The following is a 72089-nucleotide window of genomic DNA, read 5'->3' on the forward strand; positions in this document are numbered from 1 at the left end:
TCTGTCTGTCTGTGGGATTAGCAGGTCATTTGTAGATTACAGTAGAAGACAATAGGTCACCCTGATAGTTTATGAAGTGAGACATGGCTTCATTATGAGACATTACCACTGTGTCAGTGTGTTTGTGTGTCTAACCTCATCCTGTGGCGAGAAAGTGATCTGGGTCGAGCCACCTCCCAGGTCCAGCATCCCCACTGTGGGAACTTCAGACCCATGAAGACCACCTGATACAGAGAGAGAGAGAGAGAGAGAGAGAGCGCAATAGCAGGTCAAAACACAACAGACAAAACATAAAGAAAAAAGAAAAAAAAGAGAAAACGAGAGAACAAAAAGTAACATAGGAAACAAACAAAAAAGACAACACACGGAAGACAACACAAGAAGAGGCCAGAAAAATCAGAGAAAATAAAGAAACACAACCAGGGGAGAAAATAAATAAATAAATCATCAGAGCAGATGGACAGAAAAAAAATCCCCCCCAAAAAAACTATTGTAAACATGTAAATGTAAAAGGACTCGTATGATGGATGAAAGACATTAAAATCAGTCTCTTACCTAATAAAAAGTTAATGGTGATCCAAGCAGAGACTCCTGTATGGAGAAAACCACATCAATATGCCTGTATCATTGTACTGAATTATAGAGTCTCACTGAATACTTTCATATAAACTATTACACCAGAGCAAGACTGAATGCTCCAAGCTGATTGGTCGGAAAGTGAACCCTGCTTCTGATGCCTTGCTGTTGCTATGGTAACAGCCTGAAACACAGGGACTAGTACAGCAAACATCGTCTCCACATTATCTAAGACTTATGAACTAATAAAATAATTTGTTGTTTAACAAATCAAAAATAGATAATTAATGATTTAGTGAAGTCTGACGTTATATTTATTTAATATTTTCACTTATTTATGTTTACTGAGCGTCATTGCTATAAGGCTAGAAAAAAGAACTAAAGTACAAAACATGAAATCTTTAGAATAAAGCATAAAGCATTAAAATATAAAACGTGATGTTTGATGTTCGTTAATAATAGAAAGTTTATAATCACTGCAGTCGTTTTGCTTTGTTTAAATGCTGATGGAATAAAAAACATTTTGCATGAGATTAAACGTTTAATTTAAAATGTTTTTTTTCAGGGTTCCACATGATCAATAGACAAGGTCTGGTTATTGTTTAGCACAAGTCCCTGTGATACCCATGATTTCTAACACACAGACACAGAGACACACACACAGACACACACACAGACACAGAGACACACACACAGAGACACAGAGACACACACACAGAGACACAGAGACACACAGACACACACACACACAGACACACAGAGACACAGAGAGACACACAGAGACACAGAGACCCACACACACAGACAGACACAGAGACACACACAGACAGACACACAAAGACACACACAGACAGAAAGACAGACACACACACACACACACAGACACACACAGACACACAAAGACACACACCGACAGAAATACAGACACACAGACACACACACAGAGACACACACAGACAGACAGACAGACAGACACACACAGACAGAAATACAGACACACAGACACACACACAGAGACACACACAGAAATACAGACACACACACAGACACACACAGACAGACAGACAGACAGACACACACAGACAGAAATACAGACACACAGACACACACACAGAGACACACACAGACAGACAGACAGACAGACAGACACACACACACACACACAGAGACACACACAGACAGACACAGAGACACACACAGACAGACACACAAAGACACACACAGACAGAAAGACAGACACACAGACACACACAGAGACACACACAGACAGACAGACAGACAGACACACAGACAGACAGAGACACACACACAGACAGAGACACACACACAGACAGAGACACACACAGAGACACACACAGAGACACAGACAGAGACACAGACAGAGACACAGACAGAGACACACACACACACACACACAGACACACACAGGGAGAAGACACAGGGATGCCAGTGTTAAAAAAGAAAAAAAAAAGAAAGAAAGAAAATGACATTTGATGCTGAGTGAATTAATGGAAGATAATCCGTTTGTGCAGATTAAGTGGGGACATTATCCTCTGCACTGCACTCGTTACTGCTCAGAGGAACTACTTTAGAGGATTGGATTAAAGCCTCGTATATGCATTAGATGCCGTTGGATACGTTACACAACAAAACTTCAATCTGTAACTTGGTTTTTGTTGTTGGGCTGCGAAATGCGAGATGGTATGATGATGGTGGATACAAAACGGAACAGAAAACCAAACGAATTGCTATTTCTTCCTTAATTCCTGAACGACGTTCTTAAGCAATGTCTTAACATCGTCCCCCTCAGGTCGTAGCCCACTCTTCTAAATTATACAAAATATTCGGCAGTGTCTCAATAGATATGATCAGCAGTGTGTAGTCTCGTGGTGTGTTGCGAAGTACGATCTTGATACGTTTTCAAAAGCCCCATCATAAAGAAGAAACTCACTTATACACAGTCACCCTTCACGCACTCTTTTATTGTGGCTGGAGGAAAAAATGTGGCACATATACACACCTTCATCTGTACCATCCATGATGGACACGCTGTCGGGCCGATAAAGAAATGAAGATGCAGCAAACACCTCCTTCACCTAGAATAGAGAGAGCGAGAGAGAGAGAGACAGAACGAGAAAGAAAGAGAGACAGAGAGAGAGAGAGAGCAATATAGCAGTTATAAGAGGAAAAAAGATTATGTCAAAGCTCAACAGATAAATTGAGGAAGAATGTGACAAAAGTAATGAAAATAAAAGAACGGGGGAGAAGAAAATATAAGGCAGGGGAAAAAACATGACAAAGATGGAAAAAAAAGGACAACACACAAAAGATAAAGGAAGAAAACAAAAAAAAAAAGCAGAAGACAGAAAAAAATTAAAAACACAATTAGGGGAGAAAAGGAATAAATAAATCAAAATAAACAACTACTCAACGTAACAACTACATTTACAGCATTTGGCAGACGCCCTTACCCAGAGCGACGTACATAAGTGCTTAAATCTCTAGCATTGAATACATTAATGCTGGCTCACTAGGTTACATACTTAAGATACCATGAGTTTAAAACATTTGTTCAAAGTTACAATGAAAAAGTGTCAAAGTTTTTTGTTTAGTTTTGTTCTTTTAAATGCAAAAGATAGGGAAAGAAGTGCTAGTTGAAGTGTTTCCGAGTAAGTAGGAGTTCAACCACTGCTTGAAAATAGCCAGAGTGAACGTTTGCGCGTTCCATCGAAGCTCACAGGTGACGTGGGGAACATCTCGCTAGCTCTGCCAGAGACCAAGGTTCCCATACCGGGAATCCTGACGGCTAGACCGCTAGACCATATGGAACTATTACAACTACTATTCGAACTGATCAATTAGACAAAAGTGTCAGGTCTCAGTTTGTTTTGTTGTGTTTTTCTTCTAAACACCTACCAGTAAAGACAGATGTAATGTGTTTCTATAATAGCTGTGCTCATGTTCCACACACAGAGAGAGAACAGGGCTTTCTGTGTACATGTTTCAGTCCAAATCTGCAGAAAAGCTGCTGCCATTTTTAAACATGATGAACTATTATTATAAAAAATATAGTGTGATTGTGTGATTTTCCATTAGTCACGGTCTGTCAGGGCAAATTACTCCCAAATTATTCCCAAATGACTGTACTGCCGAGCAACAGAACCTACAGCTCGAGAGGGAAAACGTTTTTTTTTTTTTTTAGACATCTTTCTAAACCAGAGGTATAGGGAAAGGAACTAACTACAAGCTAAGAAAAACATTCCTTGGTTACTTACTTCAGTTTTTCTCAGCTAAGCATAGTTTTGTTTTTCATTTAGCTTTCTCATTATTTCAGTTGTACAACATTTACACAGTTCTCCGTTACACCGTATAGCCAAAACGTTACACGCTGACAAAACTGCTGTGTTTGTAAAGTTCATTCATTCATTCATTCACTTTCTACCGCTTATCCAAACTTCTCGGGTCACAGGGAGCCTGTGCCTATCTCAGGCGTCATCGGGCATCGAGGTAGGATACACCCTGGACGGAGTGCCAACCCATCACAGGACACACACACACTCTCTCATTCACTCACACACTCACACACTACAGACAATTTTTCTTTGGACCGGGGGAGGAAACCGGAGTACCTGGAGGAAACCCCTGAGGCACAGGGAGAGCATGCAAACTCCACACACACAAGGACAGGCGGGAATCGAACCCCCGACCCTGGAGGTGTGAGGCAAACGTGCTAACCACTAAGCCACCGTGCGCCACGTTTGTTAAGTTTACACAATAAATAAAAATAACTTTTCACAACTGGGAGGTGGGGGGTTGAGTGTATTAACCGTTAACCTAACCCTTAAGTAACTTTCCCTGCAATCCTCCACACCCTTTCTGTTTCTGCCTTAATGCTACCTGTAAAAAAATGTGAAAACAGAGCTCTAGTCTAAGCCCTAGATTATTATGGGATGGTAAACCAAACAGTAGGTCTTTAATCTGCTTCGCTGCATGATTATTGTACAAACACTGCAGCCCGCACCTTAACCCTATAAAGTTGCTTCATCCGCCTCCTTCTTGTAGCGGTTTCATCGGTGTGTTTAATTTGTCTGGAAAATGAATGTCCAATTATATACAAAGGATTATGTTCTCTTTCAGTTATTAACTGAGTACACAGACAGATCCTGCTTCCCTCCGTGTAACCGGCCAAGAAGAGCTTCAGTTGTTATTAAAGACAAGGAAGTGGACTTAAGCAGGATCTTCGCTGCTACTTCACTTCAAACTCGATCTCGTTAAAGACGCACAGAAAATAAATCGGTAGAAAATGTGTCGTTTGATGAGAATCTGACGCTACATTCAGTACATGTTTACAGGTGAGTTAAAGACGACTTTGTAGCTCACCGTCTATATTAAGGTTGTGTTCTGAGGTGTTCTGTTTAGCTCGGTTAGAAAAAGTGATTATTTTAGCAAGCGGTAGTGTTTGAATTGTAAAAACCTCTAACGACACCTTCAAACCTACCGAATAGTCTGCTTTGCACGCCAGTATGAACATGCGTCAATTAAAAAGCAAACTTCCTGTTAGACTGGTAAGACCGTGCCAGGAAAGGTTTAAGTTTTTAGTCACATGCATTAAGCGTACGTGTTAGACATAATAAAATGTTCAAACAGTCCTTCGTTACAGATCTGGAATTAAAATAAAATACATTGATCAAGGCTGGAAGGAAATTCATAATTGTCACACTTGCAAATGTTTTAATTAATGACAATTATTTAAATTGAAATGCACTTGAGTTGCCTTTTTGTTTGTTTTGTGATTGTGTGATTTAATTTGTTCTGCTATTTTGGCCAGGTCTCTCTTGAAAAAGAGATTCTATATCTCAATGAGATAAATCTGGTTAAATAAAGGTTAATAATAATGCTCATATGGGGTGATTTGGCAAAAAAAAAAGTTGTGTTGGTTGTGTGTGTGTGTGTGTGTGTGTGTGTGTGTGTGTGTGTGTGTGTGTGTGTGTGTGTGTGTGTGTGTGGGCAAATTCCAAAAAACTTTCTAAAATATTCAGTATGAAGTTCTGTATCTACATGGTTTTAAGCACTGCTCTGCTTAAATAGTATAATATATATTTAATAATAATAATAATAATATTTTAATAGTATTATATATATATATATGAAAGTGACTATCCAACCTTGTCGAGGAGGTGTGTTGCTTTCTCGCCCGGCAGCAGCCTGAGTCCTGCAGTGGCTCGAAGGGCCAGAGGGGTGTTGGACCACTGAGCAGGAGGCACGGTCTTCTTGGCCGCCTCCAGCAGCTCCAACAGTCCTGCTTTACACTGCACCACAACAGCGGTGTGCTGTTACTTCGTTCGTTCGTTCGTTTATTCATTTATTAGTTAGTTCGTTATTCAATTTCCATAACAACCCCTCCGATGCGGAAGTAGTTCCAGCCTGTGCATGAATCATATGTGATTGTCGCTATAGTAACCACTTGTTTGCAGGGATTTCTATGGTGGTTGATTATGGTGTCATAAGCAGATTAAGTTAAGGTGTAGGAATGTACAGTATGAAATCCTAATTCAGAACTAGTTGTTAATTAACTAATTATGTGTTAATTATCGTTAAGTCCACGATTGCCAGAGTGTTTATCAGCTTGTGAACCTACCTTTTCTGGTTCATCTGAATACGCAGACAATCCTGGTTTTATTGCTTTAAATGTCTCTGGGCCCAATTTAGGAGCAGCTGCAACGATACAAAAATTCCACGTCAGGATTTCTAACGAAACGCCTGCAGCTGTGACTCAACATGAAAGAAATTCTTGATGTGTGGTTAAAAGGTGTAACTCAAATTAAATCTATTCAGTAAATGTAATTGTTCACGTTCAAACTGAGAACACAAAACACTGTTTAGAATTTGTCTGGGAAATGAACACAGCCAGAGAGAGACAGAGAGAGACAGAGATGGGAGACAGATACAGATAGACAGACAGACACAGACATAGAGGCAGACACATAGATAGACAGAGAGATCCAGGTACAGTAAATAAAAGAAATAGACAGATAGAGATATAGATAGTTAATGACAAACACAAGCAGAGACAGACACAGAGACAAAGTTTGACAAATCCTCTCCAGGAGAAAAAAAAGACACAGATGCCTTCTCCTGTCCCCCTTTCCTCATTTTCTTACTTGTTTTATTACCGTTGGGTTCCTGTTGAAACTGGAAGATGTGTATTCTTGTCCCGGTGCTTCCAGCATCAAACATGATACCATAGCGAAATTGTTCACTGACCGACTCCGCCGACGTCGGTCTCTTGCGGGGGTCTGTTCTATGAAGCTGTTCCAGTATTGGCTTGGGCAACTTTCTGTTCTCAAGGCAATGTTTCACGTATGTGAGGTAGACCACAAGGCAGACGACCAGGAGGAAGATGACAGCCAGCTTTGGGACCTTCATTGTAACTGAGGTATACTGTGAGGGTGTTGGCAGTGTGTTTGGGGAACTCTCTCGTTTTCAAGGCTGTCCACTACCTACAGAAACACATAAATAGATGTATTTTGATCTTAAGTCCATTCATTTGCGCATTCACATACCTCCAGGTCTACAAATATTTACGTCCTCTAAAGTGAATTTTGTCTTATTTTAGAAATTTAGACGGATCATCAAGGACTCTTCACAAACTGTTTAACCTTCTTCCATCAAGAAGGAGATACAGGAACATATGCACCAGAACCAGCAGGTTCAGGGACAGCTTTTTATCACACTACTGAACTCTACACTACACCGTTAGAACACTGTAAAAATACTGTATACAACTTCTGTACAATTCATATCACACAATGAACATATTACATATTGTATTTTTTATACTCCTCATTCTCTACACATATTGTGCTGTACATACATCTGTACTATTTTATTTATGTGTATCAGAGCCTTTATATTTATTCACTGTATACATGTTTACATATACACTTTATATATATAAAAGAAAGAACCTATATATATATATATATATATATATATATATATATATATATATATATATATTACATGCTGTACACATGTTTACATATATACCTATATATATATATATATATATTACATGCTGTACACATGTTTACATATATACCTATATATATATATATATATATATTACATGCTGTACACATGTTTACATATATACCTATATATTACATGCTGTACACATGTTTACATATATACCTATATATTACATGCTGTACACATGTTTACACATATACCTATATATATATATATATTACATGCTGTACACATGTTTACATATATACCTATATATTACATGTTGTACATATACTACATAATGTATTTATCTGCACTTGTGTATTTGCACAAGTGCTACTATTTGCACTTCTGGTAGATGCCAAACTGCATTTTCTTGTTTACCTGTGATGTGCAATGACAGTAAAGTTCTATTTATCTATCTATCTATCTATCTATCTATCTATCTATCTATCTATCTATCTACTCTAACTCTATATATCCTGTCTATCTATCTATCTATCTATCTATCTATCTACTCTAACTCTATATATCCTGTCTATCTATCTATCTATCTATCTATCTATCTATCGATCGATCTATCTATCCACTCGAACACTATCTATCTATCTATCTATCTATCTACTCTAACTCTATATATCCTGTCTGTCTATCTATCTATCTATCTATTTATCTATCTATCTATCTATCCACTTGAACATTATATATCCTGTCTATCTATCTATCTATCTATCTATCTATCTACTCTAACTCTATATATCATGTCTATCTATCTATCTATCTATCGATCTATCTATCCACTTGAACATTATATATCCTGTCTATCTATCTATCTATCTACTCTAACTCTATATATCATGTCTATCTATCTATCTATCTATCTATCTATCTATCTATCTATCTATCTATATTTAAACACAAAATCGAGGAAAGAAAATGGTGTTTTTAATACTACTATTTGTATCATCTGTTAAAAGTAAATAAAAAATGTAAGTGTACCATGTAAGTAGCTCAATAAAGCGACATAATTATTTATAAACATAAACCGGTATAAAGAGAAAACACAGTAAATATAGCAGTAACAGTAGGAATAATAGCAGGCTGTGTTCCAAACAGCTCACGGTTTGACTTGTATAGTGCACTGGGTAGGCAGTATAAGCCTTCTATTACACACCCTAGCAGGGCGCCTACGGGGGGATTTGGGACACAACCGCAGCTAACATGCTAACTAACAGCGTTCGGTATTAATGACAAAAAAAACATTATTAAATTCTACAAATTACCTGGTTTTCACTCGGTAATTAGCGTGTCCTTTTCCTACTGAACTCGTATTTCGATTGTTCCCCATCTCAATTCGCCGACAGACATCAACAGGCGAAGGAGAGCTTATAGGTCTAGCTAATAAAGTGACAGCCTGTCCGTGTCGCGTGTTGATTGCGTCAGGGTTGGGCGGGATTATGACGTATAGGTGTAAACACGGATAGTGACACACCTCACTCCTTTGACACTCCTTTGATAATTGCATGCAAAAACGTTGTTAATCATGTCAGACAGGTTATTCCTTAAGTTCTTATAACTATTCATATTATAGGTTAAGTCAATCATAATTTATTCTAGTCTTAAAATTATAGTTAAATGTTTTATTGTTAGATGTTAAAAGAATTAATTGCTCTTTTAAAATGCTTTCATTCATTCATTCATTCATTCATTCATTCATTCATTCATTTTCTACCGCTTATCTGAACTTCTCGGGTCACAGGGAGCCTATGCCTATCTCAGGTGTCATCGGGCATCAAGGCAGGATACACCCTGGACAGAGTGCCAACCAATCGCAATGCAATATGCTTTCAGATATCTGGAATATAGCTTGAAGAACAGTTTATATCACAGCGGGGTTCTTATTACTTTTCACCCTTTTGTGGTCTGGAGTCACAGATCTTATTTTACTACCGCTCGTACCTCTCCTTCAGATAAATTACATATTAAACGAAGATTATTCATTCATTCATCTTGAGTAAGCACTTTATCCTTTTTAGGGTCAGACACTAACAGACACTATCCCAGGAACAGGACATGGGGCATACTGTAGGATACCAGTCCACAACAAGGCAGCGTGGTGGGTCTGTGGTAGCCTAGTGGTTAAGGTGTTTGGCTACCAGTCGGAAGGTTGTGGGTTTGGTCACAGGTCCACCAAACTGCCAACGTTGGGCCCTAAGCAAGGCTCTTAACCCTCAATTGCTCAGTTGTATATATTTTAAAACAAATGAGATCATGTAAGTCGCTCTGGATAAGTGCTGTAAATGTAAGCATGGACACACAGCTTGACACTTTAGAGTCACTCATCCATCAATATTCTGGGAGGTTTAAGGAAACCAGAGAACCTGGAGGAAACCTACATGCACATGGGACAAATATAGGGCAAAAAAATGGATACCAGACTTTAGGATCCATGATGGTCCAAAGTAGAATTTCAACAGCTGAATTGCTTTTGTTTGTTTGATAACCTTGATATTCAATGTGTTCAAGTAAAAAAATGAATGAAACAGAGTGAAAAAAAAAACAACAACTAAGAAATCTAAAAAAAAAAAAAAACTCTGCAAATGTACTGACTACATTTGAGGCAAAATATTTTTTAATCCAGTCTCTTTAACACATTATAAAAAATAATACTTAACACATTAAATGCATCAGGTTGCTTTGGTTGTTTGTTCCCTTTTTCTTCCTTTCTGTCTTCTGAGACACAGCAGAGCCAATTACTGCCCCATTTGTGTCGTTGACAATATGGCACCAGCTGCTCTCATATATTTATATAGCGAGTTTTGTTAAAGTTGCCCCGGCTTAGGGGCGGCACGCTTGACCCTGAGTAGTTTCCATATTCATTGTCTTAATTAACCTCCATCAGTCCTGATAAATGGGCCAATCTGTGTTCAATAGCAGCACCATCTCATGCAACACTCTGTGTGTGTGTGTGTGTGTGTGTGTGTGTGTGTGTGTGTGTGTGTGTGTGTGTGTGTGTGTGTGTGTGTGTGTGTGTGTGTGTGTGTGCGTGAAGAACCCACCCACTTCTTTTCCCATCCTATCAAGTGCATGAATATATATGACCCATATTGAGAGGCCTGGCTGGGCAGCACAGCAGCAGAAGGAGGAGTGATGAGATCCGTTTTACTGATTTTCAATTGAATGCATTAAACAACGCCTCCATAGGCCATATGGTTACATTTTGGGGGAGAGGGGGAGTGTAAAGGTCCCTATCTAGGGCACATGGCCCAAAGGGAGATACATGCCTTGTGTGAAAGCTTTCTGTCCAATCAAAGATCAGTGCATGCGGAACAAAGGGAGTGTTCAGGCCTTGTGTTCTTCACAAACTGTTGCTCCTTTGGTGTTACTGACACATGCAGACACACGAACCACACACGAGTTGCTCCCTACAAATGTGACAGACATTAGCTTAGTTGAGTGAGCAGATGAGCAAAGAGAGAGAGAGACCCCACATTAACCTCCCCCATTCCTTAAAATGAATAACAGACAGCCATTACATTGTTTTGCACTGTTAATAATCTGCCTGTGATTTCCAAATGGGAGAGAAATTTATAAAAGATGAGCAATGAATATGTGGAGGGGAAAAAAACAGTGAGCAGAAATAATCTGGACCCTTTTACCTTTGAAAAAAAATCACAATATGGTAATAAGGTACAACACAAAACATTGTTTATTACATTATACACTATGTATGTACTGTATGCATGTTAACTTAAACAATATCTTGTTGCCTGTGTGGTATTTTTTTGATACGTTACATACCAACAAGTTTAATGGTATCCAGTTGAACCAGAATTCAAGTCACTCTGGATATAAATGTTCATTCATTCACTCATTAATTTTCTACCGCTTATCCGAACTTCTCGGGTCACGAAGAGCCTGTGCCTATCTCAGGCGTCATCGGGCATCAAGGCAGGATACACCCTGAACGGAGTGCCAACCCATCGCAGGGAACACACACACTCTCATTCACTCACACACTACGGACAATTTTCCAGAGATGCCAATCAACCTACCATGCATGCCTTCGGACCAGGGGAGGAAACCAGAGTACCCGGAGGAAACCCCCGAGGCACGGGGAGAACATGCAAACTCCACACACACAAGGCAGAGGCGGGAATCGAACCCCGACCCTGGAGGTGTTAGGCGAACGTGCTGACCACTAAGCCACAGTGCCCTCTTGGATATAAATGTAAATATAAGTAAAATAATCTGTACAGTAGCAAATGGAAAACGCTGATCATTATCTGGCAGAACATTATGACTATTAATGAATAAAGTGCAGATGTGTGCAGTGAAGATCCAGGAAGTTCTAATCCAAAGTGTTGTCCAGGCTGAGAATCTGAATGTCCTACAGGAAGAAGCTCCTCCTTGTTGTCTCAGTTTTGGCCTTCAGGGAGCAGAAAAGTTTCACAGACCACAACGTTCTTATACATTATCATTTATTTAAGATAGTAAAACTTACAGAAGGTTTTGTATGACAGTAGCTGTTTAAAAGAGTGTTACATGAGTGTTTATAATGTTGCTGCGGTAATATGAATGGCAATAACATTATTGGCAGTAATTGGCAATTCGTAAATTGTGAAATAAGAGGAATACAACCTGCTGTTAAAACAAGCCGGCGTGTTTTAACCTGTGATTTAATACTTGGGTGTGTTTTGACATTTTGTCTCCTCAGAATATCAAATGTAACATAAGCAGAAGTCAAACAAAGCAAAATATAGGCTTACGGTAATTAATTTTAATTGCACAATTTTGCACGAAGTGAGAAATTAATGATATGCGTATATATCAATCATAAACAAGAGCTCCATACAATACAATTTTTCCAGACAAGATTTTGTTTGAACTTTATTTATGTACACATTTTATGTAGTATTTATAATTTAAGGCTTTGTTGCTTTTTCACACTTCTGTAGAAGACCATTTTCACCGCTTCCAGCTGATGTTAAACCGCACTGTCTGCGTATTTGTGCATGTAGTGGGCGTTTAAAACACCTGTATACCTGTAAAATAATCAGCTTCAAGGTGGTGAGAGTATCTTCGCTTCAACGAGTATAATATACGAGTATATATGTATAATACTTAACATCTGTATATTATATTCATAGAACATACATATCTGTAAATTACTGTTTATAGTAATAGCCATATATTTTACACAACTGTAAATAACTCCATATTATCACTTACTTAACTTATTTAAATCTTGTACAAACTGTACATCCTGCACTTGGTACTATTGCACTCTGGTTAGACCTAAACTGCATTTCGTTGCCTTGTACTTGTACATGTGTAATGACAATAAAGTTGGATCTAATCTAATCTAATCTAATCTAAAATGGTTCTAAGGCTATGGCATTGTGGAGGAATGTGCAGAGTAAAAGGTTACAAGATTACAAGATTATGGCATTTAAGGAGTTAGCAAGCTGAATAAACAGCTTATATATTTAATCATTCTGACCATTTCTCCCAGTTACTCAGAATTCTGAGATTTCAAGTCACAATTAAAATATCTCTTATTTTTTAAAACGAGGTGGAAACAAGCTTCCATAATCATAATCTAATCATTTGCAAAAAGACTAAACTTGGGACAGAGCTAACAGAGCTAATTTGATTGACATGTGAGGAGTTCATGCTAACTAGCTCCAAGCTAACACTAACCGATTAGCTTTAACTGATGAAATTTCCTGTCATAGCTTAAAAAAGTGTAAACCATTTCACCTTTATAGTGGTGATTTTTTTTTTTTATTATTATTATTTAAGTTTGCAAGTAAACCTGGAGGAGGAGCCCCAAAAGAAGTTATCCTAGCATGGCTAACATTAAAGAAAAGCTAACAAAATAATTTTTTGGAAAGCACATGAAGAATCTTTCACAGTCCGTTTTTAGCTATTTTTGCCAATTCTGTACAAAATACAGTGATACACATGACTAGAAAGGTAATTTTTAGACTTTAGGAGAAATAGCTATTGTTTCTTTTTCCCAGTGTTCTTTTGACACATAACATTACAACAAATTCCTTTCAAATCCTATCGAACACCCATTTTAATTCCCCTGCTGGAGATTTAATCATGTCGCAGGCAAAGTAAACAAGCCGAAGAGATTAGATCTTTCTTTTTTTTTTTTAAATAAATAAATTCTGTAATTCTAGTAATAAGAGCCTACTCCCATTGTCTATATTTTATGGCATTAGTCTGGCTCAATCCAATTGTCCTTCACTAGCATGCTACCTTTTATAGATGGATAATAAAAGAATAAACCCTAATGCCCTTTAGATTTATTACATAATTACAGAAAAAGGTCACGTCATGGGAAAGGTAATAATAATAATAATAATAATAATAATAATAATAATAATAATAATAATAATAATAATAATAATAATATACAGAGAGAGTACATTTTACTTAATGTGTGCTGATTAAAGGAGTCTAATCTGATTATACATGCTGTAAACAAAGAACGCTTTCAGAAATATAAATAATGAGTGTTTATTTCTGTCAATTTACAAAATGCAAACTGAGCAAACAAAATCAAATCAGTATTTGGTGTTACTAACGTTTGCCTTCAAACCAGCATGAAGCGATGGCACGGCCCCCACAGAGCCCTGATCTCGACATCATCCAGTGTGTCTGGGATTACATGAAGAGACAGAAGGATGTGAGAAAGCCGACATCCACAGAAGATCTGTGGTCAGTTCTCCAAGATGTTTGGAACGACCTACCGGCCGAGTTCCTTCACAAACTGTGTGCAAGTGTACCTTGAATAACTGTTGCTGTTTTGAAGGCAAAGGCTGGTCACAGCAAATATTGATTAGATTTAGATTTCTTTTTTGTTGATTCACTGCATTTTGTTCAAATAAATGTTTAACACTTCCATTTTTGAAAGCATTCTTTGTTTACAGCATTTTTTCACACCTGCCTAAAACTTTTGCACAGTAATATATATATATATATATACGTAAGTGTCGCTTGGACACCTGGACATTTTACACAACAATAATTTAAGTGCTGTATTTGAAGTATTTTTCCGCCACTAAGTTGTGTCGCTTAGACTCGACACTGAAATCAGTTACAGGTGAAGTAAAGAGCACTGATTAAAGCTTATCTCGTTACAGTGGCATCTGTCATTTGGTGAGGGATATACAATGAGCATGAGAGCATCAGAACTTTACCATAGATCAATGGAAGAAGGAGGTCTTGGGTGAAGAATTATGTTTCCTTAACATCATGTGGTGGGTTTGCTTCACTTATCTGGAAAAGAGATGGCACCAGGACACACTATGAGGAAAAGATCAGCTGGAAGAGAAGAGGCAGTGTGATGCACTGGGAATCGTTCTGAGGAACCTGGGGTTCATGTGTTAATTTGACATGTAGATCCTACCTAAACATTACTAAAAACCAAGGATACCTCTTTGTGGTATCAGTGTTCCCTAATATCAGTGTTTTTTTTTTCTTCAGTAGGACAATGTTCCCTGCTGCACTGCAGAAAATTGTTTAGGGATGGTTTGGGGTCATAAAGAGATCCTCCAAATTCTCCAGAATCTGAGTAAGCATCTGTGGGATGAGCTGGATGAACAAGACTGATTAATGGAGTCTTCTCCTTACAGCTTATAGGACTTTTGTTATAAGATACTGCAGAACACCTTCAGACGTTTTGAGGACTTCATCATGCCTTGAGTGTTAGCAGCACAAGGGAAACCTATACAATATTAGGTAGGTGGTTTTAATGTCATGGCTGATCGCTGTTCCTTGGTATTGGGGCAGTGGGTAAGTGGCTTAGGTGGTTAAGGCTCTGGTTTGTTGATTAGAATGTTAGGGTTTAAGCCTCAGGACCACCAAGATACCAATGTTGGGCCCCTGAGCAAGGCCTTTAACCGTGTGTACACTAAAATGAAAGATTTCTTCTCTGCCCTCCCTCAAAAATAAAGGCTTCCTTCATTGTACTTACAGTACATGTCCATGCTCTTGCCTCTGTGTGTGTGTGTGTGTGTGTGTGTGTGTGTGTCCTCTCATGCTGTGCAAATTACAGTATAACTTGACACTTTCTGATTCCACCACAGATTCAGGAGCCTTGTTGTATTAAAAACCTGAACCATGTTTCTGTCTCAGTTTACTTTAAAGTTAACAGAATCTGCTTTTTTTAATTACAGGGGAAAAAATAATTTTTGATTTCTCATTTAAAAATCCAACACTGACATCCTTTTTTCCCTCCGAAGTATTATTTCTATCTGTTCCATTTCCTTTCATCACCCTGTGCTCATTGCCCCTGATTGGTCTTTAAACGTTTAATATCCGGATGTAACCTGTCTGCCTTGTCGTTTTTTTCCTCACTAAACGCTGCTTCGTGCGACGATTACATTAACGATTAAGGAAATCAAATTACTTAATGCATTAGCGAATGAGGCCGCTCAATCTCCCTCGCACTAGAATGACTCTTGCTGTTTGCTTTTAATTTAAGCAATCCAGTAGAAGACTCATTACAGCAGCGAGTAGATTAACCCATGGAGATGACTTAACTTAATCCGGGTTATCTTGGTTTTGAGGCCCTTTGAGAGATCAGCAGTAAAATGAAGTGGTGCGTTCATCAGAAAGGCACCTCTACTATCACCGGGGTTATAATCAAAGCATCCAGCTGTATTTATTTATTTATTTATTTATTTGGTTTTGTTTGATCTACACTTTATTACATGTATTTTTTGTTGTTGTTGTTGTTTTCTTTTTTGGCTGATATGTATTTTTTATATTTCTAATGTTAACATGACATAGCTGGAATGTCTCGTTCCTGGCTCACTACTTACAAATAATCTAAAGAGCATGTTTAAGTGAAATACTTCCATCAGTACTGAAATTTAAAGGGTATTTGGTGTCTACTGGAAGGGGGGCACGGTGGCTTAGTGGTTAGCACGTTTGCCTCACACCTCCAGGGTCAGGGGTTCGATTCTCGCCTTCGCCTTGTGTGTGTGGAGTTTGCATGTTCTCCCCGTGCCTCGGGGGTTTCCTCCGGGTACTCCGGTTTCCTCCCCCGGTCCAAAGACCTGCATGGTAGGTTGATTGGCATCTCTGGAAAATTGTCCGTAGTGTGTGAGTGAATGAGAGTGTGTGTGCCCTGTGATGGGTTGGCACTCCGTCCAGGGTGTATCCTGCCTTGATGCCCGATGACGCCTGAGATAGGCACAGGCTCCCCGTGACCCGAGAGGTTCAGACAAGCGGTAGAAAATGAATGAACGGTGTCTTCTGGTGAATTTATTTTAAACACTTAAAAGTTCTATATTCACTAACACACTATTGTGTACTGATGTACTGATTTTACCCCAGAGTTCAGAGAGAGAGAGATAGAGAGAGAGAGAGAGAGAGAGAGAGAGAGAGAGAGAGAGATAGAGAGAGAGAGAGAGAGAGAGAGAGAGAGAGAGAGAGAGAGAGAGAGAGAGAGAGAGAGAGAGAGAGAGAGATTAAAATGGCCACCTCCCTGACCAGTGCCCTGACTGCTGAACTATGCAGCTGGTTGAGATGTGACCTTTGATAACCTTTGATAGCGAGCAAACTGGCTACAAAGCATTAACTAGCATTGCCTATCGTTGCCTCCTACAATTACTATAATTTGAACTTGTTGCAGGGGCACGGTGGCTTAGTGGGTAGCATGTTTGCCTCACACCTCCAAGGTTGGGGGTTCAATTCCTGCCTATGCCTTGTGTGTGTGGAGTTGCGTGTTCCCCCCGTGCTTAGGGGGTTTCCTCCGGGTACTTCGGTTTGGTAGGTTGATTGGCATCTCTGGAAAAATGTCCAGGGTGTATCCTGCCTTGATGCCCAATGAGATTTGACTGATTTACAGCATTTAGCAGACACTCATATCCAGAGTGACTTACATTGTCTTATTTCAGTTTATACACCTGAGCAATTGAGGGTTAATGGCCTTGCTCAGGGGCCCTGCAGTGGCATCTTGGTGGACATGGGATTCGAACCAATGACCTTCTGATCCCACATGATTTGCTAAAATAAGTGAGGCTATGCTTCTATCCATCAGACTTCTCAATAACTGAACTGAACTGTACTGAGCACAACATACACACACATCATCTGTATGTATACACCAAATACACACACTTCCAATATACTGTACATCCATCAACCTGTTTACATACTGCTTACATCCAAAAAACTGTTTACATGCTGTTTTTCACACTTTTTTACTTTTTTTGCTCTTTGCACACTGTCTAAGCATTTCTGTCGTTTTGCACATACTGTACAATATTCCAGTTGTTTGCTTTTTTTTGCACAAATCCTAACATTATCTCAGGGACCTGCTGCTAAGAAACTGTGTTCATCCTAGTATTACTGCACGCAATATTGTCTGAACATATTCTGTTTAATGTCTCTTGTGTATTGACTTTTTTGTAATTTTTGTATTATCTTGTAACTTTTCGTCTGCACTGTCTTGTCTGTTTTGTTTGTCTTGTTTGTCTTGTCCTGCATTGTTTGCACCAGGTTGCACAGATGCACTTTATGTGGCTAAGTCCTTAGTCCTGTCTTTGTTTTATGTAGCACCATGATCCTGGAGAAACGTTGTCTCATTTCACTGTTTAGTGCACCAGCTATATATAGTTGAAATGACAATAAAAGCTTCTTGACTTGACTTGACTTGACTTGATGGCAAAAATCAAGAGAAGAAAATAAGAGAACAACTGAACAACGGAGCATGCTTTTGGTGACTAGTTTTACAGGAAACGTAATCATGCTGTGTTATACTGTTAATACAACATCGTCACAGGAGCGCTGCAGATGCTATGCACAAATGTATTTCATTCATGTATTTTGATACTGTATAATATGTGTGAATATTTTCTTTATTAAAAGGTGAATGCTGAATCTAATACAAGGCTGTTGTAGCAGACTCAGGCATGGATTACATCCCGGGTCACATCCCACAAAGCACAAAATGTTGCTAATTGTTTTGCTGGTCTAGGCAGCCCCTTCAACACACACACACACACACACACACACACACACACACACACACACACACACACACACACACACACACACACACACACACACACACACACACACACACACACACATTTATCAATCAGTCCCAGACCCCACCTCTGCTCCACTAATTATGCAAAAAGAGGCTCCTCATAGATTAACCTAATTCAGAGCAGTAAACAACTCTTAGGCCTGGGATTAAAGATTTTTTTTGCAAATTAGACGATGCACATTAATGATCTGCAAGTCTCTGTAATCTCACTTCGCATCCCGTGTCAAGACACACTTCAAATCTGTCCCGAATATGAATAATATAACGGCACACTTTCGTGCCACTAGGCTGCCTTAGGCCTTAAAGATTATGATTAAAGATGCAAAGCTGCTCCTTAGACACTGTGATTAGGCATGAACTTATATTTATGTTTATTCATTTGGAAGATGTTTTTACCCTGATGTGTAGATCGAGGGTAGATTGGATTGAGCCTGAATGTACAGTTGAGGGCCATCGGCATGGCTGATGAGATGAGATTTAAACTCACAATGTTCTGTTAAAAATCAGATCAAATCAGTGCATCTGTGGAGGAATGTCAGGTTTAATTTTAAGAGAAACACAGTTCAGAGGCACAAAATGAGCAAAGCGATAAAATAGATAATACTTAAGTACAGATTGTGTTACACTGATGTCCTGTGCTATGTTCTATACACCAGGGATCTTAAATCGTATCCAGAATTATTTTACTTATTTAATTAATCTATCTTAAGGGCTGCGTCTCAATCTCCCCCTGGTTCAGTAATCAGGGAGCCGGCCATTTTAATCTCTCTCTCTCTCTCTCTCTCTCTCTCTCTCTCCCTCCATCTCCCGTCTCAGTCCCCTTTCTCTTTCTCTCACCCTCTCCTTGTCTCTCTTTTCCCCTCTCTCTCTCTCTCTCTCTCTCTCTCCCTCTCTCTCTCTCTCTCTCTCTCTCTCTCTCTCTCTCTCTCTCCCTTTCCTCGTCTCTCTCCCTGTCCTTGTCTCTCTCCCTGTCTCCCCCCCTCTCTCCATGTGTCTCTCTCTGTCTCACTCTCCCTGCCCCTCTCCTTCTCTCTCTCTCTCTCTCTCTCTCTCTCTCTCTCTCTCTCTCTCTCTCTTCCTCTCTCTCGATGTGTGTGTGTGTGTGTGTGTGTGTGTGTGTGTGTGTGTGTGTGTGTGTGTGTGTGTGTGTGTGTGTGTGTGTGTGTGTGTGTGTCAGAATGTTTTCGCGCAGGGCGCGTGTTTTTAATTAACTCTGAGACCACAGGTGGATTTCCTTTGTCCTTATTCTCTAGAGAGAGAAAACCGCGTCCTAACGCCGCACACTCTCTCATGTACACTCCCACACACGCGCTATCTATTATGTGTGTGTGTGTGTGTGTGTGTGTGTGTGTGTGTGTGTGTGTGTGTGTGTGTGTGTGTGTGTGTGTGTGTGTGTGTGTGTGTGTGTGTGCTTATGTGAACCTCCGTGTCCTTCTGCTATGTAACTGCTCTTCTCCTCTCTCCTCTTTAGAACAACCAACAATGTTTTTAATTATTTTTTTCCAATAATTAATAAATTAACGGATGAATTATATAACGGTTTATAGGACTTTTACTTTTTTAACATTTACTTTTTTTTAAACTGTAGCTAACCACGCAAAGCTGGGCTTGAAAACGCACACTACAAGCGCAGACACACAGACACTGCAGTTTAACATCAGTCACAAAAGCGTTAAAGAAAACTTCAAAGCCCTACATTACAAAATGAAGATAAAATAAAATGTAAAAATAAATAAAGTTAAGACAAACTCGTGTCAGAAAAAACCCAGCTGTCTTAAGCTCTTGTTTATGATTTGATTTGAAGCCATATAATTAAGCAATCTTTCAAATAAAAATCTTACTTTATACAAAATACATTTCGTGCAAAATGCGTAATTAAATTCATTAAGCATTTATTTCATTGTGTTAGACTGCTGCTTAAAAAGAAACTATGTCAAAAATCAAGAAAACAAACAAAAAATATATATAGAAATAATTTACAGTAAAAAGTGATAAAATAGATAGGTTTTAATTGCTATATTTATCATTACGATATTTGCTATTTCACATTTTGAGTGTGCATCTAGTGTGTAACGAAATTACAGTCCAGTTATGTACATGTATTAAATTAAATTAAATTAAATTAAATTTTATTTTATTTTATTTTATTTTTATTTTATTTTTATTTTATTTTTTTATTTTATTTAGGAAGGCTACTTTTCACAAATTTTCACATTTTCATGTCCAAGAAACATATTAGAGGTTCAATAGATTAAATATGTGCCGTAACGCAGACGCAGGTACAGGTACAGATTTTACAAAATTTAATTATGTTGGATAAAATTCATTTCTAAATGTTCTTTCGTGATGTTGGAAGCCAAGCATTTCCTCCATTCAGGAGGAAATGTAGTTTTTAATAGGTTTGGCACAACTTGGCTTCTACCAAACCAACATATGTTCATTTATTACATTTACAGCATGTAAATGTATTACAATTATTATTACATTTACCCTTATCCAGAGCGACTTACATTTTTATCTAACTTTTATGCAACGGAGCAATTGAGGGTTAAGTAAGGGCCTTGCTCAGGGGCCCAACAGTGGCAGCTTGGTGGACGTAGGAATTGAACTCACAACCTACCGATTGGTAACCCAACACCTTAACCACTAGGCTACCACATCCCCCTTTTATTAAATCCCACACTTGTACTGCATACAGTTACATGCTTTAAATCGTAATTGGGTACCAGACCTGCAGCTGTCTGACACTGACTGTGTTCTACTGAAATTACATGATTGATAACATTTGTCTTTTTTATTAAATGGTTAATTATCATATTTATTCCCAGTGTTAAGAACAGCACAGTGAATTAAATATGCATTCTTATTAAGCCATTAACGTTACACATTTGATCATCCTTCAAACGTTTTTTAAACTACAAATAACCTCATCTTTCATAACTTTACTTATTAAATGCCATTAATAAAATATACCATTTATTTTTCTTGGGGTGTAAAACAAAAGGGTTTGCATTAAATTGCAATCTATTAAAACAAATGTAAATCTTAAATCCTAATATCTTATTGTAATTGCAGATTAATGCAAAAATACTAAAAGAAAACCCACTATACTAAAGCTTAATTAACATAAAGGACACAAAACATCAAACATTTCAAACATAACTTATTATTTTGCGATTGAGATTACAGCACTGCATGTCTCCTGGTGACCTCGAATGACCTTACTGAAACTGGTGAATATATAGAAAGTAAGTCAAAAATGAACAAGTTAATTTTTTGATTGTTTGTTTGCATGTTGGTTTGTTTGTTTAGCTTGGATGAATCCGACTTAGTAAAAAAGAGAAGAAATACTATAAATTACTAAGAAATTTAATATAAAATCAGTATGCATATATATTCGAAATAACTATAAAATCAGTTTTTTTACGCCTAATAAAAATAATTATATTATACTTTTTTTGTCCAGATGAAATTTTTCTGTAGGTAGGTCTTTTTAGGCGGCTGCTGCTGGATACTAGAAGTGAAATCTGGGGAAAACCTACTTAAAGAACAAGTGATAGAAAATCCCTGTCGGATTTAAAGGAAAATTGGTGGCAATTAATCCTCTGGGATTGGGGAGGAAAAAGGGAAACGCCTCAGTAAAATCATCTGTAGCTAAAGTCTGATTGGATGCTGTATTTCCCTGGATGGAGCGATGGAGATATAAATTGTCCCACCAGTCCCAGTCCCCTCTGAACTCTCACGCCTGGCTGGTATTGGTGTCTAAGAATAAAGAATTAAAATTATAATTAAATACCGAACACTACTACACTCAGTCATGACAGGACGAGAGAAAGTAGAGGAAAAGCCGCACAGTAAAGTCTTAACGACTCCGACTTATTTCGGTGCGGACAAGTCGCGCGTCAGCGGCGCCGGATTTCGGTCCAAAGGCTTCGCCATCACTGACTTGCTGGGCCTTGAACCGGACTTCCGGGCGCGTCAGCCCGGGACTGTAGAAGTCAGCGGACAGCACCAGAGCGTTGATGTGGGTCACGGTACAAGGGCCGGGGGCTTCTCGTTGCCCGCAGGGTCTCTGCCACTCGGTTTAGGTTTCCTCTGCAGTCTGGCGGCGCAGCAGCCTCCCGGTGCCCCGTGTTTCCTCCCGGGACACATCCCACTTCTGCAGTCCCGGACAGACAGGCATTTCAACCATAACAGCGAGCCACAGCGGCCAGACGTCTATTCCGGTAAGTCATCTTTGTTTTTCTGTCTGTTTTTCTTGATATGTAAAAGAGGCGCTGTTCATGAGCTCTAATGCTGAAAACCCCCCAGAAACTATACAGACAAACGTTTATTAGACGTATTAAACGTATTAGAATCTTTAGCTACACATCAGCATTTAGGGCTAAAAGAAAACACTTGACTATTCTATTATCTTAAGTAAACAGATTGATATATAATCAGATAAAATCATATAAAATATATATCTATTATTTATATATAATGTGTGTACCGAGTAATGTTTATTTATTTAAATAAATCATTATATATACCACTACTTTGACTACTACTACTACTACTACTACTAATAATAATAATAATAACAATAATAATAATAATAATAATAATAATAATAATAATAATAATAATAATAATAACAATAATACATTTAAATTTGATTGTCACAATGTCACAAATTTAGGGGAAACAATTGGGAAAAACTGTTTCTTGTTTATATCTGCGTTTGTAATGCTTTTTGCTTATTGATGAAAAAATAAACAATTGTTCGGAACAATTGTTGTAAACACCAGATTAAATATAAATGCACATATTACATAAAATAGGTAATGAAGTAAGTGGTTAAATAATAAAATAGAGGAATAGATAATAATAATAATAATAATAATAATAATAATAATAATAAGAAGAAGAAGAAGAAGAAGAAGAAGAAGAAGAAGAAGAAGAAGAAGAAGAAGAAGAAAAAGTAGTAGTAGTAGTAGTAGTATGTAGATAAGAAACTAGTTAATAGCTAAATAAATCTAATCTTAATAATGAATGATTATTAATTAGTTTAGTCTAAAATTATTCTCTGTGTTTATTCTTCTGACATTCATTTATTCTTTTCTTTAATTTTATTCTGCAAATTAATTACTCAGTTCATGGATTTACTGTTTACAAGTTCTCTGAATTAACATTATTCTATGTGAAATCTTCAGATGATGACTGTCTTTCTGGGGATCATAACGAAGAGAAAAGCTCAAGCAACTCTCAGAAACGAAAGAAACGAAGACACAGGTAACAGCACTGGAAGTAATTAGCTAAAGTCACGTACCGGACACGTGACGATAAACCACTGATGATATACACACACCTGCTGCAGAACAGCTCGTGCATATTGCAAATTGATTAAGAGCTCTGGTATGGTAAATAACAAATAACGTGAAATCTATACTTTTAAAAGAAAACAGGGAAATTTCTACCCGGAAAATAATAAGTCAATGAGTGAAATTTGTGAAATTCAGACCAGGCTGGATTTTATTTCTTGTAGCTTAACATTTATTTCGTCTTCAGGACGGTGTTTACTTCTCACCAGCTGGAAGAATTAGAGAAGGCTTTCAACGAGGCTCATTATCCAGATGTTTACGCAAGGGAAATGTTGGCCATGAAGACAGAGCTCCCTGAAGACAGAATACAGGTATGTGTGTTAGATACTTGCACGTGATACTTTTGATCGTTTTTCATTACTGTGATAATGAAAAAACATTAAATGTTTGTTTACAGAACATATAAGAAAATATTTATCACACATTATTTAAATACACACAAAAAAAACCCTAAAAATTATAACATATAAAAACTTGTTTTTGTTTTCTTTGTTTTGTTTTGTTTTGTTTTTGAGCGCGGTTGCATTTTGATCAACTAAAGAAACTGTTTCAACAACATAAATTAAAATATTTTCAGTTTAGTTTAAACTAAAACAAAAACTAGCCATGGCTTTTCTGTTAGATTCACTGTATATTGTGCCAAACGTAATGAAGTATACGGTTCAATAAATTTACCGGCTTTCACCTTAAACAATTTGTTATTATTTTTGACACTTGAAATAATGACCTTGGGTGAAAAAAAGCGTTAAATATTTTGCAGGCTAAATTGTTAATCTCTTTGTCTTCTTCATTTTGTCGGAGGCGCCCTTTATGCAAAATTTTGGTTATATCAAAAAAAGTCTTTAAGTAATGGAAAAAAAAAAGTTGTGAAAACGATTGAAATAAAATATATATATTGCACGAAGAACTAGAGAATATATATATTGATTAAAAAGAATACATAATTAATACATGAATTATATGAAACATACCAAGTGTGTAAAAGCCATGCGTCATTCCACGTGACGTTTTTAATAAAACAAGCGTAGATTATACTGTATGTGTTTTGTTCAGGTTTGGTTCCAGAACCGACGGGCCAAATGGAGGAAGAGGGAGAAGTGCTGGGGGCGCAGCAGTGTGATGGCCGAATACGGCCTGTACGGCGCCATGGTGCGTCATTCCATCCCTTTACCAGAATCCATCCTCAACTCGGCCAAAAACGGCATGATGGGCTCCTGCGCTCCCTGGCTTCTGGGTGAGTCCTAGCGCGCTTTCTCGCTTGTTTAGGACATTTAAACACGAATGAAAACCATATAAGCATGTGAACTCAAGTACAGTGAAAAATGTGAGTGAAAACAAATTGACGTGAGGAAAATCACACGTGAAATGGGAAATAACACGCAAAAGACTGACTTTTAAAAAAATGCTTGAGAATACGTAAATTATTCGTACAAACATTTACACAATTAATGCACAAAAATCCTGTCATTTCAGGACAAAACGTTGGTATCTCACTCAACTTTACACATAAGTAAACTAACCTCGACTGAGTAGATATGAGAAACTGTTACTGTTGATTTTATATACATTTTTATATACGTAGCTCTTTTAGATACGCACACAAATTTAATGAAAATTCAGTAAAACACGTTTGTTTCGACAGCATCAAAACATTAAAAAGGGAAATAAAGATACATTACAGAAAGCAAGGAAAGAGAAATCCATAGATTTAGCCAAATAAGATCGTTGTTATTAATAGGTGCATAATATTAATAACTCCATCCATCCAATAGAGGCTCTCACACACACAAACACACAAACACACACACACACACACACACACACACACACACACACACAATCTTACAAATTTTAGAAACCCAGTGAGACCTATTGTTAAATGCAGCAAAATATGTTTCATGCGATTACTTACAGGTTTTGAAATGAGTGTAGTGTAGTGAACTACTTTTTTTTTTTTAACTTTTATACATTTTCAATTCAAATGCATTTTTGTTTATTTTTTTCCATAGATTTATCTCACTAAATCAGTAAAACATACACCATAACAATAACACATTCCTCTCGGACATTCCTTTCTGTATCTCTGGCGTTTACAAAGTGCCGGTATATTTTAAGGTGTTTTCCTAAATATTAATTATAATTATGCCAAAGTGACAGGCATCTCTGGGTCACAAGGGTTTTCAACCTTAAATGGAATTTCCTGAAAGTTCAGCCGAGCTCAAACTTGATCGTGTGATGTCTAGCCTTTTTTTTTGACTCGAGTTACTCTTAAGCATAAAATACTCTTATTAATTGCACTATGCAATAGTTACTTGCTTAAATGACCAAAAATAGTGAGATAGTGTACAATCAATTCTACAAGCAATGCTAGCACTTGTTAAGCAAACTAAAAAAAAAGTTGTTTTAGTAGCTAACTATCTTGGGTAAGTTTGATGGTATAACAGTATTTTATGCTGAGTCTCGAATCTCGAGCAATATAAGTGAAATATAAGGCGAGGCACACGAGGGAGTTTGTGATTCGGCTGATTTAATTTAACTGAAGTTTCGTCCTTGTTGACCCAGGGACTCCTCTCACTCTGCAAAATCAGGACAAGCTATCAGCAACACCCGAGACTGGCCCCAGCCTGAGAGGTGGGCTTTCCTCATTCCAGATCATTTCTTACACGGCTCTACATATGAGCAGGTTTGCAGCAGATTTTAACACTAGAGTATTTTGTTCTCCTTATTCAGGAATGCATAAAAAGTCCATGGAAATGTCCAAGAAGTCGCCGGAGAGGACTGCGTCCACACACTCCGATCCATACCACGAGGAAACGAAAGGGAAAGACGGAGACGTTGCGTGGACGAGACGAGGCTCGGTGACAGATGAGTTGGAGGATATGGCCATCGATTTATCCAACACATCCAAACAGGAAGGCAAGATCACTGCTTTGAAAGTCTCGTCTTCTCATCCTGAAGCCAGCATCCATTCGGAAAACAAGAACTGATGATAAGGTGTACAGAAAATATGGACCTCTATTTTTAATGTTTGTCTCCTCATGACTGGATTTGTTTTTGGTGTTTGTGTTTAATATTAATTATTTAATGTCATGTGTTATGAAATGGCCATGAGATGATGGCACTAAGTGTACAAGTGAGTTCAAGTCAAGTCAAGTCGCTTAGAAGAGCTTATTTATTTTGTATTTACAAAAGATGATGTATTTTTCTTGTTTTTTTATGTTCTTGTTGCAAAAATAATCTATCACTCAAGATACTGTTCGTCAGCGTGTACAGCTCTGAAGCACTTTATCTGCATTGTTGTTGAGTATTCAACAAAGCAATGAAATCCCAGCAAATCATTACATATCAACAAATAAAGGTTAGTTTCCATATTTGGTGTAAATCGATTCTTCCTCTTTTATTTTGCAGAATTACTTTTTTAAACACTGTGAATACTGAGATTGCAAGTCAAAGAATTAACGAAATTTGTGATTTTAAATCTGACCTGGAGTGAAGGAATTATATTTATAATTTTAAGAAATATCCAGAATAAGATGTAAAATAAAGTGAAATAAAAAAAAAATTAAAAAAAGACATTTTTTAATACAATAGCATCTAATAATCAGTATACAGTGTATTTTCTTAGATTGTAGATTGTGCACACAGTGGCTTCTATATATTTATTTTCTGCTCATTTCAGTACTGTTGACGTTTCCATTTTGATTGTTCAGAAGGGGTTAAACAGCAGCTCTGACAAATCACAGGTTCATATGGAAGCAATCACTGTTATACATGATCATTGCTATAATAACTGATCTTACATACAGAGCAGTCAGTGTAAACTGTCATGGTTGTTAAGCTGATGTTTTCTATAAAGAGACATTTATTTAGCATTTGTGGAAGGAGTATCTGGGGTCACTATCTTGTAAAAGTCAGAGGTAAAGCTGTAATGTACAAGATAAGGACTGGAGTTTGTGTTTCCTGTGCAATATGTAAAAAAAAAAAAAAGATTAGGTACAAGATGCTGCTATACAATTATCTGCAATACAAATTAATCTGAACAGGAACTCTTCTTGGATATTCAACAACTATAAACAAATAAAAAATTGACATTTCATTGTTTTTAAATTAATAAAACAAATACAGAGGCCAAGCCTTATACAATAGAACTGTGAAGCACAAAGGCCTCTATGTTTGTCTGTCCCCTCTTTTATTTTGGAAGCTACACATAGAAGCCAGGACAGACAAGCTACACCACCTTTAGTGGGACTGACAAACATGGAAGCTATGAATCCTTAACTGGGACTGACAAACCAAAGCCACCACTCCATTACTGGGACTGACCAACTGAAGCCACACCTCCTTTATTAAAACTGACAAACATACAAGCCACGCCCCTTTACTGGGACTGAAAAACATGGAAGCCACCCCTAATTTACTGGGACTGATATACATAGAAGCTCCGCCTCCTTTTACTGGGACTGATATACATAGAAGGTACGCCTCCTTTACTGGGACTGATATGCATAGAAGCCACGCCTCCTTTATTGAGATTGACAAACATAGAAGCCACGCCTCCTTTACTGGGACTGATATACATAGAAGCCATGCTTCCTTTACTGGGACTGATATACCTAGAAGCGACGCCTCCTTTACTGGGACTGATATACATAGAAGCCACGCCTCCTTTACTGTTATTGACAAACATAGAAGCCACGCCTCCTTTACTGGGATTGACAAACATAGAAGCCACGCCTCCTTTACTGGGATTGACAAACATAGAAGCCATGCCTCCTGTATAAAATTTACATTAAATGCACTATAAGAAGCACATTAAAATCCATCCAGTTGTGTTTTAATGTTCAGGTTTAAGCTTTAAAGCTTCTACATAATCATATGTAATTCCCTCTGAGTGGCTCAGAAATCACATAATTGTTCTCTGACCTTGTTTTTATTTCTGTGTCCCAAGCCATTCTTTAGCAGCTTGGCAAACACCAGTAATGGAAATTGAAGCGAATTCTTGGATTTACTTTATTAGTAGTATTTGGTGAATGCTCTGTTACATCAACACATAATGGCAATATTATTGTTACATAAAAAAATCTTTATAGTGATATATTTTTAGTAAATTTCTCTGGGTTGAGAATCATAGCCATATATTTTGCAATTAATTTAAATCTCACAGAAAATTAGGCAAAAAGTAAAAAATTAAAAAAAAAATTCTTATTAAGTTTGTAATATATTTAAAATACTTAAAAATTAAAATTTAAAAGCTTTACAATAAACAAAAATGTAAAACGTTATTATGAACATTAATTTTAACTAAAACCATTAACATGGGAAATTAAAATCGTTTCAATTATACAAAAATCGCTTTTTTATATAAAGAAAATCTCATTTTTTAAACATTAAGTCTAATATAAATTATACAGCATTATGAATAGCATTTTTATAATGTTTTATTATAGCATTTATTACTTAATTTTTTCTACATAATCTTTATTGTGCATGATATTCCAGGGTATAACAAGCATTTTGAATCCTCTAAAAATAAAAACAACATTTAAAAATTACACTTTTATTTTGAGCTTTTAAGGTTTTAATTTGACCTGTAAATATTTATAGATATGATGCAAAAAAAATTAATTTATCCTCACTTTTCTTCAAACATGTGCATTGTTCTATGTTTACTTCCTTAAATAAATGAATTAAATAATTATGTTAAATTATTTGATTAATTATTAAATGTTTAAAGAATAGGGTTCAGGTATAATTTTAATCTATTTAATTCTATGTAGAGAAAAGATTGCATTTTTTAAATAACAAAAAATAGGAAACAATAGGAGAACAATAGGAAAGAGTGTGAACAGAACATTACCATTATATACACAAGTGAAAAAAATGGAACTACTAAACTATTTCTATTACTGTATCGCGTCATAACAGTGTGTAAATAAACATATCAAGAAATCAAGTCATATCTGAAATCTAAAATAAACTCAGTCTGCATAAAACTTTTTTTTAAAGTAAATATTCTTTGGTTTGCTGATTATTCCTTTCTTCTTTTTTTTTTTTAGGAAAAGCATTTAAATTTAATGCAGATTGATCAAATCTATAATCTAACAAATCTATAAAAAAAAATCAATGATCATCTACTGGTCAATCTTTTTTATTTCGTTTAAAATTGATAGTACCTTAAGATAAAGAGATAGAGTTGGTGGTCTGGAGGATGCAAGTGCTTTTTCGAGGAGCTTATACATAATAAGAGAGAGAGAGAGAGAGAGAGAGAGAGAGAGAGAGAGAGAGAGAGAGAGAGAGAGAGAGAGAGAGAGAGATTAGTAGAAGTGAGGATCAGATTATAAACCCTCAACCCCAAGACATCGCCACTCCGGAGGGATTAAATCTATTAAAATATCATCAATCACTACTTATCCTGATAATCCTACAGCCTCTCCTTTGCTGCCCTTTACAAAATAACAATAAGAGCTGATGGACCCACTTTAAGCCCTGCATGAGTAATCCTGCCTGTTATAGATGAGAAAATAATAATAATGATAATAATGATGATGATAATAATAATAATAATAATAATAATAATAATAATAATAATAATATAAATGTAGAATAAATTAATCCTCCTGAACAGGGGCGTCACTAGGCCCTTTTTAAGGGGGATTCAGCCTCCTTAAACTTCTGCCCAGCCCCCCTAAAAAATTATTTGATGAATTATTTTTTGATCGCTTCAGTCCCCTTTAAAAACGCATTTGAAGCGGCGACAAGCTGTGTCATGTTTCGGCTCCTCCCCTGAACTGAGTCTGCGTGGATTTAGCGCGTTTTTCAATCAGCAGGGACGCCGAGCAGAGCGAACATCAGAGAAGACACAGGTTGATGGTCCCAATGTAACCGGGCTGCAAAATCATTGTCCCTGCTTCTCACAAGCTGCTTCATTTTCGCTTGTTTTTCATTCCTTCTGATAGTTAACCACAGTCCATTGTCCAGCCTCATACATGTGTTGTTTATATTGCTGGTATGCATAGTCTACGTTTATGGCTTTTATGTTATTTTCTGGTTATAAGTTGGTTAAAAGTTTATTTTATTTTGTCAAAAAAAAATCCTTATCTGATGTTTTTATGTGAGCATAGAAATGCAAACAGTAAAATGTTGTGTTTGTACTGGAAACGTGTGTACGTGTGTTTGTACAGTGAGTAATGAATCAGGAAGTCTTCATTGTATAAAAAAAACAAAAACAAAACAACAACAAAAAACAACTACATTCACAACTTCAAAATTTTCTAGTTACATGAAATGCAGGGAATACAATGGAATAGTGGATTGCCTACCCTGGGGGCTGAGCCCCCCTAAAATGAAAATTCTATAATCGCCCCTGCTCCTGAAAGTACGAGTTAAATCAATCAGGTGTGGAAGTGCTAGTATCTGAGCACTAGGTATTAATTGCAGGTTTAGTGTTGCGAATTAATAATATACAACGAGCACCGGCTTGATTTAGCAGTTGCAGATTATTTCACACACACACACACACACACACACACACACACACACACACACACACACACACACACACACACACACACACACACAACAACAACAACAACAACAACAAACGCAACAAGCTGCTAAATGGCAAATAATTATTGGTTAAAAAAAATCTCCAGCAGAAGTTACTGTATAAATTTTGCACCTATAACATCATTTGGTGCAACTATAGTTGCATTTCAGTGTAGCATGTTTGCAACAAGCCGAAGTATGTAAACTTTACATTGACTTCTGATTCAAAGTGTTTAATTCTTATTACGTGAATTTATGTGACCTTAAATTCCCTTAGTAATCGGATTGGCATCTTAATTGGATAGGAAAGTCTTCTGGTAAACACATCAATTGATCCGATCTGATTGGGCTAGATCCGAGTGAAATTTCGATGTGTTTGAAAGGGTTATCGTAGATCTGAAATAATCCGGTTAACAGGAAACAAAATGTGCAGTGTAAACGCATGAAACAATATGTCTGTCTTTATTCACAATATGGTTGGATCTCACTCTAGCATGTAATCTTTAAACTCCAGATATGAACCGTTTCCTGCTCCGCAGTATAAATGTATCGAATTCACATTACAACAATAAATTACTTTAGATTTAGAATTAATTCCAAGAAGAAACTCATAGCCAATTTGACGAAAAGGATTGTAGAATTATTGCAGGATCATAGTATATGACTGAACATGAGAATCATGACTGAAAATAAACAAACAAACAAACAAACAAACAAACAAACAAACAAATAAACAAATAAATAAATAAATAAATAAATAAATAAATAAATAAATAGCACATTTTCTTTATATTTTTCCCGCCACAACAAGATCAAGATACAAGATGTTATTGCCCTCTAGTGGATGAACCTATCAAAACTCAAACAGAACCCGAGCTCCATCTGTATATTTAATTCATGTTTTTGATTTATTTTGTCTTCTAAACGTGCCTTCCTGTTGATTTTTTCATTATGTATGCAATTTTAGACATTAATATGAAAAACAAAAAATCTCTTTGGTGAGATGGAACCTAACCATGAAATCACACCCAGTCCAAGCTGATTACCTCCAAACCAGTAAACAAGCATGTTTATGCCGTGATCTAATTCTGTCTGATCATGGATTAGCTCCGATTTGTGTTTTTCAGTGCAACTTGGTTGTGTTCATGTGACACTATTATCAACACTATGAAGCAGATATACAGAAATCCGTACACGGGTTTAGATTTTTGTCCCAGCAAAATACTTCCTGAGACAATGAGGAAGAAGCCTTGAAAGGAATTAAACCAGATATGACACACACATTATATACATAATCTGTCAAAATAATTCTCGTGTCCATTGATGGTTTCCACCATATCCAGAAATGTATACTAAAGCATGAACAGAGCTTTCAGGTATCAACATGTAACCACACAAAGGTAGTGGTAGTGCCCTTCATTCTCAGTACTCAAAAAAACATCATAAAGATAAAGTGCATCAAACAGGACATTGATGTCAGGTCTTTCTTTATTTTAATCTGAGTGTTTTGTGTTTTTACATTTCAGGGCAGGGTTTTGTTTTGAAGGGTACATTTCACTCAAGAGAAAAGTGCTCTTGGCACCGAATAATCTTGTGTCACATGGTTACATTTACAAAGTGGTAAATCAAGTAGGATCAGAACAATAAGGATGGAATCACACTCATAAAAAACAGGTGCTACATTGTAACTCAGATCAGTGTTCAGTCATCATCATCATCATCATCATCATCATCATTTATTCAGGTTAAGGTCACAGTGGCTCTGGTCTATAATAAGAACACTGGTTGTGAAACAGGGATACACCCTGGATGGGGTCACACACACAGACACAAACTCTTTCTCTCTCTCTCACATACACACACTCACACGTACTTACTTTTTCTTTCTCTCTTACTTACTCACTCACTCGCTTTCTCACACACACGCATAAACTCTCACACACTCTCTCTCTCTCTCTCTCGCTCTATCAATTTTTATTTCAGTTTCAACAAGCTTTATTGACATTACCATATACATGTACAGTATTGCCAAAGAATTATGGCAAAGAGAACAACAAACTTATTATTTAGAACACAGAGATTAATATAATTATCATTAGTTGTGGGATCTTAACAAACAGGGCTGTGTGTGTATGTTACTCCCTGTCCCTCAGGTTGTGGCAAACAGATACATACTGTCCTGCTAAAAAGGAGCTCTCCTTCACTTCCCCCAAACAGGATGGGCAGTTTGTTTCTGTTGTACAGGAGGGAGAATTGGGGCTGGGCTAAGTGAAATTTTTTGAAATATATTTTACGTATTTAGAGGTTTTTTTTATGTATACAGTGTACTCTCTCTCTCAGTAATTCACTTACTTGCATGTTTCTGGGAGATGAGATGAAACTTTTAGAGTCTGAAAGATCCTGGAGAGAACTTTGTTAGCAACGCCCATGTTAGTGTTTTCCCTTCTCTAACACACCTGTTTCAACTAATCACCTGATTAACCTTAGCCTTTCTTGGGGTGTTTATATTTCTTATCAATTAAATGCTCTGCTCTGAAACGCCGTGAGACCACACAACGACACACACTGTGATGCAGGACTCAACCATGGAAGACCCCAAAGCAGGGTTATTTACAAAAGGGGAATCTCAGCGACAAAGCAGCTTGTTTCTGAATCTCTTTAAAGGTAAGATGCACGTTGAGCATTTCTGTGTATTTCACTAAGTAGTTAGGAAGTTAGACTTGGATACCTATAAGAAAAATAATAAGTAAACAATTTGTATTGAAAAAAAATCAGTAGAAATCTGACTTTTTTTATTTTATTTTTAAGACCCATGTTATATTTCTGAATGTTTTTTTCTACATGTAGTGAATGGGCTTTGTTTGAATTTTTTCATGTAGGACATGGGGTTTAATTATCCACAGGGATTTTCTCATGCAAGTAATACTTTTTTTCTTCATGTAGACCCTCCTAAATTAAGCAAGAAACTTATTATTTATTATTATTATTATTATTATTATTATTATTATTATTATTCATGTTCAATTCCATCTGTAAAGTTTGTGTTTTTGATTTTTACCAATAGAATTTGTGTTGTTTGTTCATGTATTGTGACATCTGTATTTTGGCACAAAAGGAAAGGAGGTTACAACGGAATAAATAAAAAAATAGATAATTTCATACAAAAATACATATATATAATACAAATACATACTATGTATTTTTATTGTGTATATATTTCTGTTCACTTAATCAAAACTGTTCCAGTGATCATGAAAGCAATATAAACAAAATGTTTGTTTTAATTACAGTATATTTAATTTGCACTGTTTGTTTTTTTGCATGTTTTGTCTCCTTTTTATATTTTTTATTTTTCTTGAATCTTTTTTTTCAGCATAAAATCCTTGAATCATTTTGTCTCACCTGTAGATCCTGAATTGCTTTTTGCATGTATTCAACCATCTATAATATTATTGAAGTTTAGTAAGTTCACTTCTTGTACACAATGATTCATTGTTTGTGTTCTCAGAGTTCCGGTTCGAAGCGTTAGGCGACCCTTCGGCTCAGACAGAAGATTCCAGCAATCCAAAAAATTGCAGAGTGAAGAGTCAAGCACAGCAAATCGTTCTACATTGCTCGTGCACATCCTCTTCTCAACAACAGACTGGAAAGGACCATGACTCAAACCTGTCTAACCATGAACTCCAATCTGGAGAGGATCCAAACCTGTCCTCAACTGTGTTGGACTCTAACTCAAACCTGTCCTCAACTAAACACCATTCTGAAAATGACTCTACCTCAAGCTTGTTCTTTTCTAACCACCAATCTGAAGAGGACACTAACTCAATCCCATCCTCTCCTGAATACCAATCCCAAGATGACCACACCTCCTACATGTCCTACCATAAACACGTATCTAAAGAGGACTCTACCTTAAACCTGTCATTTACTAAACACGATTCTGGACAGGTTCACACCTCACAATTATCAAGTCCTAAACACCAGTTTCAAGAGAAATACACCATGCATGTGTCCTACCATGTAAACCAGTCTGGAGGGGACTATATCTCAAACCTTTCCTCTACTAAACACCAGACTGAAGAGGAACCAACTGCAAACTTGTCCTACCATGAAAATGACTACATCTCAATCAAATTCTCCCCTGAACACCAATTTAAAGAAGACCAGACATCAAATCTGTCATCTCCTGAATCAGAAGAGAAACTTCTACCACATTTCAAGTGTCGCTACTGTGGCAAGTCCTTCAGCTCCCAGCGGTATCTCAAAGTGCACACTGTCCAAAGAGAAGATGCCTTTAACTGTACATCATGTGGGAGGCTTTTCTCTGCTAAATGTAGCTTGATCGCTCACAGACATTCTGAGCATAAGGGAGAAAAACCTCTGGAATGTGAAGTGTGTGGAAAAGCTTTTGCAACAGCTAAAGCGAGAGCTGCACATCAGACTAGTCACAACGGAACCCAACGTTTTAACTGCCCAAGCTGTGACGAATGCTTCCTGAGCAAGAACATAGTAAATGCACACATCCTAATTGAGCACCAGGGGATACAGCCTTTTGGTTGTGACATCTGTGGTAAAAGATTCAAGCTGAGGAATGGACTGATCTCCCATCAGCGGATTCATTCAGGAGAGAGACCATACCACTGCGAAGAATGTGGCAAGACCTTCATCGCTATAAGCACCTTTAACGTTCATCGGCGGGTTCACACAGGAGAGAAGGCGTTTAGCTGTGAATCATGCGGAAGGAGGTTCAGCCTAGCTGCTTGTCTGTCCAGACATCAGCAAAGCCACAGGGATTCTAAGTCCTTCACCTGTGGCGTCTGCAAGAAGACTTTCGCCCAGGTTAGCCATCTTCGTCTTCATCAACGTGTACATGCTGGCAAGAAAACGCATGACTGCCAAACCTGCCAGAAAAGTTTCAGTCATATCCAGTCTCTCAGGTTACATGAAAAGATTCACGTAATCAAGCGATCGTTTTCCTGCTCCATATGCGCCAAATCGTTTGGATCAAATGCGTATTTGAAAAATCACCAGCAGGTTCATACAGGAATGAATCTGCACCGCTGTAATGAGTGCGGCAAGAGTTTCATCACAGCCGGCCATCTTCGCTCGCACCTTCAAGTCCATCCACACTTGAGACCTTTCGCCTGTGGCGAGTGTGGACGGAGTTACAGCACCCTTGACGATCTTGTGCGCCACAGACGCATCCATACGGATGACAGCTTCCGCTGTGAGGTGTGCGAGAAGCGGTTTGTGACTAAGAAAAGCTTATCCTCGCACCAGCGAACACACAGCGGCGAGAAGCCGTACTCGTGCAGGGAGTGCGGAAAGAGTTTCGCACACTTATCCAGTGTTCTCAGACATGCCAGTGTTCACACGGAAGAGAAACCCTTCAGGTGTGATGAGTGTGGGAAATGTTTCCGCCTGGAGATTGGCCTCAGAGCTCACACACAGATGCATGCGAACAAGCAAGAGCACACGTGCACCGAATGCGGGAGAGGTTTCTCACGAACAAAACCCTTCCTGAACCACAAATGTGCAAAGAAGCGATCTGAGAATGGGACACGGAATCCAAAGAGCAAGAAAAGACAAAAGAACGTCTCTGAAAACATGGTTTAAATTCTGTATCAAAGCATAAATATATAAACTCTTAAAGAAAATTAATTTGAAATGAAAAATAGAAACATGAAAATGTATAACTTGCCCTTTATTTACAAGTCCCTCCAGGATTACACTTTTTTTTTTTTTTTGGCGATAGCAGATTTGAGCACAGAAATCAAACGATATTTGGAGGAACCTTCAGTTTTTCAAAACAGAGTCGAATTTCTGCAAATTTGTTCTGAGATGCGTTGTGACATCACAACACCAAACCCCTCCTCCGTTGATGTGTGTACATGAGTACAGCTCCCATAGACAGTCATTACATGCGTCTTCACTGCTAGGAGTTTAAAAGAAGAATCCTGTGAGGGGAAACTTTAAAAATTCTTTGGCAAAATCAAGCATTTGTCAACAATCATAAAAAAGCAAAATCCAAGTGTGCACTATTTACTTGTTTGAAAAACAGCACAATAATAAAATACTATAAAATTAGGTATATTGCATTTTAAGCTATTTTTCCTCAACTGTTTAGCTGATAATGAAATGTTATATTATTTGTATTTATTTATTTTTTGATTATTGTTTAAAAAACCCCCACCAGAATGACAATTGGCAAAACGACTGCTATTCTGTTTTCTACAGCAAAGCATCTACACTGTTAATGATAATGATGATAAATTATTTATTTTTATAAGATGTTATTGTTGATTTGATTTCAGCTATCCTGCTGAAAAGTTTGTGGATGAGAAATGTGTATTTCATAATTAATTATTGAATGTATATGCAGGATTCTAAGGGACTTGTGTATCAACTGGACTGGATTGACTGGATTTTATACATAAAATGTTTATTTACACAAGAACTTTATTTTTAAAAACCCTGTGTGTGTGTGTGAGCCAACAACTTTAAACTTAATCAGTAAATGCTTAAAAACTATGATCTATCGTTTACTGACAGTTTGTAAATATATAAAGGTGTATCCTTGATTCGTTTAAATTGAAAATACGGGTTGGTTAGTCAATTCGTGCAGCATTTAATGATCCCGGACACCCTGGACACAAGCTTGTGTGTGTCCACACACTTGGTCAATAAACCTGATTCGGATTCGGATTCAGATCTCTCGTCCACACTCCACATACACCTTTTATTTTGAAATCAATTCATTCTCGATTTCCTGAATTTGTCGGTAGGGTTTAAACACCCTTAAATCTCCGTATGTAAGTACACTATACAGGCTTGTGAAATAATAGCTGTTTTGGTCCTTTCTAGTGCACTTGATCTTCACTACAGTGTAGTTTGGGATACGGTTCAGGATTGTTTCTTTCTTCACTGCGTGACGTTGAAGAGGTTTCTTCAGTAAGAAGTGTCTGTCGTCGGATGTGATGGCTCTGAAAAGGATTCAGAAGGTAAATCAACGTTGTGTTTACATTTCGGATAATAAAACAGCTATGACAGGTTATTAAGAGGTATTAAAAGATATGTAATGTTGTAGTACTGCTTGGTAAAGACTGTGTTTGTTAGCATTATCTTTGCTAGCGAGAACAAAGCCGGCTCAGTTTATGTCAACAAACCATAACCACACGTTTTTTAAACAATTTAACATCATTAAATTGTTTCAAAAAGATCTCTAAAGAAAAGTAAATAGTCTCTAACGTTAAAAACGACACGTGAACTCTCTAAATCTTGTTTATTTGCCCTAAAGCCAAAATGAGCTTTCAGTGAATGTAAGTGTATTCTTTTAAGGGATGATCGATGTCAAGAAATATCGCGATACTTGACGATATTTCCAACGTCACGTATCACGATATTTAGAGTTCAGAAGTTTTTCCTCTAAATCAATGTCATTTAAGCTTTAAATAAATTCTGTTTAACGACGGGATCGATGAAAAAAGACTCCTAGCCAAGATCTAAGCAGAAAATTCTTGATAGATAGTTTTACAGAATCAATTAGTTGTTAATATTATAAAGTTCTGTAAGTGTGAGAGAATTTACTAAAATCTCAGTGTGTGCTGCGTAGATGCTCGTCTAAAAGCCCCTCGATAGGAGGAGAGCGTAGGATGATACAAATATGGGCAGAAAACAAGCTCGGTTTGAATCGAGCTTCCTTCGAAAAATGTTTCTGCTTACATGATTAATCGCTGCTGAATGACTTGAGCTGAACAGTCATTGTTCGACTGTAGATCTATCGCCAGAGGATCTTCATCAGATACACAGAAGAAGACATGCATTATCTCATAGTCTAGTTATAAAATTCAGCCAAGGTTGGACTGACATCATCTCCTGCACTGTAACAAGTAATACTTGTGACCTCTATTCCTTTTATAATATAGCAGTGAGGCTATAAATAACACGATACTGTAGTATCGTGTTATTTAATTCTGTACTTTTGAGGGTCACAAACAGCTGGAACCAAATTCTTTGTGTCAACACACTTGGACAATAAACCTAATTCTAATTCTGTTTCTAGAGCTCAGGTTTATCAGTCCTGTGTCAATGAACCAGTTTAGTCCTGGAGCTCGGTAACATGCTATGATGTGTGTATTATGGAGCAGAATTAAAGCCATGCATCAAAGCCTTTTAATAGTAATACATTTTACTAGTATAAAAAAATTAACATTTTAAGGCATTTGGCAGTAAATTATAATAAACCTAGATGTAGTGTGACTAATGTAATTCTAAAGAAATAATACGTATGTGGTTAAAAAAAATTGGAATAATTTTTAAAATTATACTTTAAAATTTATATACTTTTTTATTAAATTTATAAATGTATACTTTATAAATTTAATTTAAAATGAATGAATAATTTGCTGGTACTTTGAATTTTATATATATATATATATATATGGGTAGTTGACAAATGACCAAGAAAAAGTACTTTTTTTGGAAAGCATAACTTTTTAAGATACATATGTTAACATATATTTGTAAGTTACATATATTATATTTGTGGAGTATGAAAACTGCAGTTTCAGAAAATAGTACTGGTAACTCATTTTGTCAATGATTTCACATATTTTTTTCACTTTTTCACTCAACAATACTGTAAATGTGTCCTATGGTGTGACATTTTAAAAAGTACTAAAATTATATTAAATAACAAAATAAATACTTGATACAGAATTGTTCACATTATTAAAACATTATTTTCTTAAAGTGATATTTATTTTACATGAAAGTACTAATTAGAATCATTTTCACCATGAATAGATGAATGGTGTCACACCAAAGGACAAAAAAACTTAACAACTTCAGTGGTCTTAAAACATAGTTAAATATTTAAACAATTCTGAGAGAAATACTTACCATGTGCACTTCTCATGGCCTTCATAGAGGTCTTCAGTCACATGATCTTGAGTGGGGTTTTTCAATTAAATGTAGTTGTCCATGATATTGCCCAAATTAAAATTAGGTTTTTGCATAACACCAAAGGACATTTTTTTTTTCTGTGACAAACTTTATGAAATTCCTACACTTTTAGAAATGTATGTATATGAAAAGTGATGGCCACTTAGTGAAAGACACAATTATGCCAGGAGTGTTCATTAAGATTTTTAAACATTATTTTCTTTATTTATAAAATGTAATATTTATGAAATAATGTCTGCCATCACACCATAGGACAATTTTGAGATTTGGCTCAAAGTTCTAAAAAAAACTAACAATAACTTGGGTATTAAAACAACAAATTCATAAACAAGAAAATGTTTAACCATTTACAGTATTCTAAATTATGAAAATGAAAAATCTTCTGTGACAGTGAAAAAGCCATGTCACGTCAACTACCCATATATACATTTATTATTTAAGTTATATTTTAGTTATTTTAGCTTTTATTTTCTATATTTTAATCACAACAACCACCCACGTGCATTATTGTATAATAGTCACATAAATGCACGTGTGGGTGGTTGTTGATTAAAATATAGAAAATAAAAGCTAAAATAAAACTTAAAAACAGTAAAAAATTATATATATAAAATAAAATAACAGCTGGATGTATCTGATATCAAGCCAATTATGCAAGTTAGCCAATCATGATTCAACCTTCATTTAAAGGTGGGGTCTCCGTTGTTTGAAAGCCAATGTTGACATAAATTCACCAAAACAAACATGCCTCTAACCAAAATTGGTCCCACCCCTGTATTGATAGCTCCGCCCACACATACATACATAACTCAGAAAACTAATGGAAAGAAATGTGTCTTCATCATAGCTGAAGGGAAGAACAATACGGTTGCAGATAAACAAACAAGCAAAAATGACACACAAGCATAATCATGTAAAGGACAAAGGCATATATTAGTTCTGTGTAACAAAGCAAAACCAACGTTACTCGCCTATCGAGAAGGAAAAAAGCGCCTCGGCGTCTTAAGTAAAGTCGGCCGCATATTTATAGGTTGGAGTTTCGCGAGTCAATAACTCCTGAGCTAAACGCTGTTACTACACAAAACGCGGTTGTAGCTGCCTCTCTACATTACTACGATAGAAAAGAGGTGTTATTTGTGTAGTAACAGCGTTTAGCTCAGGAGTTATTGACTCTGGAAACTCCAACCTGTGAATATGTGGCCAACTTCCTGCTCCTTCAGTTCTCTCCAGTGCTGGAAAGTTAAAATATAAAATATAATCCTATATTAACACGTCCTACTTCTTGCCTTATCGTAAGCCTTTCTTCGCTTTCTTTCTTTGTTTTTATCCTCCATGTCAATGTTAAAACCGCTTTCTGCTAATGTCACACATGCGCGCACTGAACACTCTCCGCCCATATTGATAAGACACACCCCTTTCTGCTCATTGGCTACACGTTAGTTTTGTTTTTATTTTGTTTGTCATCCCGACTCGGATTTCTAAAGCATTTCTCAAACAACGGAGACCCCACCTTTAACCCCGCCCTAATTGTCAGGAGATTTCAGTGCTATCTTAAGGGAACTCTGTGGTCCCTGGTCCGAATCTTTACCCACGATGCAGCGTTGTGTTCAAGTCTGCCTTATACGCTACAGTGAGGTCCATACAGAAAGGAAAGATCAATCTGATCATCGATTGACTTTTTCCCTGTGAGTATCAGCAGTACCTCCTCGTTAAAATAAAAACGTGCCGATGAAATTTAACAGCTCTAAAATCTGAAACGTTCCTGTGACGAGCAGCAGAAGCGAACTCGACCCACTTTAGATCTATTCCTGGACATTTTGTTTCTTTTGCAATGCTGACTTCATCTACGGTAATCTGTGCGCTGTTTACACACAGATGTAATTACATGGTTAAGTTGCGTCTCTAGCCATGACTGTGTTTGTCAGCAACGTGACCATTAGAGAGTTGGGTTTTGTTTTTTTTCCTTTTTTTTTCCAGCGGCAACACAGATGCTATCATGGACTCTGACTAAAACTCTTAGACCTCTAAGAAGAGACTGAGCTTTTAACCATTATGCAACAATACAAATAATATTAATTGGGGAAAAATGCATATTGTCCAGCTAAAATTATTTTTTTTAACTAAGATTTTTATTTTGAGAATTTTCTGTAAGCAGATGTTACAAGTCTTAGATCTTAATTAGCTCCTAATTAGCTGGTTAGCATTAGTCTTAAACCTCCGGTTAGATAACAAACCAGCCAGGTTCGTATGTTTGTACAAAGACATGAGAGATTCACATGTGAAATATTTCCCTGTGGGATTATAAACTGAACAGAATCCTGTGTTTGTGTGGTCAGAGGTTTCACACTGCTCCTACTGACCCCGGGGGTAACACTGAATCCTGGCTTTTCAGAATCTGCCCTTGTGTCACACTGTACATTCCAAAACCCTGCTGTAACCTTCTTCTCATTTGCATTTTCACGCATCAACAACCCTGATTGGATAAATCCGGCGTGTGGCCGCTTTAAATAACGCCTCGTCTCACGCGTTCATGTCAGTGAGGAAAACAGTCCGTCTCTGTGCTTCTGCACCCGAGCAGGTTCTGTTATCTTTCACAGCTTTCTCATCTTTTTTGCTCTGTTTAACTTTGTCCTGTAGTCCACCAGACGTTCCTTCATCCATATCCGACTTCCTGTAAAGTTTAAAACTTCCTTGATGTTCAGCATTTTGTCTCTTGACTCTATCTACAGAGTTGTTTTTGTTAAGTGTCTCTACGTCCCGCTTTTCACCGGTTACTAAAGCGTTACTAAACTAAGGGCGGAGTCAGATGGACATCGAATAGTGATTGGCTAATGCCGGATGAGTGACATGTAGAGAAGTGAAATTAATGTGTAAATATTTAAAAGTTTAAACTTTTTGTATGAATAGCGCCGATTCTTATTGAATGTTTACTGTCTTTGGTTACCGTAACAATTTTATGTGATTAAAAATGAAACCGCCTTTTCAGCGAATGCTCAGACTTTCAGGCTTCGCTGCACACACACGCACACACACACACAATGATATTAGCAGGTATTAAACAGCTGAAGAAATGTGAGCCACGATTTGTTTACAGCAAGCGTCGTACTCGAGTTGTAGTTGTAAACAGAGACAGGAAGAAAAAAGAACTGGACCGGTTCTAAGGGTCGTGACGCTGTCGAGCTGCAGCATGTGCGGTGGAGAAATTCCTCTGAAGTGACTTCATGCTAACGCAGGAGTTTTACATACTATGCAGTTTTCCATGGAATTTTTCATTATTAGTGTATGCAAAAACATTTACCAATGCACCAGTGTGCTTTAACTCTCTTTATTTAAATATATTGTCTTCTGCTAAACTAGGTTCCTGACTTTTGTGTACTAGCTGCTTGACTCACTTTGTTCTAGAATAATGTGATGTATGAATTTTGTTATATTCTACACCATTGTGTATCTTAGTGTTGGTCTTTGCTTAGTTGTTCTCTCAGCTGAATTAATCAGGAGTAGTTTCGGTCTCCCTTAAGGTGAGAATTGTGGTCAGAACTCCATTAAGTCTTTAGCTCTGTCTTTGTTTTATGTAGCTCCCTAGTCCTGGAGAAACGTTGTCTCATTTCACTGTGTAGTGTAACAGCTATATATGGTTGTAATGACAATAAAAGCTACTTGACTTGATTTGACATGACTTGATCTCCCCTTCAGCCACAGCTCACTTTGGGGTAACCACGGACAATCAACTGCCCTTTTCCTCTCATGTTGCTAAAGTGACTCGCTCATGTCGATTTCTTCTCTACAACATTTAGAAGGATACGGCCATTTTTGTCCACACAGGGTGCTCGGGTACTTGTTCAGTCTCTTGTCATCTCAAGACTGGATTACTGCAACACACTGCTGGCAGTTTTACCTATGGACGCAATTCGTCCTCTGCAAATGATCCAAAATGCAGCTGCACTGCTTGTTTTTAACCTGCCTAAGTTCTTCACACCACCCCGCTGCTGCGATCCTTCTACTGGCTTCCGGTAGCCGCACGCATCAGATTCAAAACACTGATGCTGGCCTACAAAGCCAAAATGGACCAGCTCCCAATTACCTCATCACTCCTCGTACCCTCAGATCTACCAGCACTGATTGACTGGTTCCACCATCTCTCAGGGTAAGAGGTAAGTATACTACAAGACTCTGTTCTGGCACCAAGGTGGTGGAACGAACTTCCCCTAGAGGTCCGGACAGCCGAGTCACTGGCTATTTTCAAACGGCGGTTGAAGACCTACTTATTCAGGAAACACTTCAACTAGCACTTCTTTCCCTGTTTGTTGCATATATGTTTATAAAAAACTTTGAACAGTGTTTTAAACTCATGGAATCTTAAGTATGTAACCTAGTGAACCAGCATTAATGTAGCCAATGATAAAGACTTAAGCACTTCTGTAGGTCGCTCTGGATAAGGGCATCTGCCAAATGCTGTCTCTCCCTGTCTCTCTCCATTGCCCTGTCTCTATTTCTCTCTCTCCCTGTCTCTTTCCCAGTCTGTCTCTCAGTCGTTCTCTCTTTTTCTGTCTACCCGTCCGTCCCGGTCTCTCTTCTACTTTCCCTGACTGTACATTCTCTCCCTGTGTGTTTATGTGGTGTGTGTGTGTAGGAATTACAGGACCTGCAGCGAGACCCTCCTTTACAATGCTCAGCAGGACCAATGGGAGAGGACTGTAAGTGTCTATTAACTTTCTACTAATCCTTAAGAGACACTGATGCAACTTATACCACAGAGACACAAAACGTCTGACTGTTTTACACCCCTGACCCTGGAGACTCCTTCAGATTTATCTTCAACCACTAAAATTCGGTGTAAGATTATCAACAGAGGGGAAAAATTCACGTCTTGCACTGAAAGCCAACAATGTCCTGAGTCACTTTAGATCAGACTCGCAGACATGTCGTCGTTCATTTGTTTACAATGATCGAAAATGTCCATTTCTGTTCCGCCGGCGTACCTGAACCCAGTTTACCAGTATAAAGGGATAATAAACAATGCAGATAACATGCAGCATAAGTCACACCAGTCCATGTGTCGTCGTTATCAACACTCTACTTATAAGTTCCATATGGAGTGTTTATCTAATCATCCTTATTCTTTCTCTCTCTCTCTAGTGTTTCACTGGAAGGCTACAATAATGGGACCAGTAAGAACAGACCTTCTTCATTCTGTGTTTTGTTCCATGATGTTTGTTTAATGTTTAGGTGAAGAATCCCAAAGCCTAAATTTTACATTAAACTCTGCTGACATCTCGTTGTAGTACAGGGTCGAACCAACTGAAAACTTTTATTTGGTGGAAAACTGTTTTATTTGGTAAAATCGCCAGCACACGATTCTTCTCTTAAAGATGGGGTCTCCGTTGTTTGAAAAATGCTCCAGAAAACCGAGTCGAGACGACAAACAAAAAATCAAGACAAACGTATAGCCAATGAGCAGAAAGGGGCGTGTCTTGTCAATACGGGCGGAGAGAGTGTTCAGTATGCTGTTACTACACAAATAACACCTCTTTTCTAATGTAGTAATGTAGAGAGGCAGCTACAGCCGCGTTTTGTGTAGTAACAGCGTTTAGCTCAGGAGTTATTGACTCGCGAAACTCCAATCTGTGAATATGCGGCCGACTTTACTTAAGATGCCGAGGTGCCTTTTTCCTTCTCGATAGGCGAGTAACGTTGGTTTTGCTTTGTTACACAGAACTAATATGCCTTTGTCCTTTACATGATTATGCTTGTGTGTCATTTTTGCTTGTTTGTTTATCTGCAACCGTATTGTTCTTCCCTTCAGCTATGATAAAGACACATTTCTTTCCATTAGTTTTCTGGGTTATGTATGTATGTGTGGGTGGGGCTATCAATACAGGGGTGGGACCCATTTGGGTTAGAGGCATGTTTGTTTTGGTGATTTTATGTGTCAACATTGGCTTTCAAACAACGTACACCCCACCTTTAAACTCCTAGCAGTGAAGACACACAAGTGTAGGGACTTTGTGTGAGAACTGTGCTCATGATCCATACATGATGCTTCTTAGCCCAAGTCAGAGGAAAAGCACCATCATTTTGAAAGATTTAGCAGACTTTGCTTAATTTGTTTTCATTTCTCAATAACGAAGTCGCATAATCCTGACTTTGCAATCCCAGATATTTTTTTAAAAAATTTTTTGAATCCAGATTATTCTAGAGAACATTCTTCTGGTTTCGAAACTTTTCAGTCGACTTCCCCGTGTATAAAGTGCTCAGGAAATCCAAATTGTTTTTTTTACAGCTTTTCATACTGAAAGCAATTTGACAAAGACGATCTAGACGATCATTTTTACATTGTTTAAAGTTTCTCTTGAAATCATGTGCCGTTTCTCTCTCTCTCTCTCTCTCTCTCTCTCTCTCTCTCAGGGTGACAGTCCGTATCAGGGCGGTGTTTTCTTCCTGACTATTCACTTCCCTACAAACTACCCATTTAAACCACCAAGGGTAAGTCAGACTACCAGATTACGTGAATGTTCTGGTCCTCATCATCGTTCTGCTTCTCTCTATGATGTCATAGTGGTTGTGCGAATGACATGCCGTACTCGTCCTTGCACGATATTTTGCGTTCACATTTTGTTACTTTTTTTTTATTTTTTCTTCTTTAAAATGAACAATATATTTTATTATACAAATAAAAAATAAATACAAATGAAAAACAAATTGAAGCCACTTGGAGGTGTGAGGCCCGGTTTTTGAGTTTCTCTTCCTTAATGATCTGTTTGTAACCTCTTAACCACCTTTAAATAGGACTCCAATGTTTGTAAAATCAAAACCACTTTTTTACAGTCTGCTGGCTGTCAAGTTCTAGAAATCCCCCAAGTGATATTTTTATAGTGATATTCCAAATACGGCTAATGTTTTATATATATTTGCAGCCCTCAGAAGAGGCAAAAGTTCTCACGTTGGTTAGTTGGTTGATATGCGTTTGTATTAAAGTTCACAAAAAACCATCAGTAAGTCTCATCCTTGTTCGGGGGGCATGCTACAGTAAGAAATTCACCTCAGTGTGCTATAGAGCAGTGCGTGAACGCTAACGGCAACGGCACGGAAAATGGACGGCATCGAAGAGCAAACACGTAAGCTGCAAAACGAAATCTATGAAACGAGAGCTTTATTACTTCAAGGAGATACGGATAGCATGTCAAGACGGGAGTTAAAGAACGATATTGAATGCAAAGAAAAACAATTAGCTGAACTTCACAAAATGGAGGCTACTAACGAGTTCTCATTACCCAGGCGTTCAGAGCGGCCTAGTGTGCTAACGGAGAAAATGCTAGCTTACCAAGAAGACGAATTAATTAAAAGGCACAAGAAACTGATGAGTCTCTATGCACAATGGAAAGGGCTAATCAGAACATCCAGAGAAAGCCTAAAGACTGACTTATCAGAGCACAAGTTGTGTGAAATGGCTGATGACATTGAAAATGGTTTGAACAACATGATGGTGTACAACGAAATAAGAGAGCGTATTACGCCATCCCCTGACACAAGACGCAAAATGGACTATTGTGAAGCAGTATCTAAGGACATTATGAAAATCCTTATTGAACGTATAACGGCAATAGACGGTGATTTTTGATGCAGATAGAGAATGGCAGCGTCTTCATCAGCTACCGTCACAACAGTACGCCCGCTCCATCTACGGTACCGCCTCTCAGTCCAGCATCGGTAAGCAGTCTGACACTTCAAGCATTGCAGTTAAAAGGGTTGATGCAGCTGTGGAGTTGGCTGTAAAGGAAGCAGAATATAAAGTTGTGCAAGAGGAAATTAAACAAAAGGAAAAAATGAAAGATATAGAATCAGAACTTGAGCGTTTAAGGGCAGAAAAGGAAATGCAAGCTGCTCGTGCAAAACTTGAGATCTACAACAGAGAAATGAACATGGATATGGACAACCAGCAAATACTATCAAACGATATGCCTTTCTCTGTTGACCACCAATGTGCTCATGAAGCACCAGTTCCCAGTAGTGGCTTACCTCCATTAATACCACACAACAATGTGTCTATCCATATGTCAAATCAAACAACGAACAATCCAAACCCTCAAATTGCTACACGAGCACCTCTCACGGACATTTCCCAGTTGGCCCAAGCAATTCAAAACAGTATAGCTATAAACAGAATCCCAGTGCCAATGCCCACAGTATTCAGTGGAGATCCAATTAATTCCATCGAATGGAAGGCTTCATTCTCTTCACTTGTGGACTGCAAAGGCATTGCACCTGCTGATAAACTTCACTTGCTCAAAAGGTATGTCACAGGCCCAGCTCAAAATTGTCTTGAGGGCACATTCTTTCGCAGTGATGAAGAGGCATACAAGGACGCATGGCAAAAGCTTGCCCAACGATACGGTCCACCTTTTATTGTCCAAAGAGCTTTCAGAGACAAACTGGCAAAATGGCCTAAAATAAGTTCAAAGGATGCAGAAGGTTTAAGGACATTTTCGGACTTTCTAAATGCATGTCTCCAAGCCACACCATACGTAAAGGGCCTAGAAATACTAAGTGACTGTGAGGAAAATCAAAGGTTGCTGCTGAAAGTTCCTGACTGGCTGGCAGCCCGTTGGAATCAACAAGTAACAGTTGCACTTATGGACGGCAAGGACTTTCCCTCTTTTTAAGGACTTTGTACATTTTGTGGCACTCGAAGCAGAGATTGCCTGCAACCCGGTCACTTCTTCATATGCTCTTCACTCACGCAGCTCATCCTATGAGAAAAGGAATACAAAGGACTTTAAACTAAACAGATCCACACAAGTCTTCACAACACAGGTTACAGTACAAAACAACAAGGCGAGGACAAGCAACACAAAATTAAAGGTACCCTGTGTATTTTGTAAAGATGAAAATCACCAGTTGTCAAAGTGCCCTAACTTTTTAGATCAGCCCTTAGAGAGGCGCACATATGTTAAGGCCAATAAACTGTGCTATGGCTGCTTAAACGTGGGCAATAACGCCAAAGATTGTCACCATCGCCACACTTGTGACATTTGCAAAGGAAAGCATCCCACTTGTCTGCACAATGACTATCTTAAGGCATATGTAAGGTCTCGAAGCTCCGAAAACATCGCTCCGAGCACTCCAAATGAAACCGCTACAGTCACAGCTCTGAACGTTACTAAGGTGGGTCAATCAAGTAGCACATCCATGATTGTTCCTGTATGGGTGCCTACGGTTCAGAGACCATCTAAAGAGCAATTAGTTTACACACTATTAGACACACAAAGTGACTGCTCGTAGCTGTTTGCTTAATTCTTCACAAACAAATGTGCTGACACTCACCCTGTAAAGTTAGTTAACTACGATGCTGGGTGTTCACTCTACTGTTAATAGTAAGAGTTTCTGGAATGCGTGTGAGCGGTTATGATTCAGACATTCGCTTCGACCTACCCCCCCTCATATACAAAAGACTTTATTCCAGTTAACTATGACAACATACCCACTAGTGACACAGCGAAACGATGGCCTCATCTGACAGAAATTGCTGATAATATACCACCTCTTTTGAGTTGTGATGTTGGACTCCTTATAGGGTTTAACTGTCCCAGAACTTTAGCTCCAAGACAAGTTCTATTAGGAGAGGGTGAGGAGCCTTATGCCATCCGCACAGACCTAGGGTGGACTATCGTTGGAGGCTCCACACCAACGCTCAATGAAACTCAGTCAAGTTTGTGTCATAGAATCACAATAAAGGAATTACCCCCTGTTACTCCCATAATGTTATTCATGTGCTAGAGTCAGATTTTAAAGACACAGAGGCAAGTGACAAAACAGTCTCACAAGAGGATCTCATCTTTTTGGACAAGCTTAAGGAGGGAATAAGGAAAAACAAACAAGGACACTGTGAGATGCCTCTACCATTCAGACAAAGGCCACACTTACCTGACAATAGAAAGCTTGCTGAAATCAGACTCGAACACTTAAAGCGAAAGTTCAACAAAGATGAAAGGTACAAAAGAGACTACATAACTTACATGAAAGACATCATTGAAAGGGGTGACGTCGAAGAAGTACACAATGAAGGAAAACAAGGTGAACGATGGTACATTACCCATCACGGTATATACCACCCCAAAAAGCCCACTAAACTACGCATTGTGTTCGATTTGTTCAGCCAAATACAATGGTACAAGTCTAAATGATCATCTTCTCCAAGGGCCGGACCTGATTAACAATCTAACAGGCATCCTCCTTCGGTTCAGACAAAATCCTATTGCTCTAATGTGCGATATAGAGATGATGTTTCACGTTCAGCATTGTGACAGAGATTACCTGAGTTTTCTGTGGTGGAAAAACGGCAACACAGAGACACAGCCACGGGTATACAGAATGAAGGTACACTTTTTTCGGTGCGAAATCATCCCGAGGGTGTGCAAACTACGGACTAAGGTATTTAGCTAAAGAACTCTGTCACACACACCCGGCAGGATCTGAGTTCATGGAAAGGGACTTTTATGTGGATGATGGAGTCACAAGCACAGACACAGTTGAAAAGGAAATACAGCTCGCACAAGAAGCCACAGATATGCAAGCATGGAGGGCTCCGTCTACACAAATTTATCTCAAATAGCCCTGCTGTTCTACAAAGCATTCTGCCATCTGAACGTGCAATAGAGACAAAAACAAAGGACTTAACATTCAAAGACATGCCACAAGAAGGGGCCTTAGGCATCCAATGGAACATTTGAAAGAGACTGTTTCATATTTGACAACACTTTAAAAGACCAACCAGCAACACGTCGAGGCGTCTTATCTACTGTTGCATCCATCTACGACCCCCTTGGCTTTCCGGCACCTTATGTACTTCACAGAAAAAGGATCCTGCGGGAAATGTCACCAAGGTATCAATTGGGACGACGCCCTTCCAGAAACACTGAGGCCAAAGTGGGAGAGTTGGCAACGGGACTTTACCTTGTCTAAATTGGCAAACATAACTCGCTGTTACTTTCCTGCTAGTTTCGGAGAGCTTAAAGAAATAGTTGCACCACTTTTCGGATGCGAGCACGAGTGGTTATGGACAATGCACCTATTTAAGAGCCAAAAACATTAGAGAGGAGATTCACTGGTCATTGGTAATAGTCAAAGCCCGTGTTCCTCCTACCAAGCTGACTACAATACCTAGACTCGAGCTAACTGCAGCTGTAGGTTCAGTTTCAATTAGTAACATGTTGAGAGAAGAACTCTGCTATGCTCACAACAAAGAGTATTTCTGGACAGATTCTAAGGTAGTTTTGGGCTATGTAAATAACGAGGCATGTCGTTTTCATACCTTTTGTAGCGAATAGGGTCCAAAAGATTCGCCAACGTACAAGCCCTCAGCAATGGTTTTACGTGCCATCTGAAGAGAACACAGCCGATATTGCATCTAGGGGTAAATCTATCGCTGAGCTTCTCTCATCTAACTGTTTCACCCGCCCCTCCTTTCTTTGGGAGAGGGACCTGCCCTCAACACACAGAGTAGAGCTGGAACTGTCTCTTGGAGATCCAGAAATCAGAAAAACACAATGTTAACCAAAGTTACAGAGACATTCAGCCTGGCAGAACGTTTGTCCAAGTTCTCGTCATGGTCCAGAGCAGTCAAAGCTGTAGCATGCCTCATAAGAAGGGCCAAGAAAGTCAAATCAGGTGCACCGGCTACAGTGAGTGACCAAGAAAGTGCAGTATGTGTCATCATTCAGGATGTACAAAACCAAACATATGGAAAGGAGATAAAACTATTAGACAAAGGAAAACAGCTCCCACATCACCACAAACTGTTCCCCTTAGACATTTTCAGGGACACGGACGGTCTCATCAAGGTCTGAGGGAGACTTTCATCTATCAAAGACTCTTTCAAACACCCTGTTGTGATTTCCAAAGGAACATCATGTGACCAAGCTCGTAATAGCTCACTGTCACGATAAAGTAAAACACCAAGGAAAAGGCTTCACCACAAACGAAATGAGATCCAATGGCTACTGGATCCCAGGGATAAGCAGAACCGTTGCTTCTTTCATCCGCCAATGTGTCATCTGTCGCAGACTTCGTAAGGCTCCTGAGGGTCAGGGAATGAGTGACCTACCTGCAGAACGCTTAGAGCCTTCACCACCATTTACATACTGCGGTATGGATTGTTTCGGTCCTTTCGTAACTACAGAAGGCCGTAAAACACAAACGGTATGGACTTTTGTTCACTTGCTTTTGCTCCCGAGCAATTCACATTGAGCTATTAGAGGACCTATCCACGGACACCTTCATTAATTCATTAAGGTGTTTCATTGCTATCAGAGGTGCAATTCGCCAAATCCGATGTGATCAGGGAACAAACTTTGTTGACGCAAAGAATGAGTTTAAAGCTGCCCTAAGTGAACTGGACCCCCAAAGACTGAGTACTTATCTGTCTCAAAACCAGTGCGACTTTGTGATGAATGTACCTCACTCTAGTCATGCGGGCGGATTTCACATCGGTTTGAAGTGACCTATGACTTTATTGGCATGACCTAATTGGCTAATGTCACTGTGATTGGCAGGTGAGAGAGCATGCCGATGGCTCTCTGCTCTCTTCCTCACACATGAGCTCATGGACAGCTCTGATTGGCTGATGCTGCTGTGACTGACACCAGTTTAACAATTCACATTGTCTTAAAGCATCTTTACAGAAGTATAGAACTAGAATAAAATGTAGTTATATTTTATCATTATATGCTTATTTTCTGACCTCCATTTTTTTTTTCTGTCTCTCTTCTTCTTTTTTTTTTCTTTTTTTCTTCTCCTCAGGTTGCCTTCACAACAAAAATCTACCATCCAAACATCAACAGTAACGGCAGCATCTGTCTGGACATCCTTCGCTCTAATTGGAGTCCTGCGCTCACGGTGTCTAAAGGTACCAACTGTAACCTGACCTACTCTAGAACAAGAACCGGCCTGAACAGATCCTGTGGTGCCACTTGAAATGATTAGGTTTTTTTTTTTACCATATAAATAAATCGAGATGCGCCGCCTCATCACACAGTTGGGCGGAAAAAGACAAACAATACAACAACAATACAGCAAGATAAAGTTTGCCTAATTCAAAAGAAAATGGATGATCTGGCAACCCTGGCCACAACACAAGTAAAGCTTCATTTGGAACAGATTTATTCATAGTTCTCAGATGCATTTACATGAGACCTTTTGGTATTCATGAAAATCCTGTGAGTTTGGAAAAATATTCCACACTCCTTTTAAAATTTACAGGTAAAAAACGAACCAGCGTTAACCTTGAGTCGATCGAATTTAAACGCTCTGCTGTTGAGGCATACAGTGATACCAAATTTTTGCCTTGAGATACGACCAAATTTTTGAGATACGAGCATCCGAGCCGCCACCACCGCCGAAACAAAGATCCCCACCAAGACACATGCATACACACACACACGTGCACACACACAAACACTCGCGCGCATGCAGACACATCCGGCGCATGAGGCTTTTTGTCAGTGAGAGTGCTGAATGTGAGCCATGACATCAGAGGATCCCGTAGATGAGCTTTTTGCTGCTTGAGTTCAGATTCATCTCTTCCTTTTCCTCTTGAATAAACAGTCCTGCAATCAGAAATCAAGCAAAATCCACAAATTCAGAGTAAAATGCGCGCGCGCACACACACACAAAGCCACCTTTCCACTGCACACGGCAAACGACAGCCTATAAACCGGAAGTCTTTCATTTCCTATGGAGAGTCGCAAAGGCGCTGCGTGAGGTGCTTATCTGCGGATCCGTAATTTTCAGACCTGTTTTAGCGTTGGATCCGTTTAAAAAAAAAATTTTTTTATTTGTGCGACTACACCGCATCCGATATGCCGACCGGACAGGTTTTTATTAAAACAACCAGCAGATGTTAGTGAGGAAAGAGTGACAAAAAAGGTAAAAACAAGTGACGAGTAAAGCGATGAAGAAAATTAAGCAAAATGAATGTAAAGAAAACAGAAATTGTAGCAATTAAGTTCAGTTAAGAGAATTTCAGTTAAGTTTGTTCATTTTAGCGAAATTTAGTTAAGTTCCATTTAAGTGTAAAGTAACATTGAGTGTACAGTAGTGAGTAAGTGAACGAAAGTGAAAGTCTAACTCCTCCGCCTGTTTACTCCTCCCTCAACCTCTGCGCACATCTTCCGTAAAGTAAAACCAGTTTATTTTTTTAACCTTCTCTTTTATTACTGTATGTTTTTATACAATATTTGTCATTTATAAATACAGGTACTGTACATGTTACATGTTCAAAACACAAACCAAACGAGTGGAATTTTGCGAGCTGGAACGGAATGATCGGGTTTCAATTCATTTAAACGGGGAAAATCGCTTTGAGATACGAGCAAGGTCACGGAACGAATTAAACTCGTATCTCGAGGTATTACTGTATTTGTATTTCATTTACTGTGTTCGGTAGACGCCAGTGTAGAAGTGACTTTCAGGTGGTGTTACACTGCTAAATATCTTTTTATCGTCGTGACAGAATTACCCTGACTGCCTTCCAGCCATTTTCTTCCATTTAGTAGTCATTTCATGCTCCCAGCTGGCTGTGTGCACGACCTTTCATGGAGCTCACTTTCCTTTACAGGGGATCGACACACAAAGGTGAACGAATACCAAGAAAATCTGCATTTTTTTGGAAGCATTTTTATTATATTGATTTTATATATACACCGATGGTATAGTATAAAGATATGATCAGTTTATATTTATATATATAAAACCTTCCATGAAATAAGCTCCTGGTATCACTTCTGATTCCCAAGATACCGGAGATTCCTTCTATACACATTAAACAATAACAACGATATACTTCACCGCATATTAGAGGATAAGTCTCCGATAAGATTCTGTTGTTACTATAAAGACATAGAAGTGAGTCTTGACTTTAGTAGTCATTTCCTTCTCCCAGTTTTCTGTCTGCTTGACCTTTTAATGGAGTTTCGTGGGTGTTTCTGTATGTAAATGAGCAGTCCTGAACTAACTTAACATTCCCTCTATGTATTTAGCTGGAGATTCCCTTTTAATAATAAACATTATTTATAAATAATATAAATGTATGTATAAATAAGTCTCATACTTTGTCTTTCAGTGTTGTTATCCATATGCTCACTGCTGTGTGACCCCAACCCAGACGACCCTTTAGTTCCGGACATCGCACACATCTACAAATCAGACAAAGACAAGTATGCAACCTTTCCTTTTTGGTTCCCGATCTGCTTCACACCTGTGAATGTTTCCTTTACAAAGTTGTTACTCTAACAACCAGTTTCACTAAGTTTTCCCTAACCCTAACCTAATCCTAGCCCTAATCCTAAAACCTAGCCCTAAACCTAACTTTAACCTTAGTCTAACCCTAACGGTCCCCTAACCTTAACCGATCCCTCAACCCTAATATTTAAGATTCCTGGCTCCAGTCCTAAACCTTAATCCTAAAAACTTGCTCTAAACCTTAAGTCTAGCCCTAACCTACTTTAATTGGAACTATGTCTGTAAAACTGAACCCTAAAATGTCAAAATGAAATCACCTGAATTAAAATTCCCATCCGCAAGACGTAGGATAAACTCTAATTCGGACCGTTACGCTAATCTGACTCTAAATCGTAAACCCAACCAATCTTGGCCCTAAAATTCCCTAACATTACAATTTGGCTCAAATAACCCAAAAACAAAATTTAAAACTATTTTTCATGTGTCAAAATCCCAAAGAAAACTTTGTGTGTGTGTGTTCACTGCTGTGTGTGTGCACTTTGGATTGGTTAAATGCAGAGAACGAATTCTGAGTATGGGTCACCGTACATGGGTCACGTCACTTTCCAAAAAGGCTATATATATATATGTATATATACGTATATAGTATGTCTGTCTGTCTGTTTAATATATTGCATATACTTATATACTCAAATCTTCACCTGTAAATCTACAACTATCCTGTATGCTTATAGAGACTAGTGTCATAGCAGCAGTTATAGAAAATGAATTGAAACTTTCTAGCCAATCAGAATCGGGCTTTCATCAGCACTGTGATGTCATTACTACTAGAAGCACTAGTGGAATTATACCTCGCTACTAAAATGTTGTATAATTGTACAGAAAACCTTTGATAGAAAGTCTTCTTTCTGTTAGAGTCAGGGGAGTACTAGGAGGTGATACAGATTTGTGTTTAATTCTCTCTCTCTCTTTCTCTCTCTCTCTCTCTCTCTTCAGATATAACAGAATGGCGCAAGAGTGGACTCAGCAATATGCTATGTAGCTCCCTCTGATTCCTCTCGCAGAATTCTGAACGGTTGCACACGGACGATTAATGAGGATGTGCTGTACCACCGTTCTCAAAAAACTGGTGGACTGACTTTTGGTCGTTTCCCCCCCCCCCATTACAGAGGAAATCCCGTTCGCTTTTCCGGTTACAGAAACACGATGGAAGGTTATCAGGCTACTGCTGATGAGAGAAGCCACAACCATAGTGATAAAATAGCATTTGTTACTGGTACATGTTTTTGGTTTTTTTCACGCTCTCTCCTTTTAGATATTTTATTTCATCATATTAAAGCCTGTTCTGGAGCTATTTTTTATTTTGAATTAAAAACCTAACAGGATCTTTTTTTGTGATGCTGTGTGTGCACTAACAAGCAGGTTTTGTACTTTAAGATTATTATTAAAGGTTTTACTGTGTGTTCGAGGTATGTTGGTATACTGTGAAGGAATCTGGAATAATTATTCTGTTCATGTTAAACTATACCATACATGACCCCTAGGGGAAATAAAGAAAAGTGTTGTAAAACAAGGTTACCTTTTGGAAAAAGGTGAAAATAAAAATAAAACTGTATTTGTACATTGTTTTGGATAAACGTCCACTTTTCTTAAAATATCAAACTTAACAATTTTGCGTTTTGTCCCACTTGTATATGATTAGCTAAGGCTTCTTAGGTGTCACTTATCATCTCCCTTACAATCTAAATCTGTCCCAAATGACACAGTAAGCAGTATGCACTCACACTACGTACTCTACCGCCTAGCGTGTGAATTTTTGAATCGCCTCAAATGGAAACGCGGAAAATGTTTTTTTTTTTTGTTGTATTTTTTTAATCTACTTGAAAGTATTAGCAGTTTCTCAGTCGTTATAACAACGATGTCAAACGCACGTGACATGACCGTGCTAGCTTTAGCATTTGGATAATGCTGAATTTTGAAAGTGTCGAGCAATGAATCAAAAAATGTGAGAACTAATTTAATTTAAAAGACATTTGTAAGACATCTTGTCCACCTGAGCCTGGTATTCCTGTCCCTCTTTCACTTTTACATAAGCAAATCTGCGAGTGTTGATTGATCGATTTATTTATTTATTCGTTCAGCTGGGCAAGTGCATTATCTGGGTTCTTGAAGTGCATTCGATTGTTTTTTTTTTTTTTTCTTTTCAATTTTCAGTGAAAACATTACAAATACAACTGATACTACACAATAATGTAATGTATAAGTGATTTGGGACACGTTTAAACACAATAACTAATTTAGCCAAGAAAATCCTATAGCTGCTGTTATGCTGAGTTTCAGTACGTAATGAGAAATTTATTCAACGTTATAGAAGACGTCTACAGTAACAGACAGTAAGTTTCCACCCCAGGATGAGAGAGAGATAAAAAGAGAGGTTAATAAGTAATATAAAACTAAATAGAATATTAAACAATAATACATATTCAAGAATGAATATGTATTATTGTAGAATATTCTATTTAGTTTTATTTGTGTAGTTTTTAACAGGGGTGATTGTCACATTTTCAGAAATATATAAATGTATCTCTAAAGCACAAGGCGAGAGGTGACCGTGCTAAAAAAAAAAAAAAACTCCCTGAGACATCATGAGGAATAAACCTTAAGGCTCAAAAAAGAACCCATCCTCATCTGAATGACACCAGAGAGTGTGCTGATAAATCATTTCCCTTCTATAACTGTACTATATGGTCAGAAAGGATCATTGTGTAAACTCAAAATTCGTTTTAGTTCTAACATCGGCCTTTTTTGTTGACTGATCGTATGATGTTTAAGATTTCTAAGTGGAATCATTCACAGAAATCCAGTAGACTCCAAGCAGAAGCAGGGCATCAGCAGAAGAGCAAGAGCAGAAGGGGTCAGGATCACCGGTATCTCAGGATTAGCATGTGTAGCTAAACAGAGAGAGAGTTTGATTAGCCGAGCTTACATACGTCCGGTTTACTGATTTTACTTTTAAGCTAAAGATTTTTTTTTGTCATTTTCAGCCACAATGAGAAGTTGTGTATGTGTTAATAGATGACAAGACGTTCTCGTGAGTCCTGAAAACCACATCAGGAAGTCATCGCTGAAGAACCGGATGTGGTTTGAGGTTTGTAGTTATAGTGACCTTTTTGGGCCACACAGACCAGTTAGCTACATTAGCTTTAAAGGCTCTGGTCCTGTAAAGAAAGCAAAGGTTTAACACCAAACATGTCTTACAGTAGCTTACTGTGTACTACTTTTCACATTTGGCTATAACATCGCAGTGTTTTGCACTTAAATTCATCCTGTTGAAAGGTTGCTAACTTGCTATCAAAAAGAAATCTGAAATTATAAAAATTGGCTAAAAAATGCTTGCTGCTACTTTGTCTGGAACAATGCCGTTATGCGTAATGCCGCTGTGCACAAAAGCCCCTGAGCTCCATGGAGACATGGTGTGGATGTTAATGTTAGAGTGGAAGAACTCGAGTGTCCTGTACAGACCCCTGACTCTGAATCAACACCACTGAGCACCTCTGAGATGAACCGGAACTGGAGTCTCATCACCTCACATCAGTGTCTGATCTCATTAAGCTGAATAAAGACAAAACCTCACAGCCACACTCCGATATCTAGTGGAAAGCCTTTCGGAAGTGTGGAGCTTATTGTAAGCACAAAAAGTGACTGAATCTGGAAGATGTTCATCAAGCATGAGTGTGATAGTCAGGTGTCCACATACCTGTACTTTTGGCCTTACAGTGTAACTCAGGGAAGTCGTGGCCTAATAGTTGGAGAGTTTGACTCTTAACCCTAAGGTTGTGGGTTCGAGTCTCAGGTAATACTACGACTGAGGTGCCCTTGAGCAAGGCACCGCAGCATAAATGGCTGCCTACTGCTCGGTGTGTGTGTTCACTGCTGTGTGTGTGCACTTTGGATGGGTTAAATGCAGAGAACGAATTCTGTTTGTTTGTGAAAACCTCGGACTGAGATACTGCAAAAGATGAAGAGTATTTTAGCTCAAGAACTTCATATAGTTTAAAAACTTTATTATATGAAGGGTTTTCCCAGGCCTCCAGATATGCATGGATGTTTGTGGGTTAAATGAGGGCGTGGCAAACAAGGAAAAGTGGGCGGGGCTTTCAGTTTTCTTGCATGAGAGAACTCGTGGATCTTCTGAGAGATGGTTGAGGGTGAGAGAAGCTTTGAGAAGGAACCAGCAGGCGCTTGGATAAGGAAAGAAAAGCTCAACTGACGCGCTGGAATGTTGCATGTTTTCCTTCTGTGTAAAAACCCAGGCTCAGACTGAGTTTGGGAACTGTGCGTGTTTTAGCGGTGGTTCCGGAGCGACATGGCCGCGCAACGCGTTCCCCTGAGCGGCTGCTCGCAGCACTCTGACCCGGGCTCAAACAGCGAGCGGAGCGCTGATTCCCCTCTACCCGCCTCGGAGAGCGACTCGAGCGGCCACGTGTCTCCGCCCGACCCGGACTGGACCGAGGAGAGGTTCCGTGTGGACCGAAAGAGATTAGAAACCCTGTTATTAGGTAGGATTTATTTACTTTATAATTAAATAAAATATTGCAAGAATTTTCAGTTATTTTCAAGCTGAATCTTTTTTTTTCTGTCTCATAAATAAATATAAATATAATAAATACACATCAAGTGTAAATTTAATTTATATAAATTTATATGCTTGGTCAAAGTATTTGCTCTGTTAAATGGTTTTAAATATGTTTATCTTTCTACCTATTAACACAATATCTGGTACCTTTGTCATCACTTTATTTTCTCAGCAAAGGCCAGTTGTATTATTATTATTATTATTATTATTATTATTATTATTATTATTATTATTATTATTATTATTATTATAGCAAATAAAAAAATATCTCAAGTGTATAACTTTTTGTTCCACCTTTTGTTTCAGTTCAGTTCAGAAAAGTGCTTTATAGACCAAATTCATGTTTAATAGATCCTAAAGATGACCTTTTGTGCTGATCTTTGGTCCATCTGTAGAAACACATTTGGTGCATTGCAAGAATTGAAAAGTAAGGAAATAAAAAGTGTACAAATCCGAAGAGGTTTATTTATGTCCTCTTTTACTTCCCAAGTTTAACAGTTGTTTATCAGTTAGTCAGTTGTGTTATTGGAGTTTGATATGCAGGTGCATTACGCTACCTCACCACTAGGGGCGCTTGAGTTACGATAAAGTTGTGATTGTTTTTATTGTAATTGATGGATCAGATGAATTGATGGATTGATGATCAATTGATGGATCAGTGAGATTCATTCATCCCTGATTTTGTAAATTGTGTAACTGTTGTCTATAGGAGTGCAGATAATGATTGAAATGCACAATGATGTTCACCTTGTGTGGTCTCTTTTTAAAAAAAGTTAGTTTTTTGAAAGCAAACTGATCCAAAAGTTAGGGTTAGGCACAGTAATCCTCTCCCTTTAGCTCACGATTATTTCTATAGTATCACTTACACAGGAAATTGTAATGCTGGCAAGCTACATGAACCGATTAAAAACACGTAATGATAGTTACTCTGAGGAGACGCTGATGGATGGTGAGTCGTCTAGACAGATGAGTGTCCACTTTCTCATTAACATGACATGCTTTTTTTCTGTTTTTGTTGACTTTTGTTTTGGGTGTTTTTTTGTGATAAATGTGTGATGCAGCTTGCAAAGTATTTATTTATTTATTTTTGAGTGGAAACTCCTCGAATTGGCAAAATTGCAAACGCATGACTCCTATTTTAAACTCCTACCAGTGAGGATACATACAGTAGGTGATGACTTTCCGAATGCGTGTCGTGACGATGTCGCCTGACAGACTCGGCTCAGGCATGAGATCATGGACAGATTTTGACAAATTGCACGCTCCTCTGAATATCGCAGCATTTGTTTTTATTTCGTGTTAATTTCTGTGATTTGCAAAATCATGAAATTCTGCAAGGACTGAGTTAATAACTTTGAGAGGATGAGAGAGAAAGAGAAAGAAGTGAGAAATGGATAGAAAGAGAGAGAGAGAGATTAATGGAGAGGGATAGAAAGAGTGAGAGATAAACCTGGATATAACATAAGTAATACAATTAACAAAGTTTTTCTGTGGAACTAAAATATAGCAATAAACCGATAAAACTATAAAAAAGCATTCTTTAATACATAAAATAAAATTGTTTATGTGTGTGTGTGTGTATGTGTGTGTGTGTGTGTGTGTGTGTGTGTGTGTGTGTGTGTGTGTGTGTGTGCGCGCGTGCATGTGTGTATGTGTGCTTGCATGTGTAAGTGTGAGAGATGGACTGGCACCTGTCCAGGTTCTCCCTTGCCTTGTCCTCTGAGTCTCCTGGGACAGACCCCGGGCCCCCTGTGACCCCGTGCATGTTAAGCAGTACAGAAAATAGATGGACAGATGGATAGTTTCCTCTTTAAAGATAAAACCTACACATTAAGGTTCAGTGTGTGAAAGTTACAGTGATGTGGAGAACATTAACAGGATCATGGACGGAGATTAAAGTTAAACTGACATGAGAATAGTGCAAAGTTACTAAACATGCACTATAAAGAATATGATGAAAACCACAACACAAAAAAACAAATAAAAACCATTATTTTCATGAAGTGGAATTGATATCACAGCCTTCGCCTGGCTGTCCAACACTTCCAGGATTCTGGGTTTGGTTCTCTGTAGGGTTCCTCTAGATTCTCTGGTTTCCTTTGTCATTCAGAAATATGCCAGTAGTTCGATTGGCTGTGTTAATTTGTCCAAGATGTTGAAGTGTGTGAGTGTGGGAGCGTGAGTTTTCTCTCTCACACCTGCTTCTCACTCATTCACTCATACTCTCTCTCTCTCTCTCTCTCTCTCATACCTGCTTCTCACTCATTCACTCATACTCTCTCTCTCTCTCTCTCTCTCTCTCTCTCTCTCTCTCTCTCTCTCTCTCTCACTCATACCTGCTTCTCACTCATTCACTCATACTCTCTCTCTCTCTCTCTCTCTCTCTCACTCATACCTGCTTCTCACTCATTTACTCACTCACTCTCTGTCTCTCTCTCTGTCTCTCTTTCACACTCTCACTCTCTTTCTCCCCCCCCCTCTCTCTCACACTTGCTTCTCACTCATTCACTCATACTCTCTCTCTCTCTCTCTCTCTCTCTCTCTCTCTCTCTCTCATACCTGCTTCTCACTCATTTACTCACTCACTCTCTGTCTCTCTCTCTGTCTCTCTTTCACACTCTCACTCTCTTTCCCCCCCTCTCTCTCTCACACTTGCTTCTCACTCATTCACTCATACTCTCTCTCTCTCTCTCTCTCTCTCTCTCTCTCTCTCTCTCTCTCTCATACCTGCTTCTCACTCATTTACTCACTCACTCTCTGTCTCTCTCTCTGTCTCTCTTTCACACTCTCACTCTCTTTCTCCCCCCCCCGCCTCTCTCTCTCACACTTGCTTCTCACTCATTCACTCATACACTCTCTCTCTCTCTCTCTCTCTCACACACCTGCTTCTCACTCATTCACTCACTCTCTCTCTCTGTCTCTCTTTCCCACTCTCACTCTCTTTCTCCCCCTGTCTCTCTCTCTGTGTCTCTCTCTCTCTCTCTCTCTCTCTCTCTCTCTCTCTCTCTCTCACACACACTTGCTTCTCAGTCCTTCACTCACACCTCACACTCTCTCTCTCTGTCTCCCTCTCACACTCTCACTCTCTCTGGACTTTTGATGATGCGGTTCGACTCTCACTATCGCTCTCCTTTCTGACCGACCGGCTGCTGTTTGGATTGGCCGGACGCTCGGCAACGCGGATTCGGGGGATTGTCCGGAAGCTGGGATTGGTCAGGTGGGATAATGGAGGCTTTGTGAAGGGAGCCATGTGTGTTTTGATGTAGGAGAGGGAACAGCTGACCTATTTCAGGAAAGGAGGGAGGGAAAAAAGAATTGCTTGGTGATGGAGAGATGGGAAAAGACTTTATACTTACTGTATATAATGTGCGCAGAAAGGAATTAAGAGTAATTTCGGCTCAAATCTTGAGTCTGATTAAGTGCATGTAAGCACTGTTTACATGTTATTAACATTTCTTGTTCCTTTAAGATCCCACGTGCTTCTGTTATGATAACATTCATAACACACACACACACACACACACACACACACACACACACACACACACACACACACACACACACACACGGTGCACAAGACAAGCATTTTACCCTTTATTGTTTGCTGTGTGTACATGCATGTGACTGACTTCTCCTGTTCACATCTGTATGCACATTGTGTGTGTGTGTGTGTGGAAACAGGAAGTGAGTTCAGTTTAGGGAATGCGCTCCTTACTCCCACTCAGTTGGCCAGACAAACGCAGCTGACGTGGACCGTGTGTCCTTTTTTAGCGAGAAGCATGTCGTGCACCGAAACGCCACACAGTCGACGGTCTGAGAATATTTAAAGCACAAAGAATTTATTATCTAGAAAAAACATCAGCTAGTTGTGTGGATGACATCATAGCAACGGTGATGAATGTCAGGCATGTTGTCCGTGTAGCGTCTGGGGTCAGTTCATCTGGAGCGTATTCACAATCTGGAAATGCTTAAACAAATAGTTTCACTTTGAAATCCCCACTTTTTTTTCAATACGTGGAAAACCAGACTAACTGAGCAAAGGACAAAACGGAGGCGACTCATGTTTACTGACCACAAAAGGTGTTCATGTAAGAAATAATTAACTTGTGAATGTTTTGTGGCCTTGGGACTACACCGAGCTTTGGTATGGCTGGTGTATAGAGTTTATAGGGCAGGGCTGCAGAAACAGGAGCACCAGCGTTCAGTGTGCTGAAGCTCACAGCCAGAACAGTGTACAGTAAATGGTCTCAGGCTCTGTGTCCTGTGTCCATTCTATTCATGTGTCCCTTATACAAGCCAAGGGTTCATGTACAACTTTGTGTGTGTGTGTGTGTGTGTGAGTCTGTGTGTGTGTGTGTGTGTGTGTGTGTGTGTGTGTGTGTGTGTGTGTGTGTGTGTGTGAGAGAGAGAGAGAGAGAGAGAGAGAGAGAGAGGGAAAGGATGGATGGATGAGAATATTCCTTTTTTCAAGACTTTTATGTTATATATCTATTTTATATAAGTTCTATGGCAGCATCTCAATCAGCTTGGTAGTTGGTAAGCTTGGTAAAGGGCTCCTTTCTTTCTTTCTTTCTTTCTTTCTTTCTTTCTTTCTTTCTTTATTTCTTTCTTTCTTTCTTTCTTTCTTTCTTTCTTTCTTTCTTTCTTTCTTTCTTTCTTTCTTTCTTTCTTTCTTTCTTTCTTTCTTTCTTTCTTTCTTTCTTTCTTTCTTTCTTTCTTTCTTTCTTTCTTTCTTTCTTTCTTTCTTTCTTTTATTTCTTCATCTACAAAAAGCTTATCATTGTTGTAGCTCTGTCACTTTCTTAAGTGGTTTGTAGCATTATATGATGCCTCCTATACGGTCTGTATGAGTCTTGCAACTTTTAAGTGTCCACTAGACGGAACTGTCGCAAGACCAACGAAACAACACGTAACAACACGTAACAACAACACGTAACAACAACGCGTAACAACAACGCGTAACAACAACGCGTAACAACAACGCGTAACAACAACGCGTAACAACAACGCGTAACAACAACGCGTAACAACAACGCGTAACAACAACACGTAACAACAACACGTAACAACATGCAACAACAACGAAACAACAAGTAACAACACGTAACAACATGTAACAACAACACGTAACAACATGTAACAACAACACGTAACAACAACACGTAACAACAACACGTAACAACAACACGTAACAACACGTAACAACACGTAACAACAACACGTAACAACACGTAACAACAACGAAACAACACGTAACAACAACGAAACAACACGTAACAACAACACGAAACAACACGTAACAACAACGTAACAACACGTAACAACAACGTAACAACAACGAAATGTGTTGTTTGTAATTCAATTCAATTCAATTCAAGTTTATTTGTATAGCGCTTTTTACAATAGACATTGTCTCAAAGCAGCTTTACAGAACATAAACATACAGCAGAAGGTAAACATAATTAATGATAAAGGAAATAACGAATAATAAAAGAAATAAGAGATAAATATAATAATTTATATATTTTTTTAAATTATTCTCTTAATAAAATAATTAAGAGAATAAAAATTCTAGATTATTAGTTATATATAGTTCACAGTGTGTATGTATTTATCCCCCTATGAGCAAGTCTGAGGTGACTCGGGCAGCAGTGGCAAGGAAAAACTGCCTTAAATTGGTAAAGGAAGAAACCTTGAGAGGAACCGGACTCAAGAGGGAACCCATCCTCATATGGGTGACACTGGGGGTGTGATTGTAATATACAGTCAGTTAAATGTTGTATTGGTGTAAGGATCATGGACTTCAGATCTCCTGAGTACCACAGAGTCTAACTGGAGATGTCTCAGGATTCTTAGAGTCGGCCTCGGCTCAGTGGACGTCCAAAGGCTTCGTCCCACAGAGGACGTTGGGAGCTGGTACAGTGTCTGGATGCCTCGTGTGCCTTTGTCAGTGGTGAAACCCTCTGAACCAGGATTGTGGCCTGTGTGGAAGCTTTAAGGGTTTTCTCAGACAGAGTACCCGAGAAACTTCTGCCTTGTAGATCTTTGGGTTTCAAGATGCAGGATTTATTTGGGAGAAGAGTGTAATTAGGTTTGAGAAGTCATTTTGTAATACACTTTTACTGAGATGTCCTCAAATTGTTTTTTCTTCCCGTTTGCGTTCTCAATCCAACACACTGCTCCTAGACGTTTGGGAGGAAGCCTCCATGGAATAAAGTGGCAGCTCAGTGGAAAAGGTGTTGGACTACTGATAATAAAGTCCACCACCTAACGTGAGATAAGCACAAGTTGCTTTGGATAAGATAATTCTGTAAACGTATTATGATTATGTTAAGTTTTTGATGACGTATGATGTCGTACCTGCATGACATCGTTCCCCTGTGTACACTTACAGCATTTAATGGGCGCCCTTTTCCAGAGCTACTTCTCATATTTTATCTCATTTTATGCAATTGAGGGTTAGGGGCCTTGCTCAGGGGCCCTTTTGTTCCTTTTGTTCCGAGTCGTGCAACGCGTTATCCAAGCTACCACATACCACATTGTAGCGAATGGGGTTATCAAACAGGAAGTATGCTTTTTGTGTTCTTGTTTGTTCTGTCCAGCGTCGTTCTCTGATATAGAGTATCGGTATTATTGCTTTGTGTCATGTATGTGTATGATGTAGTGTAGTGTAGTTCCCCGTACATATGTAGACTGCATACACTTTATCCACCTGGATATGTGTTTCTATCTGACATGCAGAAGTTGGCAGCATTGTTGAAAGTCCAAATGTCCTCAGCGACAGAACCCGAGTGAAGGGATTGAGCAGCATCCAAAAAAATGTTCAAAGCTAATCAGGAGAGAGAACCTGATGCTCTTAGTTGCTTGTGGCTTTCTGATCCTGTAACAAGAAGTGAGGCTGCAGGAACGACATCCATCCGAGTGTATAGGAGCGCAAAACCGCCGCACCACACCCTCAACCTGTGTGTGTGTGTGTGTGTGTGTGTGTGTGTGTGTGTGTGAGAGAGAGAGAGATGAAGAGAGACAGAGAGAGAAGACAAATAGATAGAAGTAGTCTCATGCTTAAATCCCACAAAGTCTAATATTAAAATACTAAACAGACCAGAATGTTAAGTTGTGTGTGTGTGTGTGTGTGTGTGTGTGTGTGTGTGTGTGTGTGTTTGAGAGGAAAGCAGAAAAGCAGGCATTGATTTCGGTTCTTTCCTGCTCAGTATGGAATGTGACTCAAGAGAACTCAACTCTGAGTCTCTGCACTAATGAGATGCAGGTTCACTCCTCTCTCTCTCTCTCTTTCTCTCTCTCTTTCTCTCTCTCACACACACACGCATATAAAAAGTGTTTTATTATATCTGAGCTCCTGCAATCTGCGAATGTGTGCGAGGAATGTGTCGAGTAAGCGAGTGAACGAGAGGAACTAATTGCCTCAATGTGTTCCTCTAAGCCCTGAGATTTACTGCACCTACAGTGGAAAGGATCCGGAAACTGACACAGGGAACAGGTCACGCCAGCCGTCGGAGCCTTTATTCCCGAACAGGGGTTTGTTATGGGAATGTAGACAAACGTAAAATCCGGCAGTAACACATGTGAACTCTATCCACAAACAAACACGGGACGGTGTGTGTGTGTGTGTGTGTGTGTGTGTGTGTGTGTGTGCTCGTGTAAGTCTGGGACCACAGATCGAAAGTCTCACAGTTACACCACTGAAAAATATGCATGGAATTAGAAATGTGCAAATGGTAGAATTAGAAAAAATTGTAGAATTAGAAAAGGGGGGAAAAAAAGGATGGAATTAAGACTAAGTAAATGTGCATAGAATTAGAAATATGCGGAGCAGCATAGAGATAGAGAAGTGCAAGCAGTTATAGAACTGAAAAGATCCAAATTGTGTAGAATTAGAAGCAAACAAAACAGTCAAGAATTGGACATGTTTAAGTAGGTCTGCGATTAGAAACATTTAAACAAATGCATAGAATTTGAAATGTGCACATGTATGAGCTTAGATATATGGCAAAATGAGATGTAGGAGTATGGATAGAATTTGAATTTGATAAATACTGAAAAGCACAGAAATGGCTGTAAGGATTTCAGCTTTGGGAGACTTCAGGGTGGTGTGTGTTAATGCCATCTATGCACGTTCTACTTTTCTGCCCAGTCTTGAACAGGTTGAGATCAGACCACACACAGACACACTCACACACATGGTCCTGATTAGTTTGGATTAAACACACTGCATGACTGTTGATAGATATCGCATTTTATTTAGCATGGGTTGAGTTGTTGAGTTGTGTTCTCACTTAATAAATGTCTTAATAAAATAGGCTACATGTGGATTTGGAAGTGTGTGTGGGTGTGTGTGTGTGGGTGTGAGGGTGGGGGGGTGGGGGGGGGGTGTGGATGAGGGATTGTCGTGCTGGGGTGGGGTGTGGGGTAGCGAGGGCTGGAGTGAGAGGGGTGGGGGGGGGGGTGGGTGGGGGTGGGGTGTGGGGGCGTGTATGACGGGGTTTGTGGGGGGGGGGGTGGCGGTGTGTGCTATGAGGGTAGGTGGGGGTGTGGGAGTGTGTGGGGGTGTGAGGGAGAGAGGGTGTGGGTGTGGTGGAGAGGGGGGAGAGTGGGAGGTGGGGGGGGGTGTGGGGTTGTGTGGGTGGTGTGATCGGCTGGCGTGAGATGTGGGGTGGGGGTTTTCGTGGTGAGAGGGTGTGTGTCTGTGAGGGAGGGGGGGTGGGGGGGTGTGAGGGGAGGGGGGGGGGGTGTGTGCATGAGGGTGGGTGTGGGTGTGATTGTGGAGTGAGGTGGGTGTGTGTGAGGGTGGGGGTGTGGGTTGGGTGGAGGAGAGGGGGGGGTGTGTGTATGAGGTGTGTGTGTGAGGTGGGCGCGATGGGTGGATGGTGGGTATGGGTGTGAGCGGGGGTGAGGGGGGGGGGGGGGGGGAGGGGGGGGGGGGGATGGAGTGTGGGGGTGGGAGATAGTGGGGGCGGGAGGGGGGTGGGAGAGGGGGTGTGGGGGTGTGTGTGTAGAGAGGGTGTGTGGGGGGGGTGTGGGAGAGGGGGGGGTGGGATGGGTTGGGGAGAGGGTGTGGGTGGGAGGGGTGAGAGGGTTGTGTGGGTAGATGTGTGTGGAGGGGGGTGTGGAGGTGTGTGTGAGAGAAGGGGGTGGGTGTGGATGGGGTGAAGGGTGTGTGTGTGGCTGTGTGTGTGAGAGGGTGTGTGTGTGTGTGTGGCTGTGTGTGTGAGAGGGTGTGTGTGTGGCTGTGTGTGTGAGAGGGTGTGTGTGTGTGACAGAGCGAGAGAGCATTCAAGCACACAGAGCGAGAGAGAGGGCGCTCTCTGTCTGTCTGTCTGTCTGTGTGCTCTCTCTCGGTCTGTCTGTGCGCTCTCTGTCTGTCTGTCTGTCTGTGTGCTTTCTCTCGGTCTGTCTGTGCGACTCTATGTTTTTCAAGGTCGGTCTGTCTGTGCCGCTCTCGTGTTCTGTGGGCTTCTCTGTATGGGCGCTCTTACTGTCTGTGCGCTCTCTGTCTCTCTGTCTGTGCGCTCTCTGTCTGTGCGCTCTCTGTCTGTCTGTCTGTGCGCTCTCTGTCTGTGCGCTCTCTGTCTGTCTGTCTGTGCGCTCTCTGTCGGTCTGTCTGTGCGCTCTCTGTCGGTCTGTCTGTGCGCTCTCTGTCTGTGCGCTCTCTGTCTGTGCGCTCTCTGTCTGTGCGCTCTCTGTCTGTGCGCTCTCTGTCTGTGCGCTCTCTGTCTGTCTGTCTGTGCGCTCTCTGTCTGTCTGTCTGTGCGCTCTCTGTCTGTCTGTCTGTGCGCTCTCTGTCGGTCTGTCTGTGCGCTCTCTGTCGGTCTGTCTGTGCGCTCTCTGTCGGTCTGCCTGTGCGCTCTCTGTCGGTCTGTCTGTGCGCTCTCTGTCTGTCTGTCTGTCTGTCTGTGCGCTCTCTGTCGGTCTGCCTGTGCGCTCTCTGTCTGTCTGTCTGTGCGCTCTCTGTCTGTCTGTCTGTGCGCTCTCTGTCGGTCTGTCTGTGCGCTCTCTGTCTGTCTGTCTGTGCGCTCTCTGTCGGTCTGTCTGTGCGCTCTCTGTCGGTCTGCCTGTGCGCTCTCTGTCTGTCTGTCTGTGCGCTCTCTGTCGGTCTGTCTGTGCGCTCTCTGTCGGTCTGTCTGTGCGCTCTCTGTCGGTCTGTCTGTGCGCTCTCTGTCGGTCTGTCTGTGCGCTCTCTGTCTGTCTGTGCGCTCTCTGTCTGTCTGTGCGCTCTCTGTCGGTCTGTCTGTGCGCTCTCTGTCTGTCTGTGCGCTCTCTGTCGGTCTGTCTGTGCGCTCTCTGTCTGTCTGTGCGCTCTCTGTCTGTCTGTGCGCTCTCTGTCGGTCTGTCTGTGCGCTCTCTGTCTGTCTGTGCGCTCTCTGTCTGTGTGTTCTCTGTCGGTCTGCCTGTGCGCTCTCTGTCTGTGCGCTCTCTGTCGGTCTGTCTGTGCGCTCTCTGTCTGTGTGTTCTCTGTTGGTCTGTCTGTGCGCTCTCTGTCTGTGTGTTCTCTCTGTCTGAGCGTTCTCTCTTTATCTGTCTGCCCTCTCTCTCTCGGTCAGTGTGCACTGTCTGTGAGCTCTCACTCTGTCTTTGTCTCATGGTTGTAAGTTTGAGGGATCAGAATAGTTTCTGGTATTTCATCCCTGAAAATAAATAGATTTGAATCGGCCCCTGTGTCCTGACTCCATGCTAGAACGTGTTTCTAACTTTTAAGCGTTAAAACATTAAACATACTTCTGAAACAAACTCCATGTGGCTACCTTCAGTAGTGCTACTGAGGGGCTTTTCCATGCTGAATGACCGAGTCTTCTTATTAGTGTTAGTGTAAAAATTAAAATTTTTTTTTTAATCAAAAACAGTGATGGAAACAATTAACCTTTTTTTTTTTTTTTTGATAATGTGATATGATAATATCATGATAATGTGAGTTATTAACTGAATTAACTGAGTCAGACTGGAATTATTCACTATGTATCTCTCTCTCTCTCTTTCATAGCAGCCAGCGAGGGGCGAGTCATCGGAGGAGATGATTTTTTCCAAAAGGTAATCTTTCTACATTTCCTTTACTTGCAGCATCATTTTTCCAGGTTTTGTACTTGAATCTCTTTTAAAACGTTTATCTGAAGCCAGTTTACAATAAGATCCAACAAGCGCCGGTGATCCTCGACCGTGAGGTAAACCACAACGATGGCTCGCTGCTACTGGAGAATAATCACCGACAGTCATCATGCCGGTGCCATGCAGCTTGAGGAGAAGCAGCTGTCTCGAAGTCTAATACAAGAGCAGTTCATTTGTTGTTCATTAAAGAGCATACTTCATGTAAACCCATAACCCCCTCCCCCACCCTCACCCCTAACACACAGACACACACGCACTGGGATTTCTCTCAGGTGTTGACATTTGCCTCTGCACCTTCAGACAAAACATTCACTTTATCCCGTTGAGCTTGAGAGAATTTCGCAGTCGTCAGCTGTATCACAATAAAAGCGAGTCGGCTGAAATCAGACCGCCCATATTTTTCCAGTTTCAGAATGCTTGCTTTTTTTTTTTCTTTCTCTGACATAGCGTCACTACGTCTACCGTGCGAGCACGAAGCCCGTCTGCTCTGCCCGAACTCGCGTCATTTTTCTTTCATCAGCTTGTTGTTGGCTCTTCGAAGTAAAGTCGTTTCACCTCGAGAGCT

The 72089-nt window shown here is 39.1% G+C and overlaps 5 protein-coding genes across 12 annotated transcripts in view; 4 read left to right on the plus strand and 1 right to left on the minus strand.

Moving 5' to 3' along the window:
• The window catches only part of entpd6 (ectonucleoside triphosphate diphosphohydrolase 6), a 16141-nt gene extending 7133 nt beyond the window's left edge, over positions 1–9008 (minus strand). For 2 of the 3 annotated variants that reach the window (XM_027143059.2, XM_027143058.2), the window contains exons 1-7: positions 8871–9008; positions 6738–7076; positions 6215–6291; positions 5742–5885; positions 2597–2672; positions 556–591; positions 136–224 (exon numbers count right to left, since the gene is read on the minus strand). In XM_027143059.2, the coding sequence (XP_026998860.2) occupies positions 136–224; positions 556–591; positions 2597–2672; positions 5742–5885; positions 6215–6291; positions 6738–7002 (687 nt within the window). In that variant the 5' untranslated portion in view covers positions 7003–7076; positions 8871–9008. The remainder of the gene's footprint in view (positions 1–135; positions 225–555; positions 592–2596; positions 2673–5741; positions 5886–6214; positions 6292–6737; positions 7077–8870) is intronic. The other variant, XM_027143060.2, reaches the window with a different exon arrangement.
• Positions 9009–22481: 13473 nt separating this feature from the next.
• Positions 22482–27375, plus strand: vsx1 (visual system homeobox 1 homolog, chx10-like). The gene is made up of 6 exons (XM_047821737.1): positions 22482–22890; positions 23860–23938; positions 24215–24338; positions 25081–25261; positions 26590–26658; positions 26758–27375. The coding sequence occupies exons 1-6, from the start codon at positions 22482–22484 to the stop codon at positions 27012–27014; spliced, it is 1119 nt and encodes a 372-aa protein (XP_047677693.1). The 3' UTR covers positions 27015–27375.
• A 6638-nt stretch (positions 27376–34013) lies between these two features.
• On the plus strand, positions 34014–37468 carry LOC113640536 (zinc finger protein 883-like). 3 transcript variants are annotated; one of them, XM_047821746.1, is made up of 3 exons: positions 34014–34236; positions 35081–36887; positions 36921–37468. In XM_047821746.1, the coding sequence occupies exons 1-3, from the start codon at positions 34143–34145 to the stop codon at positions 37186–37188; spliced, it is 2169 nt and encodes a 722-aa protein (XP_047677702.1). In that variant the 5' UTR covers positions 34014–34142; the 3' UTR covers positions 37189–37468. The 3 variants fall into 3 exon arrangements, with proteins under 3 accessions (XP_047677702.1, XP_026998843.2, XP_026998844.2); XM_027143043.2 differs by adding an exon at positions 34452–34491 and having other exon boundaries at positions 34098–34236; positions 35081–37468; XM_027143042.2 differs by having other exon boundaries at positions 35081–37468.
• Positions 37469–38238: 770 nt separating this feature from the next.
• ube2d1a (ubiquitin-conjugating enzyme E2D 1a) lies at positions 38239–57396 on the plus strand. Of its 2 annotated transcripts, XM_027143044.2 has the most exons (8): positions 38239–38353; positions 38437–38573; positions 45167–45230; positions 45673–45704; positions 46942–47019; positions 53332–53437; positions 55652–55745; positions 56767–57396. In XM_027143044.2, exons 2-8 carry the CDS (start codon positions 38550–38552, stop codon positions 56810–56812), a joined length of 444 nt encoding a protein of 147 aa, XP_026998845.1. In that variant the 5' UTR covers positions 38239–38353; positions 38437–38549; the 3' UTR covers positions 56813–57396. The 2 variants fall into 2 exon arrangements, with proteins under 2 accessions (XP_026998845.1, XP_047677703.1); XM_047821747.1 differs by lacking the exon at positions 38239–38353 and having other exon boundaries at positions 38373–38573.
• Positions 57397–59917: 2521 nt separating this feature from the next.
• The window catches only part of bicc1a (BicC family RNA binding protein 1a), a 50192-nt gene continuing 38020 nt past the window's right edge, over positions 59918–72089 (plus strand). The window contains exons 1-2 of one of the 3 annotated variants that reach the window (XM_047821764.1): positions 59918–60329; positions 71403–71449. In XM_047821764.1, coding sequence (XP_047677720.1) covers positions 60137–60329; positions 71403–71449 — 240 coding nt within the window. In that variant the 5' untranslated portion in view covers positions 59918–60136. Of the gene's footprint in view, positions 60330–63520; positions 63624–71402; positions 71450–72089 lie in introns of those variants that run through there. The other 2 variants (XM_047821765.1, XM_047821766.1) reach the window with 2 other exon arrangements.

Source organism: Tachysurus fulvidraco, chromosome 12 (assembly GCF_022655615.1).
Source record: "Tachysurus fulvidraco isolate hzauxx_2018 chromosome 12, HZAU_PFXX_2.0, whole genome shotgun sequence".
In the NCBI taxonomy this organism is placed as follows: Eukaryota; Metazoa; Chordata; class Actinopteri; order Siluriformes; family Bagridae; genus Tachysurus; species Tachysurus fulvidraco.

What these genes read in the sequence shown, in the direction of transcription:
- vsx1 (XM_047821737.1), top strand. Translation starts at nt 22,482, where the DNA reads ATGACAGGACGAGAGAAAGTAGAGGAAAAGCCGCACAGTAAAGTCTTA. An exon ending in GCGGCCAGACGTCTATTCCG is followed by an intron (nt 22,891 to 23,859) that starts GTAAGTCATCTT and finishes TGAAATCTTCAG; the next exon opens with ATGATGACTGTCTTTCTGGG. An exon ending in CGAAAGAAACGAAGACACAG is followed by an intron (nt 23,939 to 24,214) that starts GTAACAGCACTG and finishes TTTCGTCTTCAG; the next exon opens with GACGGTGTTTACTTCTCACC.
- ube2d1a (XM_027143044.2), top strand. Translation starts at nt 38,550, where the DNA reads ATGGCTCTGAAAAGGATTCAGAAG. An exon ending in CTCTGAAAAGGATTCAGAAG is followed by an intron (nt 38,574 to 45,166) that starts GTAAATCAACGT and finishes GTGTGTGTGTAG; the next exon opens with GAATTACAGGACCTGCAGCG. An exon ending in ACCCATTTAAACCACCAAGG is followed by an intron (nt 47,020 to 53,331) that starts GTAAGTCAGACT and finishes TCTTCTCCTCAG; the next exon opens with GTTGCCTTCACAACAAAAAT.
- LOC113640536 (XM_027143042.2), top strand. Translation starts at nt 34,143, where the DNA reads ATGCAGGACTCAACCATGGAAGACCCCAAAGCAGGGTTATTTACAAAA. An exon ending in GTTTCTGAATCTCTTTAAAG is followed by an intron (nt 34,237 to 35,080) that starts GTAAGATGCACG and finishes TTGTGTTCTCAG; the next exon opens with AGTTCCGGTTCGAAGCGTTA.